Raw genomic sequence first — 70,932 nt, forward strand, 5'->3', positions numbered from 1 at the left:
ATGTTTACTCTTTGTGGTTCCTCAGCCACCACAGCTTAACTGCAGCTCCCATCACCAAAGAGTTTTTCACTCCTGAGACTCCTGTGGTATATCAAGGCCCAAGCCCCAAATCCCCACCCCAACCCCCTGACACCTCACACCACACAGCCTCTCCATTTTTCTGAAAGAAAGCCTACTAGAGTCATGGAACTGCTCCAACACCACAGACTGTATTTTGGGCTGCGGGCCAGGTTGAGACGCTGTGGCAATTGCTACGATTAGGTCCTTCGAGGCTCATGAAAACCACCGTGTGGGGAGGAAGTAATCAGGCCTGTGAAAGGTGTGTGCACGTTTTACACTGACTCCCTTCTGCACGCCTGCACACCCCTCTAAACAGAAGCACCCGTAATTGCCTTTCTGGAGTATCTAATTAGCGATGATCCTGAGGCAGGCAGCGTCTTTATTTTTCTGGCGGTGCCACTTGGGCCTTTATTATGACAGGCAGAAATTTAACAGGCGGTTTTATCCCCGCCACACAAACTCAACGGGTGATGGAGAACGTATCACCCATTGAATTTTGGCCTGACTTGCAGCTGTTGAAGAAGCAACTCATTTCTGGTAGGACATGCCCACAGCCGAGACATCTGAACGTCTTCCTGCAATGAGGTGTCTCTCCCCGCCCCTCCACAGACACGCACATACAGGGCACTGTGTTCAACACCATAGCACCTCATAGCAGAAGAATGGGTTAGGAGAAGGGGCTTAATCCTTTCCCCTCCAGCAGGGCTGGCATCGCAGGTAGGCATGGTCAGGCACCTACTAAGGGCCCACACCTCGGTAGGGGCCCACTGACAAGGGCTCCCTGGACTTGCTGCTCCTTTTCACCATTGCAAACTGCTTGTTTCCGAGCCTCTCACTCTGGTAGGGATGTACGAAAGACACTTACCTTTTCGACGGGGTGATTCGTGGCGGGGGGAGGCGCTCTGCACCTCCCCCCCAAATCCTAATCTGGCTGGCTCCACTCCGCGGACATTCCGCGGAGCCGCTGGCCAGGGCTGCCCGCAGCCGGATATCCGGCCGCTGGGCAGCCTGCAGGCAAAAAAAACCCCAACAGCATACGCAAATGTGGAACTCTGTGGAACTCCCTCCCTAGGGAACTCCGCCATGCTCCCTCTTTAATGAGCTTCCGCCACGCATTAAAAACGTGGTTGTTCAGGCAGGCATTTGGGGTGGGTTAGGGTATTTTAGAAAATGTTTTTACTGTAGAATTTTATTGTTTTAAACTGTTTTATTGTGTATTGTACATCGCCCAGAGTGGCTGAGTAACTGGCCAGATGGGCAATTAATAAATGTAATAATAATAATAATAATAATAATAATAAATGGCAGCAGCTACGGCGGCTGCCATTTGCATTCCCTTTTTTCGCTGTTTTAGCCTACGTAAATATTTACATAAGCTATTACGGTGGGAAAACAAAGGAACGCAAATAGCGCCCACTACGCTATTTGCATTCCCCTTTATTTATGTAGGCTAAAACAGCGAAGAAAAGGGAACGCAAATGGTGGCCGCCGTAGCCACTGCCATTTGTGTACGCTGTTTTTTTTTTTTAGCTTGCTGTGATAGGCTACGTAATTATTTGCGTAGCCTATCACAGCTATGATGAGGAAGCGAATGGTGGCCGCAGCGCAGGCGCCATTCGCAAGTCAGCACGAACAGCAGCAGGGAAGTGCTCCGTTTCGTGCGCCTTTCGTGGGGGGGGGCCTTCGTTCCACCACGGATTTCGGGGGGCCGAATGCACTGGCATTCGGCCTCACCGAGATCCGTGGCGGAATTCTCTGACATCCCTACGCTCTGGCCCAGAAAACAGTGGTAGTGAGAAGGAGGAACAGCAGATACCAGGGCCTACTTGTTTGCTGGCTTTCTGCCTGTCAAGCAAGCAAACGGTAGCAATGATGAGAAAGAGAATGAGAAGCAACAGGCACCAAAAATGGCGGTGAGAAGGCAGACTCCCTGAGGGAGGAGGCCTGTTGAGGGTGTCTTGCCCAAGGGCCCTCAAAAAACTGGGAGCTGGCACTGCTTTTCAGATGTTTTTTCAGATCGAAATCCCCCTCCAGAAGCTTTGTTTTCATCTATGGGTGGAAAGTGACAGGGACCTAGTTATTTTTTCCTCCCTTCGTGTGAAAAAGCAACTTCTTCACACTCAATGGCCACCCGAGCATTGGTGGGGGCAAGGCGATTTGATCACATAATGCCTATACTGCACCAGCTGCACTGGTTACGGGTGCATTTCCGAACCCAATTCATAGTGCTAGTTTTGACCTTTAAAGCCTTAAAGGGTTTGGGACCGAGTTACTTGAAGGACTGCCCTCACCCATATCAGCCTGCCCACGCTTTAAGATCAGAAAGAGAGGCCCTTCTCATTTGCCCACCCGTGAGAGCAGTCAAATGGGTGGTCACACGTGACAGGGCCTTCTCTGCAGTGGCCTCACCCCTTTGGAACAAGCTGCCATCGGAGGTCCACCATGCTCCATCATTGCAGAATGTTAAGGAGGTCTTGAAAGCATATTATTTTACCTTGGCCTTCTCTTGATAGGACTGCTATCGTTGCTGTGACTGCTGTTAACACTGTTGCTGGTTTAACTGTTGGCTTTTATTGTTGTTTTTATTGTTTTTATGTTTTTATCACTTTTAATATTTTACCTGTTTTTATGTATTTTATTGCTGTAGGCTGCTTTGGGAGGGCTTCTGCCCTGAAAGGAGGCCGAGAAATATTTTAAATAAACAAACAAACTTGGGAGGTTGATTTAGAGCTGAAAAAGAACTGGTTGGGGTTAAGCAGCTGGACTCTTGTACTCTTCAAATTTGCAGTCCCGCTGAGGAGCTCCATTTGGTGTCATCCTGAGAATAACGGATGGGCCTGAGCTGATGTCCGGCTCTAATGAAGGGGTCATCTGTCTCTCACCAGCACTAGAGAGACTCTGGGGCTGGTGCCTTCAGTTCTTCAAGCAGTAGGCAAAGTTGATAAGACCCCCAGGCCCAGAACAGTCACTGCATTTTGCCTAAAGCAAAAAAAAGCTGAGACCAACCTTGGAAGTTCCTGCTGAGCTGAAATGCCCGTAGGAGTTTAAGATGAGCAAAATTTCTTCAGAGACTTCTGCATACCCCTGGCATCACTGAAGACAGCCTTCCCCAACCTGGCGCCCTCCAGATGCGTGGGACTACAACTCCCACAATCTCCAGCCAGATGTGTTGGACTACAAAACCCATCATTCCAATCATGCTGGCTGAGGACCATGGGAGTTGTTAGCCCAACAGTTCTGGAGGGAGAGCAGGTTGGGGACGGCTGACCTCAACGTTGCAGAGCGAGAGCTTCTGATGCTGAGACATCACGACTGAGGGAGGCGTGGGGAGGCCAGGACAGAATCGTGGCCTTGCCAATGGGCGGCTCAACCCTTGCCTACTGCCTTCTGCTCTGACAGTGCTGATGCCAGCACCGCTGCTGGCTTCGCCCCGCCCCCTTGCACCTTCCACCGTTTGCTTGGACTCTTGTTTTCTTGGACTCTTGTTTTCTTTCCTTGTCATTGCAAGAGAATGCCACGTTAGGGTGGCAAGGAGATAACACTCGATTTCTGACCCCCTGTAACAGCATGCAGAAATGGTCAATACCAATAGGCCAGTGTTTTCAGCGTAAGCTTTTTCAACTTGCAGTTTTTACTGCAATGCTTTGCCCACATGGCATCTGATGGCCACGGTCCATTTCTTAACCTGAAAAAGAGGTCAAGATCTTTTGCATTTGCTCTTTCTTGCCCGGGGAAATTCCTGCGCTGTTTTGTGTTAGCCAACACACACGAAAAGCAGCCCAGTAACTGCTTGCAAGTAACTGCCTCACATTTGATTGGGTGATTTCACATGAATGTTCCTGAACGTTCATGAACCCTCAAGATGCGAGGAGGAAGGCTCCGTCGTGGAATGCTAAAAATCAGGGTGGATTCCCAGGAGAGAGGTGGAAGGATGGTTTGATTATATGAAAAACCTTGTAATGTTTCAGATGAGAGTTGGCAATATATGTGTCAATGGCAAAACGCACACATCTCTGCACATCTTTTTTGTAAGTTCTAAGAAAAGTAGAAGATGAGGTGGTCTGAGCCATGACATAACTGCACTCTGGCTGGGAATGGTGGGAGTTGTAGCCCAACACATCTGGAAGGCACCAGGTCGGGGAGAAAGGGTGATTTAAATGTTTGAAGTTTGCATTTTATAGTTTTGTATCATCTTTTATTGGCTTGTAAGATGCCTCCGGGGCCTGGGATTAGGCTAAGAGTAGGGGTAAAAACAAACAAAAGCTGCATGTCAGTCAGAAAATTGATTCACTGCATCTTCGGGATGGTAGAGGGAGAGGGAAGTGTTGCCCACTGGTTTCTCCTTTCCAGGAAGCTGGTGCCATGAACTGACCCTGCTACAAGAGAGTTTAATCAGAGCACATTTTATGGCCCCCAGAGCTGGACTTGTACAAGATTTCTGCCTGCAATGCAGGTATTAAAGGCTTGCAGGGCCTCCGCCAGGAAGAAAGCCCTAGCCACGGGCAGTCCCCAGCCACGAGGTGGCCAAGGAACAGCTGTTTGCTTATCTTTTAGAAAAATAAACCCTCGAGCTGTTTTCCACATGTCACTGTGAACCTCTGATTGTATCGTCCCGACCTCTGGTCTCAGCGTCACAGGAGGGTTACTGTAGGTCAGAGTTTGAAATGGGAGGCACGTTGCAGGAGGAAACCAGGAGGGTGGCGGGATGCAGTTCCTTTTCTGAGGGGATAGTCCCGGGATCCCATTCTTTTATTCTGAATTCATTGCCGCCAGTTCATTGAATTCAAAGAGCCCTGCTCCTGTGTCTTTTTTTTTTTTTTTTAAGCATAACCCAAAGAAATTAGGCCCATGAAGTTTTTCCTGGCATGAAGATAAAGGGTGGAGGAGCTTTGCCTGCTTAATTTTGGCATATCAGGCTTAGGAGAGGCAGCGTGGTGTAGTGGTTAGAGTGTTGGCCTGGGAGTCGCTAGATCCGGGTCCTAGTTCCCGTCTGGCCATGAAGCTCACTGGGTGACTTTTGGCCAGTCACTGACTCTCAGCCTAACCTACCTCACAAGATTGTTGTAAAGATAAAATGGAGAGGAGGAGGACCATATAAGCCACCTCAGTTTCCATGCAAGAGGAAAAAAGGTGGGGTGTAAATGTAATAATATATATATTTTTTAAAAAATACAATAAATAAATACATAAATAAATTTACAATATTTGTATACCGCTCCATATCTAGAACAGATTTTGGAGCGGTGCATGCAAGATATAAAACAGTAAAAGGATAGAAAGATTAAAACACCAGATTAAAATTATGCTATTTTTAAAAACAGAATACCAGTAAGAAACATGACTGGTCAATTATGGAATGCCTCCTGGTACAGCGCTGTTTTCAGGAGGTGCCAGAAACAGCACAGTGTTGGTGCCTGCAGGACCTCCAGGAGCAGGGAGTTCCACAGAAAGGGGGCCGCCACGCTGAAGGCTCTTCTCCTGGTGGACTGCAGTCGGGTTGTGAGGGTTAACGCTGTTGCATGGGGGCATGTGGATCGCACATCTCTGCATCCCCCTCGCATTGCTCACTCACCCCCTGCTAGACTGACCGATTACATCTTTCGATGCAAACATGAGCGGGTGCCAAAAGACAGGGCCATGCGTTCCATGTGACTAGCTGCCTGTGCCTGCAGCGGCAAATTGATGGAGGCCTGTGCCTTCGAAATGCAAGCACTACAGCTGGCGTGGGGACTGCAAGGAGAAGGGCCAGTTTCTCTGAGACCAGCATCTCAAGATTCCTTACTGGGCCCCATCCTTTTGACTTTCACTTTACAACATACCTATTAACCGGGGAGGGGGGGCATCCCATGCCTTTGGAAGCCTGTCCTAGCCTATCCCCAAGGATGCTTTGGATTCCAAAGTCCCTTGTTTCCCTTGACCACTGCTCCTAAAACTGCCCTCCATAAAAGGGTGTGGCGCCCTTCTGGCGCCTCCTTCTTGTCCTCTAGCCCCTGCTGTTCCCAGCAGCGGGCAGAAATCCATCGGACAACAGAACTGCTTTATTAAGATAATCTGAAATAAAAGAGAATCCCTCCTCCTCCTCCTCTCTGAAATAAAAAAGACTTTGATCTTGTAGAGTCTGACCAACACTCAAATCCGGGAGAGTTACTGGAAAAACAAGACAACATTGTTTTCCGCCTTTTACTTATGGGAACTCAGAAGGGAGTGATGAATGACTCGTCCAGGGTCACGACGTGACTCAGTGGTGAAATCAGGCATCACAAACCTGCCGGGAGTCCTGGCTCCAAAGCATACTCCCAAAAGCTAATGACTGGCGACAGGAACGGTTCAAGCGGCTGGCTCACCCCATGACGCAGAAGGAACCCGCCTCCTTGGGTGGGAAATTTTGGTGCCATCATGGGTGGCAGGTTTTGTCTGCCTTGTTTTGAAAGCTGAACCTGGGATGAGGGAGGCGCAGAGCAAGGAGGAGGCACCTGCAAGAGGCAGGCAGAGGCCGGCTAGTGGCAGAGGGAGCTGGCGGACTCAGGTGTCTCTGTCTCAACCTTGGCCAACCCGGTGGCCTCCAGATGTGTTGGCTGGGGGTGCTAAGAGTTGTGGCTGGACACATCTGGAGGGCAACCAGGTTGGCAAAGGCTGCTCTATATTCTCACAGCAGCTATTAAGGGCAGCAGAGTTGTGAAGACAGGCAGATCGGGGCTATGGGACACAATCCAGGAGGGTTTGCTTGCGAAGTTCCCATCCATTTCATAGGAAAACTCCTAGTGGGCAGTGCCTCATTTTAATTACTGGAGGGCGGGGTAGTTTGCTCCTTAGGATTTTCTGCCTTAGGCAACACCAGTGTCTTAGGCCAGCCCTACCAAGATGGCAGCACTGGACCTGCACATCGAGAGAGCATATTTTCCGCTTTGAGGGCAGTGGGGCAAGGCCCCTCATGCTGCATGTGCGAGAATAGCATAGGGTGGCCACTTGTGCATTGCCAAAAAAGAGGAAATGCAAAAAAAAGGCCACCAATTTGCAAAATATTTGCATTATTATTATTATTATTATTATTTATTACATTTCTATACCACCCAATAGCTGGAGTTCTCTGGGCGGTTTACAAAGATTAAAAACATTAAAAATACAATATACAGAGATTAAAAACCATTTACATAAAAAACACATTAACAGACAATATACACAAAATAAACATATATCTCAAACATATACAAATGTATATGTATAAATGCAGACTTAGAAATAATAACAAGAATGTAAATAGAAATACAGTACTTCTCACTATCATGTAGGGATGTACAAAAGTTCCGCCACGGATCTCGGGGAGGCTGAATGCCAGCGCAATTGGAGAGGGCAGCCAATTGGAGGAATTGGAGAGGGCAGCCTTTCAAACAGAAGATGACTTTAAAGAGAGGACTGTCCTCTGCAAAAGAGGATATGCAGCCACCCTAAATCCTGCTCACTTCCTTCTTCTTTTTGTCTGTCACTGCAGACCATAAGTTTCCCTTTCCCCCACTAGACCTGGCTATAGAATCCAGAAGTCCTGGACTGCACATGCTTCAAAACGCTGTCTGCATAGCCCAACACACCCACGCAAGGCTAGGCTTAGAGCAACCACTGTCCATGACGGGGGAATCACCCGCCTTTAACCACAGAAGTCACCGCTGGTCTTGTTTTAGAGGCTGAGGCAGCTGTCTCTAAAGCCCTTGGCTTTACATGGGTGGCATATCAAGCTGATACAGCAAGTCATGTAGGTCAGGAACAAGGGTGGAGGGTGGGGAGAGAGAGGAGACAGAAACCCTAGCAGTGACCACTGCAGAGTCAAATCTATCTATTAACTCAGTCAAATGCAAGAACTGGGAAAACTGGAGCCACAGTTGAAATGTACCCATGGACACAGAGTGCTACTTCACGCGCATGATCCCTGTCAACTGAAAGCCATTTTAGATTTTAAAGGAGGGGGAGAGGTTTCACTAGAGGAGGCAAGATTATCAGCAAGGGTGTGAGGCCTGTTTTTGGAGATGTCAAACTTAAATTGCAAAAAAACCACAGTATTTTAGGAGCCAATAACCATGGCAAAGTTATCAACACAGTTCATTCACTCATGTGTGTGTTTGTTTTTTGAAGGAAAGGATTTAAGCCTAATACAAATACAGTCCCATTTAATTGTTTATAGTAACAGTTGCTCTGTGTTTAGAGCCAGGCAGAAATATTTAGGTGCTTCTGAGAATTAACCATGTGTCATTTAAAAAATAAAAACAAACCACAAGTGTCATTTTGAATCCCACATTTATCAAAATTCGGCAATAATTTAGAGGTATGCATGCAGAACACCCCTGAGAAATATTGTTGATTCTGATCAAATCTCATTTGGCTTTTCTTGAAATTCCTCAGCTCTTTCTCCTGAGGAGGAAAGCCAAATTCCCTTCAGACTGCATTCCTGTGGCAACTCAACAGGTTGAGATGTAATAACAAATCTTGGTGTGCAGTAATCACAGTTTAGACTCCAAAGTACAATTTGTGTTCCAGGTGCGCAAGACTCCATGGTTTGTCCGGTTTCTCTCCTCTTATGCCTTCCTTGAGAAACCTCTTAAGCTTTCCAGACCACACAATGGCTTACAACATTTTTTGGTTCAGATGTAACACCAAATCACAATTTGCCCAACCAGTGGTTTGCAAAGCAGCTTCAATCCATGGAGGTGGTTTGCACAGAATGCTAAACCATAGTTTAGTGCAGAGTGGGCCACCTGTGGCCCTCCAGATGGTATTGGACTACAACCATCATCCCTGAGCGCTCGCTGTGCTGGCTGGGGCTGATTGGAGAAGGAGCCCCACAACATTTGGAGGCCACAGGTCTCTCACCTCCGGCTAGTGCTACATACACAACTAGAAAAAAGCCCATGCACAACATGAAAAGTCACACTCAAGACTGAGTATGGGTTGAGTGTGGGTTGTTGTTGAACTGTGGCTTGTTGCTGGAACATGAGTTGTTCTGCTGTGTGAACCCAGCTATGCTAACAAACCATGGTTTGTTAGCCACAAACAACCCATGAAGGGAACCCATGGTTTGTTGTTGGGTTGTATACTGTGACATGCAAACCAGTTGCTGTGGTTTAAAATAAACTCTACTCTAGGGATGTACAAAAGTCACTTACCTTTTCACAGGGGTGATTCGTGGTGGGGGAGAGGCGCTCCGCACCTCCCCCCGAAATCCTAACCCATCCGGCTCCGCTCCACGGCAACTCCGTATTTACATAGCCTATCACGGCCAAAAACAGAAACGCAAATGGTGGCCGCCGTAGCCGCCATTTGCGTCCGCAGGCTCCACACGCCTGTGAATGCACCCGCCCGGCAGCTCCGCGGAGTTGCCATGGAGCGGAGCCGGCCGGGTTAGGATTTCGGGAGGAGATGCGGAGCGCCTCCCCCCCATCGTGAATCACCCCTGTGAAAAGGTAAGTGACTTTTGTACATCCCTAGAGTAGAGTTTATTTTAAACCACAGCTCCTGGTTTGCATGTCACAGTTTACAACCCAACAACAAACCAGTGGCTACGGCGGCCGCCATTTGTGTTCCCTTTTTTTGCTGTGATAGGCTATGTAAATATTTACGTAGCCTATCACGGCCTCCGCAGGGACGCAAATGGCATCCCTGCATTAGCCGTGATAGGCTATGTAAGTATTTACGTAACCTATCACAGCCTAAATGGGGAAGCGAATGGCGGCTGCAGACACGGCCGCCATTCGCAAAGCAGCGCAAACAGCAGCAGGTAAGTGCTCCATTTCTTGCACCTTTCGCAGGGTAGTGGGGCAGGGGGCTTTGTTCCGCCACAGATTTCGGGGGGCCAAATGCACTGGCATTCAGCCTCACTGAGATCCGTGGCGGAATTCTCTGACATCCCTACCCTACTCAGCAGCTAAACAAGCCAACTTCAAATGATGGGTTATGAAGATGGTCTGTTTAACAAACTAATTTTAAATCACAAATCCTGGTTCACACATTGCAACATCAGGAATCAGCTAAAGTGAAACAGAAAACCAGTTTATTCCTCCTCCTGTCCATGTGGAAGGAGGAGAGGGAGGGGGAAGTGTTTGAGTCTCATGCTTTGTGCAGCCCCCTTTCTGCTCGTGCACACAGCGCTAAACTATGGTTCAATGCTACGTGCAAATGCAGTCCTCAGATCCTGGTTTGGCAGCCACTCACAAACCATGGTTTGTTGGACAGTGCTGGATTAGACTAGAGATGGACGAAAGTCCCTTACCTCGTCCCGCAGCTTTTTTCAGGGTGGGGGGGAGGCGCTTTGTTTCTCCCCCCGAAAATTCTTGGCAGGTGGGAAGGCACCCCACCCCTCCCTGCCGAAATTCTGGCCAGGGGGGAGGCGCCCCATCCCTCCCCGCCGAAGTTCTGGCTGGGGGGGAGCGCACCGTCTCCCCAGCTGCGAAAGAAAAAAAAAAAGTGGAAAAAAAAAAGTGGGGGGAAAAAACTGATAGGCTACGTAAAGATTTACGTAGCCTATCACGCCTAGATTTTCAAAGTCAGCCGTGATAGGCTACGTAAATCTTAAAAAAAAAAAAAGCGCGTACGCAAATGGCCCTTATTTATGGCCCTTATGGCCCTTAACGCAGCATTGCCCTTATTTTCACCATAGTCTATGTAAAGCTTTACGTAGACTACCCGTGCCCAAATAAGGAACGCAAATGGCGGCGCCCATGGGCGCCGCCATTTGCGTACGCGCATTTTTTTTTTTTAAGTCAGCCATGATAGGCTACGTAAAGATTTACGTAGCTTATCACAGCTGACTTTGAAAATCTAGGCGTGATAGGCTATGTAAATCTTTACGTAGCCTATCACATTTTTTTTTTTTCACTTTACTTGGAAATGGCGGCAGTGGCAGCCGGTCGGAAGACTGGCCGCCGCCGCCACCACCGAAAAGCCGCTGAACTGCCACCGGGACCCGCCGCCACGAGGGACATTCAGCCACGGTAAGTCCCGTCCCGGGGGGGCGGGGGGCGTCGGAGAATTTCCCCACCAATTTCGGCATTCGGCCTCCCGGAGATTCGTGGAGAAATTCTCCGACATCCCTAGATTAGACATCATGAGATACCATGGTGTGGCTCTGTAAATCCTGGGTTGGCATTACTTCTGAACCATAGCTAAGCCTTGGGAGTAAAGTGATCACAAATCCCATTTTGGCTGGCTAGATGAGCTCTCGGTCAGGTTCTTGCAACAGTCGCTGATCTCTGCCTGATAGCATCTGTCACAGAGAGAGAAAACATTTGGGGAGTGGGGGAAACATCCCAAATCAAGATAAGGTTTTCTGGTAAAGAAGTAAGTCAAAGGAGCATCTCACAATGCTGAGCTCCTGAAGAGATTTTAGCCTTTATCAGGAGACAGGCTGGGGGATTGTCTATCATCTCTTAACTGCAGATATCTCATACCAGGCAAGAAACAAAAAACTCATCTCAGGAAGTCTTTGCCCCCCCACACGGACAAAGGGCAAATCCAGCTAATGTTTGGTTAATTGAAAACAGATATGTCCCAGTTGTTGTGACCCAGCAAGCACCTTGCAGCACAGGAGTGAATAAGCCCTGTTGCTTCATATCGAGCCTCAGATGAGTGGGGTGGGTGGGAGATCATGTGAGGCATGGGGCAGGATACTTAAAAGCGGAACTGGGACATTTTTTAAAAAAGATGTTCTGGGTACCTCCATGTGGGCCAAAGGTTGCTCCAAGTTACAATTGCTTTTGTAAAAACAGTCATGAACTCTTGCCTTTCTGATAGAATTGCTCCTCAAAGTTCCACCACTTAAACCACAGGAGCAAGTACAGTGCCCTTTTTAAAACATCCGTATCCAGATGTTGGTATATTATTATTTCCATCTCAGAGATGGAGTGGTTTTCTGGGCTGAACGTGGTCAGACCCATCCTATGGTCAAAGGAAAATGGCTGCTGCTATGCCAGGGCTTGCACCACCATAACGCAGTTAAGAGCCTATGTTCCCCCCACACACACACACCCGGCCCGGTAAAAACTACAATACGATGAGTTTAAGACTAGAGCTAACATCGTAGCGATGTTGTTAGGATGTTTGCTCAGACATAGAGCTAACATCTTAGCCACATCAGCCACTCCCATAGCAGCCTTGGATACCCTGTCTTCTCTCCACCCGCCAATCGCAATGACGCTTGCCAACAACAGATCCACAGTCACCACGTATGGCATGCACCTATCAAAGCAGCACCATTACAGAACCCGAGGGTGGCCATTTACGAATTGCCAAAAAAGGGGACAAGAGAGGGCACAAATGCACGTGACATTTGCAAATTCATTATTTTATTCATTATTACATTTATATACTGCCTTTTTTCCTCTTGCAAGGAACCCAAGGTGGCTTACATGATCCTCCTCCTCTCCATCTGTGTCAGATACTAAAGAAGCATTTTGCAAGGGGGGGGGTGGAGAGCACATGGGTAAGGAATAATCCACAACGTGCAGATGCTACAACGGCAAAATTGCAGGCGGCAAAAAAGCAGCACAACTGGGAACAGGAGATGTGAGCTCAGGTCCCATTCCTGGGAAACACTAAGGTGACCTCTGCAAGGCAATGAGGGCTCCTGATGTCAACAATAGTTTTGGATGGGACAAGGAAAGACAGCATAGCTAGAATCTAGGCCTCCAACTCAAGAGAACAAGATCCTCCCTCATCACCCACAGGGGCAGACAGAAGAAAGAAACATAACGGGGCCTTTGTAGCTTCCTAGGTGCCTACCTGATGGAACACCCTTCCCTCTCCCCAGCACCGTGCCTGGGACCCACGAGTGGGGGAAAGTGTCCAAATTCTACCAGTGCCAGCGCCGGGTTTCTGAAGGCCCTTGGGCAAGACACCCTCAGTGAGTTTACCTTCCCCACCATGGTCACCACCTGCTGTTGCTTCTCCTCCTCTGTCTCACCGTTGCTACGCTCGACAGGCGGAGCGTCTCCTGCTCCTCCTCGTCTTTTTATTACGATTCTACTCCGCCCCATAGCCAAGGCTGTCTGGGCAGTTTACAAAAGTTAAAGCGTTAAAATACAATATACAGACTTTAAAAGCCATTTACATAAAAGCATACAGACAATATGTACAAACAACATATAACTAAAAACAACTTTGAACTAAACACAATTTAACAAAGAACACACAACCAGCAATAAAGCCACACAGCTTAAAAACGCACAGCGTAAGAACAATAGAGAAGAGTCGGCAAAAGGAACGAGGGTTCAACAAAGGGGAGGCCTGCCGGAATAATAGCGTCTTTAATGCCTGCTTAAAAACCTTCACAGAGGTCAGCAGGCGCATTTCAACCGACATGTCATTCCACAACTGAGAGGCGGGGTTGGACTTGATGGTCTTGTAGGCCCCTTCCAACCCTACTATACCATTCTATGATTCAAAGGAAAAGGCCCTCTCACATGCGGCTGCCAATCGCACATTAGGCAGCTGCAGCAGGGAGCCCTCAGAGGACCTTAGGTGGCGTACTGGGACGTAGGGGAGGAGGCGCTCCCTGAGGTACCTTGGACCGAGACCACGTAAAGCCTTAAAGGTAAGAACGTTGTATTTTGCTCAGACACATATTGGCAGGCAGTGTAAAGACTGTAAAACCAGTGTAATATGCTCTCCACGGGATGTCCCACAGACCAACCTGGCTGCCATATTTTGTACCGAAGTTTCCAAACTAAATATATAGGCAGCCCCAAGTACAGCACATTTAGGGATGGCGGAGGAATTTTTTCGAATCCGGCCCCCCGGAGTCTGTGGCGGAACGGACTACCCCACCCACCACCACCCCCGAAACCCCCCCAGAACAGACCTACCTGCTGCCAGCCGGCCGGAGCGTCCGCTGCTGGCCTGCTGCAGCCGCCATTTGCATCCCTACGCTAGGCCATGGTAGCCTACGTATATATTTACGTAGCCTGTCATGGCTGAAGCAGGGATGCAAATGGCGTAGGGGACACCATTTGGTAGCCTATCACGGCCTTGGGTAGGGATGCAAATGGCATCCCTACGCAGGACGCCATTTGCGTCCACAGCAGCCCAGCAGCGGATGGAGGCCCCGCTGCGGATCAGCCTGGCCGGCAGCTCTGTGGACTGACGGCGGAGCAGAGCTGGCCAGGCAGGATTCCGGGGGGGAGGACCAGATCACCTCCCCTCCCCGTTGAGGATTCCGGGGGGAGGACCGGATCGCCTCCCCGCCCCCACAGACCCCAGCAGAGCCAGTTAAGTGGGGTTTCGTACACCCTAAGCACATTTCAGAAATCAAGCCTAGAGGTTACCACTGCGTGCACCACCATTACCAGGTCCACATGTTCCAGGAATAGGCATAGCTGGCGTATCGGCCGAAGTTGATAACAGGCACTTCTTCTCATCCTCCTTCAAACCACCACTGTTACCTGGGCCAGAGCGAGGGCAGGTGAACACGCAGGTTGCCATGGTGAAGAGGAGGAGCAACTCCAGGGGGCTCTTGTCACTGGGGCGTGAGCTCATGGCAAGTGCCCAACCATGCCTATTCTTGCCCCCAGCCCTGAATTCTGCATAGCTACATCCAGCTTCCTACTCGTCACTGCTGCTGTTCTAGGCCTTGCTTGTGGTCTGCATGGCACTGAGTGGGGCACATCCTGAGTGCTGGATGGTGGCCTGTGTGTCTGGAGACAGGACGCCGCCGGTGGGGACAGCAATGCACCATGGGTAGCACTTGCAACACACAGTATCTCTGACTTGGTGCTTGTCAGGGGCGTCACTGAGTTATTCAGAAAAGGAGCCGCTATCTGGCTGCTTTTCCCTTCAGCGTGCCCCAGGTCAACTGTCCATTCTTTCATCGGGAGCTCATGCCGATGGCGGTCCCTCTGGTGCCGATGTCTGGGGATTCACCTGTTGAGAAAGAGAGTGTCATCATGCAGACAAGGCCACCTCACCAAACACAGGGAGCTGTCTAGGAACTTGGTGTCCAGGTTATATTTGTCCTGCCGCCGCATGCCTTGGCTCTGATCCTGCAATGGAAAATGTGAAATTGACCCTCCTGCCATATAATGGCCCAGTTTGGATGAAATAGTACACCAGAATTCTTTGGAATCTCGGCTTATCTGGAATGCACAAAAACAAACTCTGGCTTGGGAATGCTGCCCAGATTCTCCTTTGCCCAGATTCTCCAAACTCGATTTCAGAGCTCAGTTTGCCTCACTCCCATTTTCGTTTGCAGCCTGGTTTTGGTCGAATGGGGAAAGGGTGCATTTCCATGCACGTTTTTAAAAGTGTGCACGTTTCCCACATTAACTAAAGTGTGAAAATGCTTGTTCTTTAAAAAAAAATCCACATTTTCAAGTATGCATTTTTTTAAAAATGCATTTTCCGAATGTGATTGCAAGGTCAGGAATGTATGAGCTTCTTTTGAAAAATGCATTCAAATTCAGTGTTGTGAACAGGGCAACTTCTGATGATTTCTGAAGTGAAACTAAATTCTCATACACCTCTACCCTGGCTTATAATTCTGGCTTGTTAGGAGAGCAACATAACACTAAACAAACCATGGACAGGGGCTTCCTGGTTTGTTGTTTGGCTGCTTCTGCCGGCAGGAGGGAGCCAAGAGGGATCAATGAAGCAGCGGGCCGCAGTTTGTTTGAACCGGCCCATTGAATCCATAGATCCATGGGATCCAATTCAGCCACAAAAATATGATTCTGTGGGCTAGATCTATGGGTGGCCAGAAGATAGATCGGTACCTACTGGTAGATCACTGATGGATTTGCCACTTGGTGGATCAACCAAGATTTCCAACTATCATTTGTTTAACAATAGCAAATGTAAAAATGCTCTCTCCCTGCCCCCCACTCCAAAATTAGGCTGTAAGAATCCTGATGTGTAGATTTCAGGTATAGATTTGCACTTGTATATGCAGGATTCCCAGTATATAGCTCATAGGGTAATGGGGTGCATCCCTTGAGCCACCATCAGGGGTTCTAGATTAAAAAAATAAAATAAAAAGTACAACACACAGGCCTAAAGACTGCCGATGCCTGGGCTAGATAAATGCAGGAAAACTATACTAGTACTACTACTACCACATCATACTATTCAGTCTTCAGTGCCCTCTAGTGATGGATTTCTTGTTTTAATTTTATTTTTAAATGTAACTAGGGAAGGAGCTATGACTGGAGCCCCTTCTGTTTCTGAAGTACCTCTGTTCTAGTATTTTTTCAATCACAACTGATGCTCTGTAAACGAATACACTACAGTATCTGCAGTGTTTATAATACAAGCAAGCGTCACACACCCCTTCATGGATCACTGCCTTGTTGTGGCGAAGGGGCTTGCGTAACTCAGTGAAGCCATAAGCTATGCCGTGCAGGGCCACCCAAGACGGACAGGTCATGGCAGAGAGTTCTGACAAAATGTGGTCCACTGGAGAAGGAAATGGCAACCCACTCCAGTATTCTTGCCAAGAAAACCCCATGGAACGTATCACAAGGCTAAAAGATATGACGCCGGAAGAGGAGCCCCTCAGGTCGGAAGGTGTCCAATATGCTACTGGGGAAGAGCAGAGGGTATTTCCAAGTAGCGCCAGAAAGAGTGAAGCGGCTGGGCCAAACCCGAAAGGACACTCAGCTGTGGATGTGTCTGGTGGTGAAAAGAAAATCCGATGCTGTAAAGATCAATATTGTTTAGGAACCTGGAATGTCAGATCAATGAATCAAGGTAAGCTGGAGGTGGTCAAACATGAGATGGCAAGATTGAACATCGACATCTTGGGAATCAGCGAACTAAAATGGACAGGCATGGGTGAATTTAATTCAGGTGACCATCATATCTACTACTGTGGGCAAGAATCCCTTAGAAGAAATGGAGTAGCGCTCATAGTCAACAAAAGGGTGGGAAAAGCAGTACTGGGGTACAATCTTAAAAATGATAGAACGATCTCCGTACGAATCCAACGCAAACCATTCAACATCACAGTAATTGAAGTCTATGCCCCAACCACTGAGGCCGAAGAAGCTGAGGTTGATCGGTTCTATGAAGACCTACAACACCTTCTAGAACTAACACCAAAAAAAGATGTCCTCTTCATCATAGGGGATTGGAATGCTAAAGTAGGAAGTCAAGAAATCACCGGGATAACAGGCAGGCATGGCCTTGGTGTACAAAATGAAGCAGGACAAAAGCTAATAGAGTTTTGCCAAGAGAACATGCTGATCATAGCAAACACTCTTTTCCAACAGCACAAGAGGCAACTCTACACATGGATGTCACCAGATGGTCAATGTCGAAATCAGATTGATTATGTCCTTTGCAGCCAAAGATGGAGAAGCTCCATACAGTCAGTAAAAACAAGACCTGGAGCTGACTGTGGCTCAGATCATGAGCTGCTTCTTGCAAAATTTCGGCTGAAATTGAAGAACGTCGGGAAAACCACTAAACCGTTCAGGTATGACCTAAATCATATCCCTGATGAATATACAGTGGAGGTGAGGAATAGATTTCAGGGATTAGACCTGATAGACAGAGTGCCTGAGGAACTATGGACGGAGGTCCGTAACATTGTTCAGGAGGCAGCAACGAAATCCATCCCAAAGAAAAAGAAATGCAAGAAAGCAAAGTGGCTGTCTGATGAGGCTTTACACGTAGCTGAGGAAAGAAGGGAAGCGAAAAGCAAGGGAGAAAGGGGAAGATATACCCAACTGAATGCAGCGTTCCAGAGAATAGCAAGGAGAGACAAGAAGGCCTTCTTAAATGAACAATGCAAAGAAATCGAGGAAAACAACAGAATGGGAAAGACTAGAGATCTCTTCAAGAAAATTGGAGATCTCAAGGGAACATTTTGTGCAAAGACGGGCATGATAAAGGACAAAGAAGGCAGGGACCTCACAGAAGCAGATGAGATTAAGAAGAGGTGGAAAGAATACACAGAAGACCTATACAGGAAAGATCTGAATGTCCCTGATAGCCATGATAGTGCGGTCACTGAACTTGAGCCGGACATCCTAGAGAGTGAAGTCAAGTGGGCCTTAGGAAGCATTAGTAACAACAAAGCTAGCGGAGATGACAGTATTCCAGCTGAGCTATTTAAAATCCTAAAAGATGATGCTGTTAAAGTGCTGCATTCAATATGCCAACAAATCTGGAACACTCAACAGTGGCCACAAGACTGGAAAAGGTCAGTTTACATTCCAATTCCAAAGAAGGGCAATGCCAAAGAGTGTTCAAACTACCGCACAATTGCGCTCATTTCACATGCCAGCAAGGTGATGCTCAAAATCCTACAAGCTAGGCTTCAGCAGTATGCGAACCGAGAACTACCGGAAGTACAAGCTGGGTTTCGAAGAGGCAGAGGAACTAGAGATCAAATCGCCAACATTCGCGGCATCATGGAGAAAGCAAGAGATTCCAGAAAAACGTCTATTTCTGCTTCATTGACTATGCTAAAGCCTTTGATTGTGTGGATCACAACAAACTGTGGCAAATTCTGAAAGTGATGGGAGTACCAGACCACCTTACCTGTCTCCTGAGAAACCTGTACGAGGGTCAAGAAGCAACAGTAAGAACCAGACATGGAACAACCAATTGGTTCAAAATTGGGAAAGGAGTACGACAAGGCTGCATATTGTCACCCTGCTTATTTAACTTATATGCAGAGTACATCATGAGAAATGCCGGGTTGGATGAATCAGAGGTCGGAATTAAGATTGCTGGGAGAATTATCAACAACCTCCGATATGCAGACGATACCACCCTAATGGCAGAAAACGAAGAGGATCTAAAGAGCCTCTTGCTGAGGGTGAAAGAGGAGAGTGCAAAAGCTGGTTTGAAACTCAACATTAAAAAAACTAAGATCATGGCATCTGGCCCCATCACTTGCTGGCATATAGAAGGGGAAGAAATGGAAGCAGTGACAGATTTTACTTTCTTGGGCTCCAAGATCACCGCAGACGGTGACTGTAGCCATGAAATTAAAAGACGCTTGCTCCTTGGGAGGAAAGCTATGGCCAACCTAGACAGCATAGTAAGAAGCAGAGACATCACCTTGCCGACAAAGGTCCGTCTAATCAAAGCTATGGTTTTCCCAGTAGTAATGTATGGCTGTGAGAGCTGGACTATAAAGAAGGCTGAGCGCCGAAGAATTGATGCTTTTGAACTGTGGTGCTGGAGAAGACTCTTACAAGTCCCCTGGACTGCAAGGAGGTCAAATCAGTCCATCCTAAAGGAAATCAACCCTGAGTGCTCATTGGAAGGACAGATAATGAAGCTGAAGCTCCAATATTTTGGCCACCTAATGCGAAGAGAAAACTCCCTGGAAAAGACCCTGATGCTGGGAAAGACTGAAGGCCAAAGGAGAAGGGGACGGCAGAGGATGAGATGGCTAGATAGCATCACGGATGCAATGAATATGAACTTGAGCACGCTCCGGGAGAGAGCGCAGGACAGGAAGGCCTGGCGTGCTATGGTCCATGGGGTCACGAAGAGTCGGACATGACTGAACGACTGAACAACAACAACTGAACAACAAGCGTCACACCTCAGTGCATAGTGTTGTGATTGTGGGAGAAGAAATAGGGGTGTGAAAGGTTATATGTCCTTTTTTTTTTAATAAATGTATAAGTCGCCTTTGGGCCCAAATAGTGCTGCCAAGGTGACTTACAGTTATAGGGGTTTTTTTTAATGTCATTGTTTGTGTTTATACACCAGCACATGCCAGAAACCACAGCTTAGTTCTGCAATTGCAGGGGAGGTTATTCATGCTGCCATTTCAGGTTGCTTTTTTAAAAAAGAAAAAAGAAAGGAAGTCTGGTAACTGCATGCATACCTTAGCAGCTGTTCAGGAATGCATATTTAAAATAAATGTTGTGGTTATTCACAGATGTACAGCTGTATAGGTATGCAGTGAAAAATAGCTTTAAAATCCCCATAGATTTCCTGCCTATAAAAATCCGCACCACCACCACCCTGCATGCCTGAGGTCAGCTCAGAACAGAGGACTTCGTTGACTAGCAACCCCCAGCGCTGGAAATTCTTCTTTTAGAAATTATCCCTTTGAGAAGTTAAACCTTCTTAGGCCCTGATCCTGCTGGGTGAAGGGATGGCTCCTGGTGGTTCCTCATGGACTAAGGGCATTTCTACACCAGCCTAAAATCCTGCACTTAACACGGGGCTTTCTGCTTCCGATTTAAATGCAGGATCACAACTGACTCCCTTTACACGCGCTCACTTCCCCCCCTTCCCCTCGTATCTGAGTCTTCCATTACCTTTCATTGATCTTGCTCCTCTTCTTGCCGCTTTAACTCTTTTCACAGAGGGAACTGAAGTGGAACACAATGGGGTAGTTTTGATAGCTCATTATCTGCGATCTACTTAAAAACGGAATAAAGGGCATTTCGTGCAGGAGGGTCACAGCAGGGTCATGGCGTCATGTAAAGAGCCCTTTTTCATGTGCCTCCTTTCCCCCCTCCCCTTTCCCCCTCCTTTTCTCCGTATCTGAGTCTTCCATATCTTTCATTGATCTCACTCCTCTTCTTGCCGCTTTTACTCTTTTCACGGAGGGAACTGAAGTGGAACACAACGGGGTAGTTTGATAGCTCATTATCTGCAATCTACTTAAAAACGGAATAAAGGGCATTTCGTGCAGGAGGGTCACAGCAGGGTCATGGCGTCATGTAAAGAGCCCGCAAATTTCCTCAAAGGAGCAATCTCAATCGCGGGATAGAAGCCCCATGTAAAGGAGACCTAATGGCCAGGTTAGAGTCCACCCGGAGAAGAGCCTTCAGCATGGTGGCCCCTTTCTATGGAACTCCTCTTGAGGTCAGGCAGGCATTAACGCTGTGTTGTTTCTGGTGCCTTCTGAAAACATGCATCTTTATTTCAGAAAGCCTTCCTTGACTGACCAGCCATGATTTTAGCTGTGCTCTGTTTTTTAAAATAATCATTTTTAGTAGGGTGTTTTTATTCTTTTAGCTTCTTATCTTTTATTGTTCACTGCTCCAGAATCTGTCTATATGTGGAGTGGTATATAAACATTGTAAATAAATAAATAGATAAATTGGCGCTTCTTTGCTTTTTCGTTTATTTTGTCCCCCTCCTTTCCTTCTTTTTTCACTGCATTCTTCCACTGCGCTCAAAGGTAGGCCAGCAGGCTCTGTTGGTCTGTCTGTCTGGAGGGAACCTCAGAATCAAAATCCAAGCAAGAGAAGGGGAGGAGGAGGAGAATTATCTGTGTGTAGGGTAGGGGTGGGGAAGACCTTCCAGTGGTTTTCCGGGCCAAATTCAAGGTGTTGATTTTGACCTTTAAAACCCTATATGGTTCCGGCCCAGCCTGTCTCAAGGAGTGCCTCCAGCAGCACCAGACAGGCTGCTCAACAAGATCAGCCTTGAATGGCCTTCTCTCTGTCCCATCAGCCAGGACAGCTAGGCTGGTGAGGACGAGGGAGAGGGCCTTCTCTGTGGTGGCCCCCACTCTGTGGAACTCCTTCCCTAGGGAACTCCATGCCCCCTCTTTAATGAGCTTCCGCCACGCATTAAAAACGTGGTTGTTCAGGCAGGCATTTGGGGTGGGCTAAGGTAATTTTAGAAATGTGATGTTTTTAATGTTGAATTTTATTGTTGTACATCACCCAGAGTGGCTGGGTGACCAGCCAGATGGGCGATTAATAAATTTAATAAATACATGAATGAATGAATGAATGAAATAAAGTAAGAAAGAGGGGGAAATGTTGCAAAACAGGCTCTTCCACTTTGCAGCCACCCCCACCAGCAACAGTTAGTAGTAGGATGGCCTCTTACATAGTGCACAAAAAGAGGAAATGCATCGTCAGAAAAAGAGGACAAAAGAGAATGGAGACTTGCATAAAATGTGTGTGTGCTCATTAATATGTATAGATGCACATTTCAAAATAATTACTATCACTTAAACAGGAATACAATATACCTCACCATAATGACCAGCTCAGACTGCCCCGTGTGCTGTCCAACTGCTAACTCCTGACATTCAACTTGGCCCCTCTGCTCTCCCTTCTTGCGGTTCTTTGTCTTTAAACCAAACTTGGACTGGGCAGCCCTTCGAATAGAGGACCGTCCTCTGAGAGCCCTTCAAATAGAGGACTGGCCTCTGTAAAGTAGGACACCTGGCTGCCCTACAGTAGGGCACAGAAAGTGCACTCATGGGATGGGGGCATCATAAAAGTAATTTGTGGGGGGGGGAACAGAATATTGATGGAGCAATAGCATCAAAACGAGGGGTTGGGGAGTATGTCATGCGTGACGTGAGTGAGCCAGACATTACTGTGCCTGGATAAAACACGAGGGCAGATTGGCCCCATCTTTTACAAGCAAGCCTCCCTTTCCCAAGGTCTTGTTTCTCCTGAGCTTCTGAGACACGCAGCACAGGACCTTTGTGGCTGCAGTGTGCCCGTTAGAAGGCTGGCGGGGAAATCTCTAAGAAGCATTCTGGAGACGCACAGAATATTTGGTTCTGCCCTATGCAAAATCAGTGGCCTTTTCAAAGAAACGGCGGCTCGTCCCCAGAGTTGCATCCCCAAAATGCCACTCCCTTGCATCAACCATGCCAGTAAGTGGTAATATAAGTACCGAGATACCCGAAGTGTCAAGCTTTCTCTCTCTCTCTCTCTCTCTCTTTTCTTCAAAGGGACCTGACCCCTCGAGGCTGCCTCAGACATCTCTCAAATCAGAGAAGTGAAAGATGTGGTCAAGGCAATCAGTTCTCGGAGATAAGCCAAGGTCAATGAATACAGCCTTCCTTGAGGGCCGGGGATTTGTTTGTTTGGTTGGTTGGTTGGTTGTTGCAACCTTCTTGCTCTGTTGAGCAAACTGAGATTCTTCCCATCACTGCCTCCTCCTTTTTGTTGCAATGTAGCAATAGCAGTTGGGGGTGGAAAAGAAAGCCCCCCCCCCATGTCCACCGACAACTAGGGGCCAGTGGCATCTGTTAATGAATAACAGGAACCAGGGGAGGAAGGGACCATTTATCCCCCCCACACACACTGCTCCCACTGCTCAAAGACGGCCCCGGCCTCCATCCTAGCACGTTCTCAGGACCCTGCACCGAGCCACCATGAGCTTCCTCGTGGTCACAGTGGCCTTGGCCATCTTCACAGGTGAGTGGAGGACCTACCTCAGTCTCGAGGAAATTATGAACTCTCTTTTTGGCTGGGTGGGTGACCTCCCTAACTTCACCCACCCTTGATGGCTGAGGCATGATTTACTGGCAGAGCCAAGGGGTGCCATTTTTTCCCCCCTTTTAGGGCCAATTTACACTAGCGTTTTAGCCCAATACCAGGGCCGGCCCTAATAGTAGGCAGAGTGAGGTGGCTGCCTCAGGCAGCAGATTGGGGGTGGTCATGAAAGAGCAACAAATAGTTATTTAATTTGTTATTATTGTATTTCTACTGCAAGGCACAGGGAGATGCGCTCGCGGGATTTTCTGCTCCGTGTGCCAAAACAGCTTGGCTGATTTCAGGCACTGTGCACCTTCATTTGGGAGATGGGAGGTGCTGTCTGCTACTCTGCCTCAGGCAGCAAAGTATCTTGGGCTGACCCTGCCCAGTGCTGGAACGTCTGGCTCAGTTCTGCAACAGTTTTCCCCATTTTCTCTTGCATGCATGCACACGCATGCACACACATCTGTCTCCTCCTTCTCCCCTCCCCTGCTCTTTCCTCACTTGATTTTAAAGCCTGATTAGCCCAAAGCTGGCTGATTGGTCCTCCAAAAGATTCAGGTATGATCCCAAATAGTCCAGATGTTATGTCTTCTTGGACCGACAGCATTGATAAAGATAGTCAGCTTTTGGGTTGCACTAAACTCTTCCTCCCTCAAGAATTCTATCCAACTATGGAACTTCCAATGTGCTGGAGAACCAATGACATGGAATTATGGGGCAGCTTTAGAAAGGGGTAAGGAAAGGACTTGTTTGTACACTTTAATCCCTTCCTCCAAAAGTGTGTGGGGGGGAGGTTCAGAGGACAGCCTCCACGCAGTGAAAGAACATGCGAAGGGATTGTAGGGCCACATGGACTAGCTCCATCATCAGTGCATTTCATCTGGAGTGCATCAGAAGGAGGTCTATATGCATGCCAGCGTATATAGATACAGCTCTTCCACGTGAGCAAGGACCCTGGTGGGGGCGTGCCTGCCAGGCGTGGCAGAGGGTCCTATGGCCACTAGGCACATTAGCAGTGGTGGCATCCTCGTGACCTCACTCATATGCTCTTTCAACACATAGAGAGGGACATCTGACCCCTTCCCCTCAAGAAGCTCACAACACATACATGGGGTACTTCCTTCAGGGTTCTTTCTCTTTATTTTCACAGCACCCGTACGAGGTAGATTCGGTCAAGTGACTGTGACTTGCCTAAGGCCAGTCTGTGGGCTTCATAGCTGAGTAGCGGGATTTGAACCCAGGTCTCTCCAGCCTGTGCCCTACATTCTAGTCACTACACCACACTTGCAGCCGTAACTGCATTGTCCGTGTCACTGCTGCCACACCCGCCTCTCAGCCATCCTTGAAACATGACACAAAAGAATATGGATGCAGTGATCTGCATTATCAAGTTTGATTTTTTGCCACCTTTTATCAATGCTAACATCTGAATCAGTAACATAGCCAGGACGGGGGAAGGGAGGAGGACGTTAAAGCTGAAGCAAACTGTGAATGCTCTAAAGCCAGAATTAATTTTAGAAGATCTCCTAGTTAAATAGGAATTTAGGAGAAGTGAAACACAGGGCAGAGTAACTGATTAAAGAACAGGAACCAGAGCGTAGAAATATACAGAAAGTTTCACAGTGGAGGAACTCGGAGGTTAACAGTGGGATCCCTCCAGGTATCTATGTTGGGACCCATGCTATTTATTAATAAATTATCTGTAGTCAGGAAGCCACATTTGTGAATGACAGGAAATTATTCAGGATAGTAAGCACCAGCAGACTGAAGAGCTCCAAAAAAGCATTTGCATGAATGGGCAATGAAATGGCAAATGAGATTCAATATACGTAATTTTAAAATGATGTACACTGGGGCAAAAAAACTCCCGGGTCCTGGGATTTCTTATTGTTAATTGTTAAAATTGTTTAGATGTGTGTGTGTTGTCTGTTGATATGTTTATATGTAAATAGTTTTTATATTATGTGCAACAGTATATTTTTAAGTTTTTTAATCTTTGTATACCACCTGGAGAGCTTTGGCTATTAGGCAGTATAAAAAATAGAAATGAAATGAAAAAAAAAAAAATCCTAACTTCACATATACACTGATGGGATCTGAGCGGGTGGTGATTGACCAAGAAAAACACCTTTGGGATTATGGTAGATAGCTCAGAGAAGATGTCTATTCAATGAGAGGGAGCTGTGAAAAGGCAAACTCAGATGTTTGAAGTATTTTAGGATTTAAAACAACACAACAAAGACCAAACTAGTATGTTTAATCTGGCCACTTATTTGGAGAAAAAACAGCCACGAGGCTCTGAATGTGGATTGGTGCCTCATACAATTTTTCTACAGGAAGTTGCCCCCCATCTGCCTGCTCTTGGCCCCCCAAAGTAAACAGCACTGGGGGGGGGGTGGAATTGCCAGGCAATTTTCAGCAGGAAAACAGCACGATGTCCCAGTCCAGATCAGGAGTATTTTCTGGAGTGGGGTCCTGCAGCTACGTTTTCTCCAAAATAAAAGCAGCCAGGTTATGCATGTTTGTTAAACACATGACATGTCATTTGGCAGTTAGGGGTGCTATCACAGAGGCTTATAAAATTAAGGATAATATCGAGAAGGTGGAGGGACTTAGGGGATACTTGGGGTGACAATCCCCTCGACAGGAATGCAGTGCCAGGACTTTTGTATTAGCAGGGATGCTGACAACCTCTGACACGCCCCTAAGGATTCCCTATTTCCTTTTAGTTTAGCTGTAATTCTCAGGGGTTGGGGAGAGATGAATTTTCTCAGCAACAGTATATAGTTGTGAGCTATCCCAGTTGTAATGCAAAGTGCTTTGGGGTGGCTTGTTCTAGAGTGGGCAGTTAAGAGCCATTCCCTTTACAAAATACCTGCTCCTGGTGGAGAGGAAAACTGCAAGAAATGGTTTGTTGATATGGATCAACTCCTGAATTTTTATTTATTTATTATTTATTTACAGTATTTGTATACCACTCCATATCCAAAGACCAAGGAGCAGGGAACAGCAGACAGGATAAATAATAAAAACACCATGTTAAAATTATATATATATATATATATATATATATATATATATATTTTTTTAAAGAAAGAGAGTTCTGATAAAACCAAGTTTGATACACCCCAGTGGGTCACTCGAGGAAGGCTTCCTGAAAATAACAATGTTTTCAGGAGACGCCAAAAGCAACACAATGTTGGCGCCTGCCTGACCTCCAAGGGCAGGGAATTCCATAGGAAGGGGCCCACCACACTGAAGGCTCTTTTCCTGGTAGACTCCAATTAAGCCATGTATCCACGTGGAAACACCAGGAACATGGACTCTCCTCGGGGTGGTGGCCATGGGGACTGTCATGAGGAGGTCCTGAACTTCAAAATTTACCACTACACCACCACTTGTCAACCTTCTGTGTGCCCCAGGCTCCAAAAATCCTAGAACTAGTTTTTCTGGTGCAGAAACCCTTTTGCAAATCATGTTCGTAGGCCAGTAGCCAAGGACTGTAGGCCTAGTCTCTTCTTTGACAGGTTGGCAGTTCAACAGGGGCAGAAGATTGCTGGGAAACAACTACCCAATGCTAATGGTTATCTTGGTAACCTAATATGAGTTATCTCAAGAGGTGCTCCCCACGTAGCAGCTCCCACATTTGGGTACCTAATGGTAGGGCCAGACCTGCCCCAGTTAGTTGTTATATGTCGTCCCCACGCCCACGCCCCATCTGTCTGTGTGTCGTTTATATTAATACATCTTTGTCAGAGATTTCTGCCTTTGGCATCATTTAATACGGACCACACAATGGCTATTTACATCTTGTTCAGGATGTTTATGTGAAACTCCCACTCCTAAGGAAAGGTGTCCATTTTACAAAGCAACGGTTTTTGTTCAGATGTGGATGTGACCAACACACTTCTTTTCTCCTTTATCTTCATTTTCCAGGCTCCCAGGCTTTTGTCCTCAGAGAAGAACGGTATCCTGAGCTGGCCAAGTTAAACCAGGAGCTCCAGGAATACCTGAGAAACATCACCAGAGCAGTCAATGAGAAAGTAGACTTCATCCAAAGGTTGGAGATCGGCCAGTCGCTGGTGTAAGCAATTTAGCCCTATATTTTTTCATGCATAAGTATATATAATGTCAGGGCTAGGAACCTCGTGGGTGGCAGCTGAGGCCCGTGTTGCCAGCTTATCAGTCCAGGATCCCCATAGCAGAGCCTCAAAAACCTTATTTGTTGAGAAGAGCCTTTTTATGGACATCCTAGCCTTAGCTGGCTCCTGCAGCACCTCAGCCAGTATGGTGTAGTGGTTAGAGTGTTGGGCTGGGGCTGGGGAGACCCAGGCTCAAATCCCTACTCAGTCATGAAGCTCCCCTCCTCTTTGCTCTCTTGGAATAACCTTACCTTTATCCACTCCATGTTTGCAGCCTATAACTGACCTAGAAGACCAAAGGCAGGCAGAAGCCAGACTGTAGTCCTCCAGTAAGGCTGGAACCACATCCTTATGAGCCCAGTGACTCTAAAGCAGCCTGCCTCAACCTGGCACCCTCCAACCTGGCCAGGCTAGCTGGGGATGATGTGAGTTGTTGTCCAAAACATCTGGAGGTCACCAGGTTGGGGAAGGCTGCTTGTCTAAACCATCCATTGGGCTTTTTTGTTGAGCCTGCCTAGGAAATTGTCAAAAGACAAGGCATAAATGCTCATGTATGCACGCACCGCACGCCCAAGCACTGAGATGTTTCAGGGGCGCCAGTGCTCACCCGGGTTCAGGTTCCTTAGAAGGACATCACTGGAGACGTCTGGCTTTTCTGCAGTATAAGGTTACAGATATATTCAGGCTGAGCATAAGCTGAGTGTTCGCAGCATTAACACTCCAGCTGTTTCCTACTCCCTGCCCTTTGTTTAGGCACTAAACTTTAGAGCAGTGGAGGCTGGTGGCTCCAACGTCAGTGGGGCAGTGGATCCGGTCCAGGTTTCAGTCAGAACTCTAAAGGAGCTATCCAAGGTGCGTAAGCTGACTGAAACCCGGAGTGGATTCACCACCCCACTGACACTGGAGCCACCAGCCTCCATGGCTTTAGAGGAACCCATAGTGCCATAAAATTTCCTGCAGAGAGCATAGTCAGCTCTTTGCCCCTGTTTTATACCTAGTTCCAGCACAGACTGCCTTCCTGCTCTACACATGGACTTCTCTGACCCCTCCCTTTGTCTAGTGGGGGGGGGAGAGAAAGATGCGTCATCTCTGTCCATCACAGATGCCTTCTTGGGCCGTCCTAGCTCTCATTGGTAGACATCACCAGCCTGCCCTTTTCAGGTCTTAAGAGATATTACCTCAAGGCATCCACGCTAAAGGGCCTCGTGTGGTAGGTGGCAGTATTGCAACCGAAACTCTCCCCAAGACCTGAGTTGGATCCCAGCGGAAGCCGGGTCTCAGGTAGCCAGCTCAGGTCGACTCAGCCCTCCATCCTTCCGAGGTCGGTAAAATGAGGACCCAGCTGGGGGAAAGGTAGTCACGACTGGGGAAGGCAATGGCAAACCACCCCGCTACAGTCTGCCATGAAAACGCCAGCGTAAGCAGGCGTCCCTCTAGGGGTCAGCAATGACCCGGTGCTTGCACAGGAGGAACCTTTCCTTTCCTTTCCATCCACACTAACAGCTCTTCTTACAGGAATCTTAAGGGTCAAGAATTACAAATTTGGAAGGGATCCTGAATCTCATTGCCGTTGGAGGCACTGGGCTGTAAAGGACCCCTGAAAGATCATTCAGACCAACTCCAGACCTACAACAATATTAGAGTACAGTGCAGGAAAAACCCTATGGGATTATCTAACACTGTTCATTTTTGCTTGTATGAATGCAACTCTGAAATAGCTAGCAGCTTCTGCTGGAAGGCATGGGACTGTAAAAGACCCCTGAAAAGTCATTTAAACTCACCCCAGACACACAACCTTCAGCCTTCCCCAACCTGGAAACCCTCAGGTGTGTTGGACTACAACCCCCAGGAACGCCCCAAGGCTTGTTGCTGGGTTAAGTCTGGGATGTTTTAACTCATAAACAACCCAGAGTGTCTGGGTTCGCACATCATGAAACAAGCAGAAACAGAGAGCGACTGATTCATGTACTCTGTTTGACCCCGCAATTCCTGGGTTAAACAACCTGGGAATTGCCACTGGGACATGTGAACCAGCTCATCGCATCGTTGTATCACATGCCCACCAGCATCTGGTTGGCCATTGTGTGAACAGAATGCTGGACTTGATGGTTTTAGTCAGCCTTTAGTCTGATCTAAGATGGCTCTTCTTATGTTCATTATAGGACTGGCCACAAGACCTGGAGATGGCCACTAACTCAGATGGCTTTAAAGGTGCAGAGGAGGGATCTATCAATGGCTGTTAGTCATGATGTCTAAACCAGGTTCTGTAGGTCATGAAATCCCAGTTGCTGGGGAGCAACAGCAGGGAACAGCTATTGACCCCATGTCCTACGTGTTGGCTTCTCAGAGGCATCCAGCTGGTTACTGTGGGAAACGGGACGCTGAAATGAACCTCTGTCTTATGCTTTCTTATCAGTGGACAATTTCTAGCACGTATTGGCTGCTGAGATTCTGAGCTGAGCCAGCAATTCACTTCTAAATTTCTTAAGCTCTTGAGCAAGAGTGATGCTGACTCAGGATCAGGTAACACAAATTAGTGAAGGGTCAACTCGTAAGAGATCCAGAGTTGCCATTCTTGCACTGTAAATGCAACACACATTTGTGGACCGTGTGCAGGGGTGGGGGTGGAGGGGTCGCCTGGAAAAAGAACACCTAGCCCAGCCTTCCTCAAGCTGGCACCGTCCAGATGTGCTGGACTACAACTTCCACCATCCCCAGCCAGCAGAGGACAATGGCTGGGGATGATGGGGGTTGTCATACAACACTAGCTGTTGACTGTTTAGCATTTTGTTATTTCTCTCTCCCCTTCTGGCTACTTTTCCTCTTTATTCCCCCTCCCAACTGAGAGAGATAGCTTGAAATAAGCACGAGAAGGAGGCGGTTGGCCAGCGGCTTCTCCTTCACTGCCAGTCAATCATACTTTACTGGGGGGGAGCTGAACAGGAGAGCCAGCCTGCTTTTCTTTGGGGAAGCCTAATATGCACCCAGCTCTTAAATAAAGGAGTTTGCGGCTCAGTGGGGAATTTCTGCCTACCTTGCCTGAGTGTCCCATCCCTCTGGCCTTTTTCTGCAGAGACCAGCTGCACGAAGGCTATTCACAAGTCAGTGGGCGCTTGCGTGAGCTGGAGGCTCAGCTGCCCCCCGAGGTCAAGCAAGCCTATGAGCTGGTGGCTGGGGTATCATTGGGCGTGGTGGAGAAGAGTCTCAGCGCCCTCCGTAGCTTGAAGAGAAAGGTGACGCCTGCCGCAGATAAGGTCGCGGAGTCTCTGTACTCCATAGTGGCGCCCTACGCAAATTCCGTCCTAGAGAAGGTGAGTGCATACACAGAGGCCCTGCGCCAGGCCCTGGCCACCAAGAACAAGGAGCTGAGTCCCAAGCTGAAGGAGAAGCTGGAGAAGCAACTGGAAGAGCTGAGAAGCCAGCTGGCTCCTTATGCCAAGAAACTTCAGAGCCAGTTGCAGGAGTTGCAGGCTTCCCTCAAGCCCTTCGCCGATGGTGCCAAGGAGAAGTTCAGGCAAGGAGTGAAGAGAGTCAACCAGACTTTGCAGCCATATATTGCCCCTATTCTCGAGGCGCTCCAAAAGTACACCGCGGATTTTAAGAAGTGGGTAGATGCTCCTGTGCCGTCCCCAGCGCCGTGAGGCTGAAGATGGTGATTTTGCAAGGAATAGAGGGGAGGAATCTCAGATGACCTCTAAATAGAAACCAGCTGGAAAGGGGGCATTATAATGTGGACACTCAACAGCATGGTGGTGGGTACTTGTAACTTCTCCACATCGTATAATAAATGGGATGTCCCTAGTGATGCTTTGGTTATGTAGTGCCACTTTCTCATGACTTTGTGGGAGCTTCTGCCAGCTGGTTAAAGACTGTGTCCACACAATCAACCTTGAGCAACGTTAGGAACAAGGAGTTTTCTCATAGTACACACACTACTCGCTTTGCCTCCTCAGACAGAGGATTATGTCCACTTGTCTCAAAGAATCATATATGTAGACTTTATGCAATATTATAAAATCACAAATTGCCAAAAATAAAACTGGCACTCTAATTTAAGGTACTCAGTGGAGACTGGTGGCTCTGGTGTCAGTGGGGCGGTGAATCCACTCCAGGATTCAGTCAGAACTCTGAAGGAGCTCTGCACCTTGGATACTTTAGCGTTCTGATTGGCTCTAACTTTAGAGTTCTGACTGAAACCCGGAGTGGATCATCACCCACTGACATTGGAGCCACCAACCTCTACTGAAGAAAGTTATTATGGTTAATCTAATATATCATAAAAGTTTCCTGTTTCAGAAAGAAATCTTTCCCATTACAAATTCTATTCCATAGATTAAGGCTAGGCAACCGTTTTAGGCTGTGGGCACATCTGGGTGTGGTCCTGGGCACCACCACAAAATGGCTGCCATGGGAGGTGTGGCAAAGGACAAGTAACCTGCCCAAAAAACTGAAGACAAGGCAATGGTGGGGGAAGCGATCTGAGCCCCAACATGCTAAATAACTCCTTTGAACTCACAGTTTTCAGTACCACAGAAACTCATTTTGCAGCAATCCCAGCTGCCAGTAAGACAATGTGTTAATAAAAAAAGTGAGAGGGTTAGGGCACCTCGGTAGATACCCAGAAAGCTGTCTGGGGTGGATTGGTGCCTGCAGACACCACATCACCAATCCCTGCCATAAAGTATCAGTCCTTTTAGCCTATCCATCTCAGCAACCAATAGTATTAGCCATTTAGTTTGAAATTGCCATCTTCCCTTTACTCACTTTTGATGGAGTATCTAAGTGATGTTGTTATTGTAGTCCATTCTAGTGTTTGCTGTGCTGTCCTTCAGTCTTATTTTCAGACCCATTTTATGCTGATTTTTTAGTGCTACTGTGCCTTTAAATAGAAGCTTCCTCCTTGCAGCTTCTGCCCTTTGTTATTGTTTCCTGTTCAGTGCAGCTGTAGCACTACTGGTTAATAGCTCCCTAATTAGTCAGTTCCTTTTCCCTATAGGAGAGCTTTAATGACAGATTTCCTTCATTTTTCCTCTTCTTTCCTCGTTTTATTGCAAAATAGCACTATTTTGCAATAAAACATGAAAAGAAAATAATGAGAGGAAATCAGTAAGCCCCCTCCCACCAGGGGAACAGGGACCAATACATTAAGGTGCAGATCATTGGCCAATGCTACCCCAGTACTGAACATGAAGAAATAAAAGGAGGAGAAGCTTCAAGGACAAACATACTAATTAACGTTGCAGAGGACTGCTCAGAATGGGACTTACCTCCTTTACAAAATAAGCTTTTACATTAGGAACTGCTGCTAACCTCCGTCCTCCACTCCTTTGGTTTTAGCACCAACTCAAACTTTGCTATCTCCTCACATAACATAGCGATCATATTTGTCCAGTTCTTCAGATAATTAAGTGGAAAAGCAACACAGGAACATTATTATAAAATAAGGTCAGCAGCTTTGGCATAAAATAATTTTAATGCCAGGATGGGGACCATGTAGTCCTCCAGATGTTGTTGGACTGCAACTGCCCTTGGCTATCCAGACTAGGGCTGATGGGAGCTGTAGTCCATCATCATCTGACGGGCTATGCATTTAGCTATACTTTTTCTGCTGCTGTTTTTTATTGCATTCTTGCCACATTTTACTGTATCTGCTCTATTGATGCAGTTTGTTTTAAATTCCTGTTGGTAGCCGCTCTGGGCTCTGTTCTCAGAGGAAATGTGGAAAATAAGAACAGTAAGAATGATGATGTTATAGATACTGAGACAATGACCCCAATGGATGGAGAAGGAAGTTTCCACATGTCAACAGACACCTGGGCCCAGCGCCCTGTGATAATGAAGGACAGGTTAAGCATATTTGTTTAAACACATACCATGTAGTTTAGCCCTCACGGGGGCCATGTTAGAGGCTTATAACATTAAGAATAATACAGAGAAGGTGGAGAGATTTTAGGGATACTTGGGGTGACATTTCCCTCAAATTTCCTGCCCCTAAATTGTGCCCCAAATTCACAACCTTGGCTCATCTCCTGATAGAGCCTTCCATGTCTACAGTGGTGTAATGAAACCAGGGTTTGCAGGGACACGATGACAGGACTTTTGTATTAGCAGGGACACTGACAACCCCTCTCTCTCTCTCTCTCTCTCTTCACACCCCCCCCCCCGATTCCCAATCCCCTCTGAGTTTAGCTGCTGGGGAGAGATGCATTTTCTCAGCAACAATATATAGTTGTGAGCTATCCCTGTTGTAATGCTTTGGGGTGGCTTGTTCTAGAGTGGGCAGTTAAGAGCCATTCCCTTTACAAAAGACCTGCTGCTGGTAGAGATGAAAACTGGCAAGAAGTGGTTTGTTGATATGGATCAACCCCTGAATTTATGAACTCTCCGTGGGGGCAAGGCCATGGGGACTGTCATGAGGAGCGCCTACACTCCCACACATCACGGACACCGGTGCCGGTGCCCTGTGATAATGGATGTCAGGAGACAGAGGTGAATGTGGACTTATTCCCGTTGCTCAGAGACAGCATCCCAGCCAGTTTGGAGGGCTGTCTGCTGAACCGCCGTGAAGTTCCTTGTCATCACACTGGCCTTGGCCGTCTTCACAGGTGAGTGGAGGATCTACCTCAGGCCGGAGGGACATCCTGAAGCCTCTTTTTGGCTGAGTGCATGGCATCTGGAGATGGAGACAGCCCTACCATTAGGCAAAGTGAGGCAGCAAATGCTGAGGGACAAGAAACAGAGAGCTGTGTGTGTCAGGTAGCCTGACCTGGGTGCCCTGAGCGAGCATCTGGCCCTCAGGTGCAGTGGAGGATGTTGAACCATTGCCAGTGTCCAAGTGAGATTCAACTTGCCCGTCTCTTTGGCTTTTGTATACAGAATGGGGGAAGTGCCTGTCTTCCAGCTAGGTCGTGGACATGACCCTTGTACTTTTTGGGAAACTGCGGCCACAACCTTTTCAAAGGTACAGCGAGCCTCATGCACGGGGTGTTGGAACCCCTCCAGCTTACTAGCATTTACTCAGAAGTAGACTGCCCACAAAACCCAATCTCTGCTGGCCAGCCCGTAGCCTGTCTTTTAACCCACCTTCAGTCGATCTAGGCAGTGTGGGAAGGGGAAACTACAACCTCCCTCCTTGAAAGTTTAAAATAGGAAAAGCCCAGTAATCCAATTAAGCAAGTTTAGTAAAGTAAAGGCAGAGGTGGGGTAGGGGAAAGGATGTTGTGGTAATGCACACTAAAAAAAATAGGGAACAAGACTACATCAGTAATCTATCTATACTGAGCAAGCTAGAGTGCATTCCTATGCGTGCTTAGACAGAAAAAGCCCTACAACTCCCAGCATTCCCCAGCCAGAATTATTCAGTATTGTTAAATGCAAAGTGATGCACACTGGGGCAAAAAAAAAAGTCCTAACTTCATGTATATGTGGATTGTGGAAAGGATCTGAAATAGCCCCATGACTATCCAGGAAAGTGATCTTGGGGTTGTGGGCAGGGGATAGTTCATGAAAACATGAATTCAGTATGCAGCAGAGGTGAAAGAGAGAAGCTCCATGTTAGGAATGATTTGGAAAGAGACTGGGTTGGATCCAGAGGCGTGCTTCTGCAAGCAGAAGGGCTTTCCCAGGTGTAGCGCAAGAACTTTGATGGGAAAGGCATTGCCCAGTCTTTTGCACAAGGAAGGTCTCAAGAGGTGTGCTTGCACTTAATCTGTATGGTGTGAAGTCTTCTGCTCGTTCCTTGGCAACTGTTTTCAGCGCCACCATCAAAATCTCTCCCGCAGTCATGTATCTCTGGATCCATTCCAGTACAAAAATAAAACAGCCAGGCTCATTACACCCGCTACATAAATGGATGATGTGGCCACATGCAGAACACTGTGAGCAGTTCCCATCTCCCCAGTCAGATTCCAGTCTGGCAAAGGTCTTGGGGGCTGTGTTCCATCTGTGGGTGCGGCCAAAGGTAGAGTGGATGGGGCAAAATGTGATTCTCGCCCATTTTAAGCCTACTCAGAAGTAAGAAGGGCAGGCCTCTGCAGGTCTACTCAGAAGTAAGAAGGACTGAATCAGCAGCACTTTTGAATAGCATCCCAAGCACCAAACCTTTGCATGTCTACTGTAGGGATGTACGAAAGTCACTTACCGTATGACGAAATTGATTCGCGGTGGGGGGGAGGCGCTCCGTCCCTCCCCCGAAATTCTGGCCCGGGGGGGAGGCGCCCCGTCCCTCCCCCCCGAAATTCTGGCCCGGGGGGAGGCGCCCCGTCCCTCCTGCCGCAAATCCCGGCCGCCGCCGTTTGCGTCCCTGCAGTCAGCCGTGATAGGCTACGTAAATGTTTATGTAGCCTATCACAGCTGAGTAAAACAAAAAACAAAAACTGCGCGTACGCAAATGGCGGCGCCCATGGGCACCGCCATTTGCGTTCCTTATTTGGCACGTCTAGTCTACGTAAACATTAAAGTAGACTACGGTGAAAATAAGGGGAACGCATGTCTACTCACAAGTAAGCAGGGCTGATCCCCTCAGCAGCATTTCAATGAATTCCAAATACCAAGCCTCTGTATCTCTACTGAAATTTAGGTAGTGCCATCTTTTTCAAGAAATTGTGTTATGTAGTCATTCATTCAGCAGCTCTTTAGTTCTTTCATGATAGCTAAAAGGGACCTCCAAATGCAGAGGTCCCCCTGGTCTCTGGATGTTAGATGCAAAGGGTTGGATGTGCCTGATCTCGTCCGATCTTGGAAGCTAAGCAGGGTCAGCCCTGGTTAGTACTTGGATGGGAAACCACCTGGGATGGGAATCAGGCTTCCTCCATTGAGCAGGGGGTTGGACTCGATGGTCTTGTAGGCCCCTTCCAGCCCTATGATTCTGTGCTGAAGCCCAAACAGCATGAGATGGCTGTTCTCCCACAGAGTGCTTCTGGGCTTTCCAGTAGCATCTCACTGGCTCCTGTTGGAAACAGGATGCAAGCAGTAGCGTAGTGGCAGTTTCAGAAGTGCAGGGTCCCTCCGTGACAGTCACAGCCACGCCCCCTTCTAAGATTGTACAACCTTGTCAGATATACAGCCTTCAACTGCGATCCAAAAACAGTGCAGCTGAGAGTAAGGCAGGGGTATTTCAACTGGACGTCTGAGAAAAATGCAGGGGTGTTAAAATCTTTTTCACTCACTCACTCACTCACTCAAACACAAACATTTTAGGTTTTCAAAATATGATACTCTATGGAAACTTCACCCTCTCAACTCAGCCCTCATGGACAGATCCCTTCTCATTTAAACAGCCCCCTTGCACACTCCCTTAGCACCCCAACATTACCCATTAGCCTTCCCTAAGCTCCTTCATTGTACCTCCCCCGCTCCCCCTCCAACAGAAAACATCCACACACCCAGCTGGATTGAACTACCTCTCCAAGGGCAGTCTAAAAATTTCAGGCAGCTGTGTCAATCCATATCAACAAACCAGTTCTAGGAGTTTTCATCTCCACCAGGAGCACGTCTTTGGTAAAGCGAAGAGGTCTTAATTGCCCCTTCCAGACCAAGTCATCCCAAATACTTTGCATTCCAACATGGAACAATATATTGTTGCTTGGAAAATTCATTCCCTCCCCACAGCTACAGTGAGGATGGCAGCTAAGCTCAGAGGGAACAGGGAATTCTGAGGGGGGTGGCAGATGACATCAGAGTTCCTGCTGATGAAAAGGTGCCAGGGCTGCATCCCTGCAAGCCCTGCCTCCACTACACCACTGGATTCAAGACTAGATGGAACTCTGATCAGGCAAGGCAATTCTTCATTCCTTATTACTTCCTCTCCTGCTTACTGCCCCTAGCCACCACAGTTCCAAGATTTTCTAGAGTGGGTGTCTTATATGGTGCCACCCTAGAGAGATTATCACATTGAGAAACGTGCATACAACATGCCAATGCTGAAGAACCACTTCCCCACCCGGAATGCTGGCTCCAGGTTTTTGTGAGCCCTTGGGCAAGACACTCTCAATAGGCCCCATCTCTCAGTGGGTCTACCTTGTCACCACCGCTGTCACCAGCTGCTCTTTTTCCTCATCTTCTTTCTCATTTTGCTACCGCTTGCTTGCTTGACAGACAGAGAGCCAGGGAGCAAACAGGCAGTATCATCTACTGCTTCTCCTTTTTGCCACCACAGTTATCTGGGCCAGAGCGAGAGGCAGGTGAACAAGCAGGTTGAAATGGTGAAGAGGAGCAACTCCACGGGGCTCTTTTCCTTGGGCCCCTGCTGGGGTGTGAGCCGTTGGCAGGGGCCCTACTATGCCTACCCTTGATGTCAGCTCTGCAAGAAGCTGGACACCCATAATGACTGCAAAAGGCTGGAGCTGATGATGCAAGGACCAACGGAAGTGGCGCATTTTGGGTCGCATTGGCTCCACTTTTGCTGCCCCTAAATTATGCCCAAGTTTAAGGACACTTTCAGCTCACCAGCTCATGGTCAAATTCGCCTGCCTACCTTCTTTATGGCCCAGGGTCCAAACATCCTAGATTTGCTTTGCTAGAGCAAAGTCCTCTTCGCAAATCACTGTTTCAGTGTCAACAACCAGGGACTGTAGAGACCTAACCTCTTCCTTGATGCATGGGCACCAGCAGTCCAAAAAGGGCGTATGAAGGACTGGAAATTAGTGTTTGTATCTTTGGGTGGTTGTTATCTCGGTAATCTAAAATAACCCTTCAGTCTGAAGAACAGATTTCCAGAACAGCAAAAGTCCACATGACAACTGGCTGATTTTTGGGGTCCTGAAACATACAGCCAGAAGCACAGACAGCATCCTTGGAAAAGCAGGTCCCTTTTTGGTGTGACACACTAATGGGCCAACAGCGGGAAGCCAGACCTCCAAAATAGAAAGACTAGAACAAAACACTATGTGGCTTCTGGTTTGATTTCAGAACTCTGTTTTATACTATTGTAGTGGTAAGAGCATGACACATCTGCAAGAAAATTAATGGAGCACAAGCACATCTACATGGCTGGCTGGGGAATCCTGGGAGCTGCAGGACTTTTTAATGTCTCAGCATGCATAGGATTGTGCCCTTAATGAGTGATATCCTTGTTGGAACTGGAGGTATTTTTGTGGAGGCAGGGGGATCTCTTTTGTAGGAAATGCAAAACAGCTGCCAGAAAAACTTGACCAGTATAGCTGTAGTGTATTAGATATTTCTAAAGGTAAAACTAGATGTGATGTTAATTGCTTTCATGTTGTAAATAGCAGTTGTGGGGGATGCTGAGCAGCGTCAGGACTGTAGCGGGTAGGGAGGCAGAGTTTAACCCTTCCTTCTCACAATGGTCCTGATGAAAATGCCCGCTCACCCATCCTGAAGCTGCTTTTTGCATCAGGAGGGAAGCCTTCAATGAATGTTGCTCAGGTTTCCTCCATGGCTATTTACTTTAAAAACAAACAAACATGCATGTTAATTTATTCATGCAATCAATATCATGTTTCATTTGGACCTAAGTATATTCATTGTATCGGTGATGCTATCTAGCCATCTCATCCTCTGCCGTCCCCTTCTCCTTTTGCCTTCAATCTTTCCCAGCCTCAGGGTCTTTTCCAGGGAGTTTTCTCTTCAAATTAGGTGGCCAAAATATTTGAGCTTCAGCTCCAGTATCTGTCCTTCCAATGAGCACTCAGGGTTGATTTCCTTTAGGATGGACTGATTTGACCTCTTTGCAGTCCAGGGGACTCGTAAGAGTCTTCTCCAGCACCACAGTTCGAAAGCATCAATTCTTCGGCGCTCAGCCTTCTTTATAGTCCAGCTCTCACAGCCATACGTTGCTACTGGGAAAACCATAGCTTTGATTATACAAACCTTTGTCGGCAAGGTGATGTCTCTGCTTCTTACTATGCTGTCTAGGTGTGCCATAGCTTTCCTCCCAAGGAGCAAGCGTCTTTTAATTTCACGGCTGACAGGAAGGCCTGGTGTGCTATGGTCCATGGGGTCACGAAGAGTCGGACACGACTTAATGACTGAACAACAACAACATAATAATGCTGTAGTCCAATGTAGTGGACTACATTGCAGGGTTGTTGTACACAACATGCTGCATTTGCACAGGCATGTCAACTTCTTAAAAATATATCTTTTTTTCACATGAAATAAGATCTCCTGTTTGTTTCTACTTTAGGGGCTGGAGCAGGGACATGCTGTTGCCAAATCACAGCTGCAACAAAGTCCTGTTTTTCTCCATTTTCTCCTATGAGCAGCTGTCACTGTAACCTCTCACAGGGGAGAAAATCAGTGACATCAAAAATAACCAGGAACTTGAAGTCTCATCTCCAGAGAAAGGAATTATCAGTCTAGGACTTTTTTTTAAGCCATGAGCCAACCGTGCATCCATATTTATTTTTGATAGGACTAAAAGCAAGCTCTGCAATGGGTCACAGCAGCTGCAAAAAACAAAAATGACCCCCCCCCCATCATTATCAGAACCTTTTAAAAAATTATTTAGTGGAAATTATTATCCTTATTTATTTATTACATTTCTATACCGCCCATAGCCGAAGCTCTCTGGGCGGTTTACAAAGACTTAAAACATTAAAAATACAATACACAAAGTTTAAAAACCATTTACATTTTGCATTCAAACCATGTGCTCTACCACTCAGCTATGCCCCTTCCTCTGCTTTCCCTCTGTAACTCTCCCCAGGCCTCTTCCTTTGTTCTGCTATGATCAACTGTTTGATGCCAGTCAAAACATCAGCAGGCACTTGCATAACCTGAAGGAGGAGTTACTAGGGATGTCAGAGAATTTTGCCACAAATCTCGGGGAGGCCGAATGCCAGCGCATTCGGCCCCCCGAAATCGGTGGCGAAACGGTCTGCCCTCCCGCCCCCCCCCCCCCCGGACGGGACTTACCTTGGGTGAATCTCCCTGGCGGCGGCGGCTCCAGTGGCGGTTCGGCGGCGGTTCGGCGGTGGTTCGGCGGCGGCAGCAGCCGGTCTTCCGACCGGCTGCCGCTGCTGCCATTTCCAGTAAAAACAAACAAAAAAACAAAAAAACATGATAGGCTACGTAAAGATTTACGTAGCCTATCACGGCTAGATTTTTTAAAAATACCGTGATAGGCTACGTAAATGTTTACGTAGCCTATCACGGCTGAGTAAAAAAAAACAAAAAACCCGCGCGTACGCAAATGGCGGCGCCCATGGGCGCCGCCATTTGCGTACACGCGGGGGGGTTGTTCTTTTTTACTCAGCCGTGATAGGCTACATAAACATTTACATAGCCTATCACGGCTGACTGCAGGGACACAAACAGCGGCGGCTACAGCCGCCGCCATTTGCAGACCCGGCCGGTCAGGATTCACGGCGGGAGGGACAGGGCGCCTCCCCCCCCACCTCGAATCACATTTCGTCAAAAGGTAAGTGACTTTCGTACATCCCTAGGAGTTACCCCTGTAGTCATGAAAGCATGCAGTCTGGTACTAGTGTACTGTGGGTCATGGCTATGACCGATGTGACGAGAAACGGGAGGCCTACCCCAGAGGAGTTCTTTAAAGCCCTGCTAACATGTGCTGGCCGTACATTTTGATCCAATCCTAGAGGGGGTGGGCTCATACCCAGAGTCCCTGCACCTTGCCTTCGTCACCAGGATGCAGGAGCAGAATGCCAAGCTGAATGAGAACTGGCTGGAATCCTTCAGACCTCAAATGTCCACTTTCATCAAGAAGTTTCAAGAATTCCAGACGTCCCTCGAGACATATGCCGACCAGGTCCAGGAGCAGTTCAAACTAGGAGTGGAGGTGGTCAAGTAGACCATGAAGCCTTACATTGACCCCATTCTGGAGAAAAGCCTAAAATGCACACAGGAATTTAGGGAGGGGGTGAGAAAAACTCTGCTTCCCCAAATCTTTCATTTTTCTCACCAGTAATGGAGGATGGAACCTTGGCCGACCACTAAATGGAAATCAGTGTGAAAGAAGCCAGACCACCCTCAATACCTTGGCTGGGGTGGTGGTGGTAATCTGTAATCCATCCCCCTGCTCCAGATCATGCAATAAAGGAGATGCCCCTAACAATGTCTCTGTCTTATATGAACCAAGTTTCTCATTAATTATCCTGCTTTTGTTTGGTTGGTTGGTCAGTCGGTTAAAAGTTCATAGAAGCCAAAGTGATCAATACTAGGTAGCCCTGTAGGGCAGCTCGCCCCTGAACTGTTCACACCATTTATAAAGTTTGTTACCCACTCCTCTCCTTAGAACATTGTGTTCAGTGGGCATCCCAGACTTCAATGGACTAGGGACGGGCGGATTCCCTACCTTCCAGTCCGTGGGGGAATCCACCTGGGGGGGAGGCAATCTGTTCCTCACCTCGGAATCCTCCCAAGCGGCTCCGTGTCAGGAGGATTCAGCGGAGCCGCACACTGCCTCCATATCGCTGGGAGGAATACAGCCGCAAATAGTGTAATGGGCACCACTTGCGGCCATAAAGTGCTTCGTTTAACTTAAATGCAGCCATAAATTAGGTTAAACTAAGGGCTTTACAGATGCAAATGGTGTCCACTATGCCATTTGTGGCTGTATTCCTCCCAGCGATACAGTAATGGTGGCCGCCATTACCATATCGCAAGTGATCCGGAGCCGGTGTGCCGTTCCGGAGAGAATCCTTGGGAGGCGGAGGTAAGTGATACGTGCTGCCACAGATTCCGGAGACCGGATTCAAAAGAATCTGGCCTCATTTGGGTCCGTGGCGGAATTCTCCACCATCCCTATATGGAGCATCTTCTCTACACCAGCCTAAAATCTTTCTGCTTCTGTTTTAAATGCAGGATCACAACGGACTCCCTTTATACATGTGCTTCCTCCCCACCCCCTTTCCCCCTCCTTCTCCCTCTTATCTGAGTCTTCCATAGGTTTCATTGATCTCGCTCCTCTTCTTGCATCTTTCCCTTTTTCACGGAGATACCTCATTATCTCCAATCTATTTAAAATTGGGGAAAAAGTCATTTAGTGCAAGAGGTGCCCTGGAGGTTGACAGCATCATCTAAAGGGCCTGCAAACTTCCATGAATGAGTAATCTCAATAGCAGGATAAAAGCTTCCTGTGAAGAAGCCCATGGTCTGCTTTGTAGGGCCAATCTAGCCTTGATATTGTGTGAATGCATGTTTGTTGTTATGTACATGGCAGTGTGGGTGAGATGGTCTGAGCAGCCTTGAGGGTATCAGAGAAAGGGCAGTTTAACTCTTTCTTCCCCCTCTCCAAAGCTGCTACTTGCATTGAAGGGGCATGGAGGCTTCCCTTGAAATGACAGCTTTGAAGAGGCCATTTTTGTCAGGATTGTGGCAGGAAGAGGAAGAGCTGAACTACCCCTCCAGATCCTATACAGCCCTAAAGCTGCTCAGGTTTCCCTGTGTGTTACTCTAATAACAAACACCATGTACACTAATTCATGTCATGTCTAGTTTGGCCCTCAGACACATACTTCCCCCATCTCACCTCCAGCAGTAAACAGATTTGAGGTATGAATTCTCTTTGGCCACTGCAGAGTCCCAAGCTTTGGTTCTGAGACAGGAATCCAGTCCCACCTAGTTGTTCCCTTGAATAAGGAGAACATTGCCAGGCTGGAAGAACAACATCAACAAAAGCACATGTATGTGCAGGTACCAAAACAGTGGACAGGATGTGGCTAGAGATCAGCATCGGTTTGATGCTCAGCGGCAAGAAGACTGAAATGAACAAATCAATCTTACTAGATTTACAACCTGCCCTTCCCTGAGATGGGGTTATGGTATCCTATATGCTAATAATTAACTCATTATCTGAGTGGATGGATCCGTATGGAGCCAAAGCAGTATCATCCATGCACAATAAAGAGGTATCAGCAGACCTGGGGAACTCTCAGTGTTTGCAGAAGACGTACAAAGCATTTTCAGGGGGGGGGAAACGGAAAGGGAAGAAAAACACCAAAGGAGCCCAATGGGGACTGAGCATGCTCCGTGGATACAGAATGTTGTGGGGGGAAATGGAAAACCAGAGGATGTGGATGGGAATAGAGTGTCCCACGAAAGTGCCTGGCCGGCTGACTGGCCGGAACCCTGAGGAGGAGCCCTCTCCACTCTGCAGCTCTTTGTTGCTGATCCCCACTTGTTTTCTCAGACATGCATCTCTCCTTCCTAAGGGGGCCTCACACTTTATTCTAGGTGACTTGCAGCCCTGTCCTATCCATGTTGACTTAGAAGGAAATACCTGTGTGTTCAATGGGGCTTGCTCCCAGGCCAGTGTAGTGTAGTGGCGAGAGTGCTGGACTGCGAGCTGGGAGATCTGGGTTCTAGGGACAAAAATAAGTTGTCAATTGCTGACGCAGGCCAGGAGTTACGATAGGCAACTGCTTGGAGAGCATAATTGCAGAGGCTTCAAGCCAATCAGAAAATCCAGGGAGAATAAAATTCCCAGCCTCGCCAACCATGCTTATTCCCCTGCAACAACAGGGCTTAATGCAGAGGAAACTGTGTGTGTCTGCTAACACCCCACCGCCACCGCCCTTTGCCTGACTGAACCATTGTCCCTGGCTAGATGGGTATAACGGAGCAAAAGTATCCGTTCGCTTTACGGAACAGGGAAAAATTGCAACAACAACAAAAATCCTCCCCAACCTGGATGCTGTTGTCCCAAAGATCCAGAGTAGGGAGTAGATGTTTCTCTCTCCCATGGTTTTCCCAACTGGAGCCCCTCTTTTCCTTATTCCATTCGTTTGTATGGAACAGAGAAGAAAAGGGGGGTGTATTTTGAGGAATGAAACTAAGTAGAGTCAGGATTTAGAAAAGGAAGCAGTTGGGAAAGGAAGGGTCAGGACTGGAAGTCTGAGGACAGGGCCACTCCCTTACTGCAGCTTAGAATTGGACCAAAGACCTTACTTCTAATCCAAAGTATTTAAGTACTTTATGTTAATGGAACAGGCTGCAACCAGAAACACCATTTTAAAAAGCAACAGCTGCTCTGCCATTCAGTACAGCAAGATGCAGCGTGGATGGGGGTTTTGTTTTTAAAGGCTGAAAGATCAGTTGACTTTGCCCTGATTGCTAGAATCTGTACAAAAACCAGAATAAAAATAAGAACAAGAACATCAAGGCGAAAATGTGAGGGTATTTTAACAGTGGAGATTCTTTGTTAAGACACCATTAAGACGTAAGCATGCCATCTCCCCGGTACAAGTAACCACGGCAATTAGTATGAAGGTATTATTACGCATTTCCGGTGCTCCCTTCTCTACATCAGAGGTGGGCAGAAACTAGACTGGTCCCTCCTGGGGGGCATCTATATGGAAGCGGAATGAGAAGGGCTTTCCAGTTATATCCAGATTTTCTAGGAATTGCTTTGGTCCATCAGGGGCACATGAAGCAGGAGAAGCGGAGTATACAGCACCTAAAAACCCGCTTTCATGGGTCCCATGAAAGCGCCTCTCATTCTAAGTAGGCGGAGTAGAACGGAATGTCATCAACCCAGCTCAGCGAATGAGAGAGGCTTGTTCCCTGCCCCTGTCCACACTCCCCCCTGTGCGTGCATGCGTGTGTGTGTGGGGGAGGCTTTCCTGCAGAAAAAAAAGGGTTTGGGGCTGGGGAAGCAGAGGCTAGCAGAGGGAGGCATCTTCTCCAGCCCTTTCCTTCAGTGCAGAATGTCTGTCCCCAGGCTAACTATTCACAATATGTTGTGTGCACAATCAACGACGAATACACACATGGGAAGGCAAGGGGGAAGCCAGGAGCGGGAGCCTTCAGTAGCAGTATTTTGCAGTAGTGTTTCTGCAATCTGCTGAAACGTGCATAATACAGGGAGCAGGAGGAGAAGGGGCGGTCAGCACCAGGAGCTCCACACACACACACTTTAGTTCCATGCGGCTCCGTCCTATGTGTGTGTCTACTCAAAAGTAAACCTCACGCTGTTCAAAGGAGGCACTGTGCCCGAGTTTTGCAGCCAGGAAGGGTCATCCTGCACCTTCTTATTCAGGAGTAAGTCCCACTGTATTCAGAGGGACTTTCTCCCTGGGAAGAATGTGGAGGATCCCAGCCTTGCTCTGTCTGCATTCCCTTTCCATGGCTGGAACTCTATATATCATGAAACCCCCCCGCCCCCCGCTGCCCATTTTCTGTATAGCCTGGGATTGCTGGGCATGTGTGATGTTGCTTGATCTCATACCAAGATCATATTCCTGACTGGAGGCTGCTTGGGGGAGGACAGGAAGTGCTGAAAGCAAGCTCAGTGGGTGCTCCCCCCCCCATAAGCTGCTTCTCCCCCTTGGCGAGAGATGCTTCTAAGTGAATGAGAGAGGCTTGTTTCCCACCCCTATCCAGCCTCCCCCTGCTACTGTGCTCTGAAATAAGGCTACATACCGTGAATTGCGAAAGCTGCTACTAGCAATTGTGACGGCTAGAAACAGAGCTGTAGCGCTTTTACGATTGGAAAAGCAGGCTAGTTACTCTGGTGAAAACAACAACTGCATTATTCTGAAACCTCGCTGCAGTGCTTCCATGAATGGGAAAGGCAGGCTAGTTACTCTGACGGGTGAAAGCAACTACTTTGCTATCCTGACTCCTTGAAAATGCGCAGCTGTGGTATTCTGAATGGGAAAGACAGTCTGCAGACTGTGCACCCTACTGCCAATGGGGGAAAAGAGTGAAGGGGGGAGGGGTGGCCTCACCTCTTGACCATGTCACTGCCAGGTCACAGCCACATCACAGAGGCATGCATGCCCACGATTTAATGTAGGGGGACAGGGCACACTGCAGCAGAACAACCTGGGAGCCACTTTAAGTAAAAAAATATGGACTAAAAGGACTTTCCAAAAATGCGACTTTTCAAGAGGGAAGCTGCTGGTTGGCTGTGGATTGGCGACAACGTCATCTGTCACAAATGACCCTGATGTGCTCTCCCTCCGCCTTAAATCAGCCATGTAGATTAGCTCCTGGTAGATCTTCGGGTGATTAGCAGTAGTTCAAAAAGTATTTCTGGCTCCCAATTGTTTAAGAATAGCAGCAACAAAATGACTCCCCTGCATCTTAAATTATACTGCTGGAATGAAACAACACAGGGTGTTGGGCACTTAAAAGACTAGCACGTTTATTATGTGAAATGCTGGAATTAAGAAAGCTTGGGCTAACCAGAAATGGATTTTTGTGTGGAAAAACTGTGAGCTTTGTTCAGTTCTGGATTCAAAACAAGTTCCTGGGTTAGAATTCTTTGAATCGGGAGGTGTTTCATGATGAAGCTTTTATTGCATTGTCTCATTCACAGAATGTTTCAGCAGGGTCCAGACGGCATTATCTTCCATTTGTGGCCCTCCCATGTTTTTCCACTGCTCCTTCCATCTTTTTTCTTACCAGAAAAGTTCTGTTAAGGGAGAAAAGATGGAAAAGCTGCACCATGCCTTCGGACTGGTAGACCTAGGAGCCCTCTGGCTGGAAGCACCCTCTGTGTGTGTCTTTCACACCAAAGTCTTTTACATGTTACATCTGTTTGTTGGATCTCAGGGTACTAGTAACAAACTAAGTAGACCCTGCAAGCCTGAGGTTTGCCCACCCCTGCACTAAAGGAGCCTGACACAATGGGCTTCATCACATGGAGCTTTTATCCTGGGATTGAGATTTGTCCTTCACAGAAGTTTGCAGGCTCTTTACATTACGCCATGTCCCTCCAGGGCGCCTCCTGCCCGAAATGCCCTTTGTTCCTTTTTTAAATAGATCGCAGATAATGAGCTATCAAATTACCCCATTGTGTTCCGCTTCAGTCTCCTCCATGAAAAAAGTGCCAAGAAGAGGAGCGAGATCAGTGAAAGATAATGGAAGACTCAGATACAAGGAGAAGGGGGGGAGGAAGCGTGTGTAAAGGGAGTCAGTTGTGATCCTGCATTTAAAACTGAAGCAGAAAGCCCTGTTTTAAATGCAGGATTTTAGGCTGGTGTAGAAATGCCCATTGAGACTGCTCCAAACTTTCAATAAATCAGGGAACTGAGCAACACCCCCCAAACAATCTTCCCCTGAAAAGCAATTAGGAATGTTTTCTTTCTTTCTTTAGCAATCTATATCTCAGTTTCTTCCTACTGTTGGTGCCTCCTTTTTTCTTTTCTTTTTTTTACAGTGGTTTTGGGCATGGTGCCAATGAACCCAGGAGTTGGTGCATGGAATTCCAGCATGTCTATAGACCACATACCTTAGGCCAGTGCCCTGGGTTAATGAATGACAGGAGGCAGGATGGACAAGGGGACTTAACCCGCTTGAGTTCCCATTGCTCAAAGACAGCCTCCACTTTCAACCCAGCAGCTTCCCAGGACTCTCCACTGAATCACCATGAAGATCCTTGTGGTCATCCTGGCCTTGGCTGTGGCCACCAGTGGGTAAAAGGGCTACCCCAGGCTGGAGGGAAATTCTGAAGCCTCTTTTTTGGTGAGAAGGTAGCCTTAGACTGAGCAAATCCTCATAAACTTGATAAAAAGCAGGCTTAACACTACCACTTTTTATTCTGAAGGAATGCAGTCTGTTATCCATCATCATCACTGAGATACCGCTTTATTTGCTAAAAAGCCATCAAGGCAGTGCACAAGAATTCAAAACAATAAAAACTTAGCACAATTTTAAAAAACAAGAATATTTTAAACAGTAAAACATTAGACTAATGTTTTAAAATAATTTAAAATATTTGAAAAGGCTAAATTAAAAAGATGTGTCTTCACACCTTTTCTAAAAGCCAAGAGAGTGGGGCCAATTGTAGTTCTTGAGGGAGCATATTCTAGAGTTTGGGAGCAACACAAGAGAAAGGCCTTTCATGCATGCCCAGCAAACAGGCCCCTGCGGGTAATGATGACTTCAAGACAGCCTCTCATGCTGATCTTAATAACCAGGCAGGTTCAGAACAAGACAGGTCCCTTAGATAGAACTTAAGAACATAAGAAGAGCCGTGCTGGATCAGATGAAGGGTCCATCTAGTCCAGCATTCTGTTCACACAGTGGCCGACCAGCTGCCTGAGGGAAGCCCACAAGCAGGATATGAGTGCAACAGCACCCTCCCGCCCAGGTTCCCCAGCAACTGGTATCCAGCCAGGTCCTAAGCCGTTGAGGGCTTTAAAGGTTAAGCTGGACACCTTGAACTGAGCCTGGAAGGCAATTGGAAACCAATCAACACCTGTTGTTGATGAGGAGAGGTGCTCAAATTGTAAATAATAAATAGCAATCCTTCCTCCTTTCCCTTGCCCTGCAGCCAAGGCTGGAAAGGAGCATGCAGAGTGGGTGGGTCACCCACGATAGGACACCCACTGGAAGCCCACCCATGAGCAGGGAAGTACACAAGCAAGAGAAAGCAGCAGTCGCTCCTCCCTTCTCTTTCATACTCATCCTCTCGGCACCATGGCAGGGAGGGCAAATGGGGTTCCAAGGTTCTAGCATGGACATCTTCGTCCCGTAATTCTAGATCGGCATCTAGTATGAAAGTGATTGGTAGCAGGGTTCCAAATGGAGAAAACTACTTCTTCACACACACTCACACATAGCACATAACTGATTGATGGAACTGACTGATGCAAGATGAGGTGATGGCGACTGAGATAGCCAGCACAGATGAGCTTATTTTTATGGTTTTAAAAATGAGTTAGAGAGCAAATCAGGGAACATGGGCCTGTCAACAGCCTAACAGCTAGTAGTTATAATAGCCAAAGCTACACAGAACCTCCATGTTCAAAGGCAGCGTACCTCTAAATATCAGGTGCTCAGGACGTACAAGAAGGGAAGCCTGTTGCCTTGAAGCATTTGGCTGGCAACTGTCAGAAACAGGCTACTAGACTTAGATGGCCTTTTTGGTTTGGTCAGGCCAGGGGACTCTTATCTGCTTCTAACTTTCTCTTCCTCCATGCACAGTAGAACTCCAAAATATGCTAGAGTGGCTGTCTCATATGGTGATTCTCAAAGTACCTGAAATGTTTGCTTTGTCCACTGCACTTTGGAAATATAATTCCTTCTTCAGGGAATTTCACTCATCTTCCCCAAAATATTCAGCAACAAGTCCTTTTGCTCCTTCCTGGGCTGACAGCAGAGGTGTATCGGATAAATATTTCAGGCACTTTGAGAATCACTTCTCTCTTGCTTTTGTGCAGCACCCAGTGCCTTTCCCTTCTGTTGCTTGTGTGTCTAATAAGGTGCCATCCTGGAGAGACTATCACTTGGGGCTGTGGAGGTTGGTGGCTCCAAAGTCAGTTGGGTGGTGAATCCACTCCAGGCTTCACTCAGAACCAGTCAGAACTCCAACTCCTTTAGACTTCTGACTGGTTCTGGCTGCACCCACAGCAGATTCACTGCCCCACCAGCTCCATTCACTTTGGGAAATCTGCCTACAACATACCACTATGGAGTCACCTCCCCAGCGACAACCACTGCAAGAGGCTGGAGAGAATGATGCTAGATCATAATGGCATATTTTTGCATAACATTTGGCCCACTTTTTCTGCCCCTAAATTGTGCCCCAGGTTAGGGAGGGCCCTCAGCTCAGCTCATGATCAAACTGCCTTCTCCACTTTCTTCACACCCAGGCTCCAAAAAAACTAGATTTGAGTTTGTTGGAGTAGAGTCCATTCTGCAATTCACTGTTTGAGTGTCAATAACCAAAGGCTGTGTAGGTCTAATCTCTTTCTTGATGTGCTAGCAGTCAAAGAGGGACAAATGAAATGACTGGTGAAAATTCACTGTAATGTCTTTAAGTACTTGTTATCTTGGTAACCCCAAATACCCCATAGTCTCAATTTACATCAGGAAATGCTGACCTGCATCGCAGCTCGCTGGGTTCCCGGTTGCTTATAGCACATGACTGGAACCATAGACAATGTCTTTGGAAAAGGCAAGTACCATTTTGGCATGACACACTAACGGGTCAATAGCAGGCATCCAGGCCATAGAGATGGAAAGACTGGAATAACAGCCCAAGGCAGCGTACATGGTCCTCCCCCTCTCCATTTTAGCCTCACAACAACAACCTTGCTCAAAATCAAAGCAAACCACAGAAAGAGACTGGGTGGAGTGAGTGCATGAGTGAGTGACTGAGTAACTTCCACTGAAGCATTTTAAGCCCTATTTAATAAGCCTGACTGTTGTACAATAAAGCGGCTACAGGGTATGAAGATGTTTATAAGTACACGATGATAGCGAACTACATTGCAGCATTGCTGTAAACGCCTTCTCTCTCAGCCCCAGCCTCTGCAGCAAGGGAACAATAACATGGACTATACTGCAGGGTTTGGTTCAGGCCCCCGTGTAACAAACACGCAGCTCCCCTCCCTCCCCCCGCCCCGCATCAAACCATGTGATGCAGAAGGGCTGTGTCTTCCAGGTTCCCAGGCTCTCATCCTCGGAAGTGAGCCGGACTCCTCCAGGCTGGCCAGGGTAGCGGAGGCAGCCAAGGACTATGTGAGAAACAGTAGCTTGGCACTCAACGAAAAGTGGATGGTAGTCACAAGGTCAGAGCTTGGCCGGGAACTGAGGTAAGCAAATCAGCCTTCCACTTCCAGGCTGCAGTCCTCTCCCAGGTCAGAAAATGTGTGCTGATAGTGCTATGGATGCTGGCTGGGATGAGAGTGATAGCCTAACACCTGTGGAGAGCAACTGTTTGAGGAAGGCTGCATGAAAGGCCTGGGGGCATTAACCAAAGAACCAGGGGAACAGGGGAACCAGGGGCATTAACCAGAGAACCAGGGGTTACAACTGCTGGGACCAAAGTTGCCAAGTTCTCAGTTTGGGATCCTTATATGACAGCCTCAGAATGTTTGTGGTTAACAGGACCTTTGCATGGGGCAGTGCAGGGGAAGGGGAAAAGAGAACAAAAGAATGCCACAACTGGCTTTCTCCTGGGCTGCTTCCATATTAACAGTGGAATATGTTACTTAGAATTAATTAGAACTAGAATTAATTAGAAACAGAGATATTGGAAAGGGTCTTGCAGGCAATCTACAACCCCCTGCTCAGCAGAGGAAATCCTGAGCAACCAACCTCTGCCTGAAGACCTCCAGTGAGGGAGAGCCCACCACCACCTAGCTCACTGAATCCATGGCTGCTCTGCTCTTACTGCTAAGAAGACTGCTGTCATTTCCCCACTCCATCTTCTCATCTCTAGGTTAAACGTAGCCAGTTATTTCAACGTTTCCTCATTGGGCTTGTTTTCCATGCCCCTGACCATGTTTGTTGCTCTTCTCTGAACCCATTCCAGTTTGCACTCCAGATGAGGTCCCGCTAGGGATGCTGGAGAAATCCGCAACAGAACCAAATGAGTTCATATTTTTATGAATCTAACCCATGGATTCTGCAGTGGACCGGCTTTTCCCCTGACGTGTGGAAAGCTTTCCAACTTTCCCGATTTTTGTGCAAGTTTTGTCCATAGAAACATATGCCAAAATGGCCAAAAATGCTCATTTCCCCCATAAGCTAAAGTGCAAAATGTGCATTGGGGGGAATTTGTGCATTTTGAGGGAATTTACGTATTTTTGCATGTGCAATTTTGTGCTAATGAGCATTTGCCCAAAGGCAAATTTGTGCAAATTTGGATACTGAAATAAATCTGATTCCATGGATGGGCAGATGATGGAACAAAAGGCACCTGACAATCCGCAAAACAGATGGAACAGATTTTACACAATCAGTACATCCCTAGGTCAGACTAGTGCAGATTAAAGTGGAACTATTACTCTTGTGGCTTGGAAACGATGCCTCCGTTAATGCATCCTAATTCGCATTAGCCCTGTTTGCAGCCACATCACAGTGCCGACTCATTAAACTACAATGTTTAATCCTGAGTTCATTTCCCAGGTATTCCCCATCTGTGAATCTTTCTCTCTTTCTCATTTATTTATGTGTTTATATTTAAGAAAGATAGAAAGACTAATTAATTTTTTAAATATTCTGTTGTTAGTCTTTCTATCTTTCTTATATATTTTACCTTAAGACTGACTGCATCCACAGTTAATCCAGAGCCTCCTTGTTGTTTTCCTGTTGTGCCGCTTTACACCAACCCCTATGCATTTATATTTATTTATATACCACTTTATTTGCTAAAAAGCCATCAAGGCAATGCCCAGCAATCTTGCACTTCCTGTGCCATACCAGAATGTTTGTCTCTGCTGAATTTCATTTTGTTAATTTCAGCCCAGTTTTCCATTCTATCAAGGCCATTTTGAATTCTGAGGGGTTAGCTAAACCCTTCCAGTTTTGTGTCATCACATTTGATAAGGATTCTCTCCACCCCTTCATCTAAGATGAAGAGTATTTGGACCAGGACAGAGTTTAGTCTGGAAGTGGCTTTCTTTGTTCACTCATGTATTATGGAGAACCCAGGCCACTGCATTCCTGCATTTTCTGTTGAGCTTTCTTCTTTTTTCTAAACAGAATTTGTCAGGATTTCTCCAGTTTAAAATGTAATTGCAGTGCCAGTCTTTCCGGGTAAATCACAATTTAAATTTGTAAGCATTCTGTGCTTTTAATTAAAAGCTTCCTGTTTGCACATTCTGCCCATTGTATTTGCTTACTGCTGTGAGATCATTGAGTGAGATCATTGATGAGCGGTTTGTGCATTGCCCCTTGAACAGCCTCTCTTAATTGCCCAATTTTCCCAATCCTCTGTATTTCTCCCCCCACTTCAGAGACCAGTTGATTGTTGTCAGTTCAAAACTCAGTGACCACTTCAGCAACCTGGAGCAGGAGTTGTCCACTAACACCACAGAGGCATTTGAACTAATTGGTGAGGTATTGTTGGGGGCTGTGGAGAAAGGTTACACAGGCTTGTATGATGTGAGGCAAAGAGTGAGGCCTATGACAGAGGAGTTCTATAAGTTCCTGCAGTCCTACACTGAACCACACCTAAAGAGGATGGAACTGTCCATAAAGACCCTCTTCAGTGCCCTCTTCATTGCCAGGATGCAGGAGCTGGACACCAAGTTGCATGAGAAGCTGACTCAGCAACTGGAATCCTTCAGACCTCAGCTGTCCCCTTATAGCAAGGATTTCAAAACATTTCATGAATCCCTTGAGCCTTACACCACCCAGGTCCAGGAGCAGTTCCAGCAAGGACTGGAGACAGTCAACAAGCACTTTCAGCCTTACATGGCACCCATTCTGAAGGTACTCCAACAACACAAGCAGGAGCTTAAGCAGTGGGTGAACAGCTCAGTCTTTCCCCAAGATCAATGATTTTTCACACCAGTAATGGAAGATATAGCCTTCCCCAACTACTGAAAGGAAACCAGTGTGGAAGGGGATACTGAAATGTACACCTGCAACAACACAGAGGGTGTAATCTCTGCCCCCTCCAGATCATGTAATAAAAGAGATCTCTCTAAAGCTGCCTGGTCAGCCTCTCTTTTTCTCATTAACTTCTGGCAGAAGTTGCTTGGTTATGCAAGAGTTGCGGTCACACAAGCAAAAATGGACAGCATTAGATATTCCTGCAAGTGGCGGGGGCGGGGGGAGGTTCTGCACTGTACTATAGTACTACTATGGGGATGGTCTGAATGACCTTTCAGGGACCCCTTACAGCCCAGTGCCTTTGACTGCAAAGAGATGCAGGATCCCTTCCAACTCTGTAATTCTGTCAAGAGAGTGATCAGTGTGGCAAAGGTAATAGGGAGTTGGCCTGTTAGCATGTCACGACAGGCCACCGTGGCGTAATTTACCTGCAGGGCTGTTGCATCATGCTGGGTGCCCACAGGCACCTGGCTTGCCATGGCTTGTCATGTCATGCGAACCTGAGTGGCAGGGGTTGCTTGAGACAACCCTCAAATAACCCATGGCTTGTTTTAGAGTTATATTAGCACAAAAATGGCAGCCACAGGCACCCGGCACAACAGCCCCCGCAGGTAAATTAAGCCACAGTGGGCTGCTGTGTCAGGTGAACCAGGTCAATGGCTCGGTTTGCACAATCAAATAACCCATGGTTAACAAACCATGGGGGTTTTGTGAGTGTGCTGGCTCCTTCTTGTTCGCCCGCTTCCACTTTCTGAAACAACCTAGGAATGCCCTGTTCCTGGGTTGTTGTGACGTGCAAACCCTACTCTCTGGCTTGTTTAGGGCTAAACAATCCAGAGTTTTAACCCATGGTTTGTTGCTGGGTTAAAACTCTGGGCTATCTAACCTTTAACCCAGAGTGCCAGGTTCCCACATCATGACAACGGGGCATTCCCAGGTTGTTTTGGAAAGCTGATTCAAAGAGGAAATGACAGGTGGGAGACTGCATGTTCACTCACATGGGGCCACACCAGTTCCTGGGTTGACAAAGGATGGTTGATAGCTGGTAACATTCTGGTGATGTGCTTCAGTGGGAGCTAGGAGGAGTGAAGAAGGCACTGATGATTGGCAAAGATTACTCATCTTTCTCTCCTCCCCCGACTAGACGAGGGGAGGGGGTGAGAGAAGTCTGTATGTTTAGCAGGAAGGCTGTCTATGCTAGAGCTGGGTCTGAAAAGGAAGCAACTATCTTTGCTCCTTGCAGAAAATCCTATGGAACTACGAGTTTTCCTAGAAATCTGATGGGGTGCTAATGTTATCGATCCCCATTTTATGCTCAACCAGTATAGATGTGTAAATAAACCTTATATCACAGAAATGCTATAAATCTCCAGTGCTCTCCTTCTAAGGAAACTGAACTCTAGGGAAGGTCTGGGGCCCCTTAAATGTAATTCAGAATAACCCCCAAACCATAAATCTAGTGGAGTGCATGTGCCTAACAATATGTACAAGGCAATCACACCTTCCCCTCCTCAGGATTGTGTTGAGTGGAGCACCCAGGCTTCTTGTCTGTGTTGCTTTTTAGAGAGTATAAATTCTCCAGAGAAAATTATGGAGTTAAAGGAGAAACTATCAAGGAAAGGCTAAGGTGTCTGGGACTTCCTCATTTAGGAAAAGACAACTAAAGAGAAGACATGATAGAAGTTTATAGAATTTGCAAGGTCTGGAGTAGATGGAGAGAGAAATTCTATGCCCTTTTTTCACAACATAAAGGGCTTGTCCACACCAGGCTTTTCATCCAGCCACTTTACCAGGGCTTCTGCTTCTGGATACTTTGCAGGATCAACATCGGCTCCTTCACATGCATATCTTATTTTTTTCCACCTGGGTATTGCCTTTATCTGAGTGTGCTATAAGTTTCATTATACGTCCACTGGATGGCAGTGCTGTTACAGCACAACTCCCTCTTTACACAGACATATTCAAATGGTGTTTTTTATTAGCTCGTTATTTCCATTTCAAATAAAGCAGCGGAAATGGTTGGAAAGCAGGGGAGAGGCCATGGAGGGTTACAACATGTAAGGGACTTGAAAACTTATGCAGAACCCTCAGCCACCACCCGCACTGCCACGGGAGCTGCTGCTGCCTCCAGCTCCTAGGCCCTCTGGACGCAAGCCAGCAGCTGTCTTCTTGTACTGGGGGGGGGGGTCAGGAGGGCCCTAGCAGCCTCTTTCAGTAGACTCCAATAGCCAACTCAAGACACAGACAAAAGGATTCTTTTCAAGGCTTTAATCCTTTTACAACTTAATGACTCTTTCAGATGCTAATCACCAGTGACTAAGCAATGAACAGCAGAGTAGCCTATGCTCCGGGTAGGCAGTTGATCCCTGTTTGAAGGAAAATCACTTGAAGACCCTGAACTTATGGGCTAGGGAGAGTTCTTCCCTCTTTCCCTTGGGTCCACAGGACATGGCCGTTGCTTGCGCGCCAAACGGGCGCTACACCTCCTTTCCGTGCCCTCCATTGCTCGTTGCTCCCTGCGTCTGTGTTGAGCATCCAGCAAGACCCCCTCCCACACTTGCTCACTGCCAGGGTCACTATCTATCTCAGGAATGCCAGCAGGAGGAATCTCTGCCAGCTGCTGTGCCTGTGAGGGATGAGCTGGCTCCTCTCCCACGGATTGCTGATCCTCCTCAGAATCAGAACTGCTCTGGGGTTCTATCGGCTCACTTTCCACCCTGACATCGCGGGAGCCATTTTTAAAATGACAAATCCCTGTGTTTCCAGAAAGACGGGGAGTTGCCATTTTAAAAAAGGCTCCCCCCTCCAGAACAACAAGACAACTGCCGGCGTGTGTCCAGAGGACCCAGGTAAGGAGCTGGGGGCTGGGCAGTGCCAGTGCCAGCAGCACAGCAGCTGGGCTTCCGGATTGCTCCAAAGTGCACCAAAGTGCTTCAGAGAGACCCGCTTCAGGCCCCCTCCGCTTTGCCTCGGAGGCAGCCCGAAGTGCCCCACTTTGACTCAGAGCTCGGGTTTCGGGCCAAAGCAGTTCACAGCCCTAGTTTTTAAGCAGAGGCTGGATACCCACATATCAAGGATGCTGCTGCAGCTGTCTTCCTGCCCTGGGAAGGCGCTACACTGGATGATCTTGGAGGTTTTTCCAGTCCTTTAATTCTATGAAGCAAGGTTTTTTGAATACCTACCTTGAGGTCCAAAGATGCTCTGTTGGCAGGCATGATAAACAGGTATTGTAACATCAGAGCAGCCTTCCCCGAGCTTGTGAGCTCCCTTTGCACCCCAATGTAAACCCCATATTCTTTCCTCACACCTCCATCCTCCCACACCCATAAAGGTCACAAAGGCAAGAAGGATCATTTGTAACTACAGATTTTATTGCCCCGTGAAGGGGGTGGTTCCGGGCAAGAGTTGACGTAGCATCAGGAAGTGTGGTCCCATAGGCACTTTGCCCCTCGCTAGGCACCTGTCATAGGGCTTACTGTGCAGTGACCAGCTCCCCTCTCTCCTCATCCCGCTTCACCCGGTTGCTAGGCCGGATTCTCACGGGAGCTGCTCCTGAAAGCAGCCCCAAAAGTTGCTGAGACAATTCTGGAAACTCCCGGCAGCGTGAGTGACCTGGTGGTGGAGGTCCTCAGCGTAGGGGCTGAAGTTATGGCGGACTTGCTGGGCCCCCTGGCTGAAGGCGCCTTGAAGCTGCTGGGCTAGAGTTTGCACCCCTTGCTGGAACTCCTGGATGGGCTTTTCCATTTTGCTCTTCAAGTCCTCCACCAAAGGCCCCAGCTGGAGATCCCCCACGTTCTGCTGCAGGTTCTGCTGCAGCTTCTCAGTGCCTGAGACAAGAGCCTGCCGCCAGGCCTGCGCGCCTCGGTCCACCTGGTTCAGCAGCTCCTCAGTTAGCAGGGCCAGGCGCCCATGCAGCGTGCCAACGCCACCCCGCATGTTTTGATTCAGGCCATCGGCGTAAGGTTGCGCGTTCTCCTTCAGGTTCTGCAGCTCGGCAAAGGCTTTCTGCCACAGGACTTGGACTTCTGGCGACAGCTGCCTCTGCAGCTTTACCTGGTAGCCTTTGGCACTGTTGATGCTGTCGGTGAGGTGGGTGCTGTGGAGAACGAGTCACAGACTTGGTATGGGAGGAACTGACATGTCCATCGCATTGAGACTCCACTACTCAGCTCTGCCTGTTTTTTCCATACAGGGGCTTCTTAGAGTAAACCAGTAGAATGACTTAGAGGGACAGATAAAAGCAAGTACATCCTCACACAAGGCACAGTTAACCTATGGCATTCTGCTCACACAGTGGCCAACCAGCTGCCCACAGGAAGCCCACCAACAGGACATGCTTGTAAAAGCACCCACCTGTCCATGTCCCCCAGCAACTGGTGTACATACTCATACTGCCTCTGATACTGGAGGTCAGGGCATCAAGACTAGCAGCCATTGATAGCCTTCTCCTCCATGAATTTGTCCAATTGCCTTTTAAAGCCATCCAAAGTGGTGGCCATCGCCACATCTTGTGGAAGCAAATTCCATAGTTCAACTATGTGCTGTGTGTGAAGACGTCCTTCCTTTTATCTGTCCTGAATCTCTCACCAATCAGCTTCATGAAATGACTCCAGGTTCCAGTATTATGAATAGGAAAAATGCATTTCTATTCACTTTTGCCACACCATGCATAATTTTGTACATCTCTAACATGTCTCCCTTACTTGCCTGTTCGCTAAACAATCCCAGCTGTTCTAATCTTCCCTCATAGGGGAGTTGCTCCAGCCCCTTGATCATTTTACTTGCTCCTCTATGCACCTTTTCCAACTCTACAATATTCTTTCTTAGGTCTGGTGCCCAGAACTGTAGGTGTTCCATATGTATTCCAAGTGTGGTCACACCATAGATTTGTATAAGATGAGTGTGATATTAGCAGTTTGATTTTTGATTCCTTTCCTAAAGATGCCTAACATGGAATTTGGCTTTCCCTCACACTGGGTCGATATTTTCACTGAGCTGTCCACCATCCCAAGATCTCTTTCCTGGTCAGTCACCATTAGCTCAGATCCCATCAGGCTATACTTGAAGTTGGGATTTTTTTGCCCCAATGTACATCACTTTATACTTGCTTACGTTGAACTGCATTTGCCATTTTGATGGCCATTTTCCCAGTTTGGAGAGATTTTTGGAGCCCTTTGCGATCCCATTTTGTTTTAACCAGCCTAAATAATTTGGTGTCATCAGCAAATTTGGCCACCTCATTGCTCACTCCTGATTCCAGATCCTTTATTGATAAGTTGAAATGCACTGGTCCCAATACAGATCCCTGTGGGACTCCACTGTTGATAGCCCTCCAGTGGGAGAATTTGCCATTGATTCCTGCTCTCTGCTTTCTGTTCTTTAACCAGTTACTGATCCATAAGAGGACCTCCCCTCTTATGGAGACCCCATGCTTATGTACACCAGTTGTTGAAGAACAACAGTAGGAGACAGCCATGCACTCATGTTCTGCTCATGGGCTTCCCATGGACATATGGTTGGCCACTGTGGGAAAAAGGGTCCTGGACTAGATAGACCTATGTGGTCTTGCTTTGCTCTGTGATTGACTTCCGGCCCCCTTTATGAGGTAAACTTCATGCCCCACGTTTTGACCATTAAGTTATCTTGAATAATGTTATCTTGCACCACATTTTTAGCATCAAAGGACCCTTAATTGTAACACAGTACACTTCAAGCCCCATGTGTCAAAGAAGAGATGTACCCATGTCTAGTGATGCTGGAGAAATTTCAGATGGACTGAAATGAGCTCGGATATCTAAGAATTCGACTTAGCTCAGAGATCTGCAGAATCCGCTGTGGAGGGACCCCCTCAGGCCGCACGGAATCCATGGACTTTCGGATTTATTTATTTTTTAATTGTTTTCCTGAAATTTATGCATATTTATTCTTAGAAAAATATGCAAGTTTCTGCTGAGGAAAACTTGAATGGAATGGGAGACAATACATTAAATGTTACGTACTAAGGTAAATTATGTAAATTGTTATGAAACCTCTTACGTAATTAATTGCGTATTTTTCCGCATGCTGAAAAAAATTGCCTCTGTGAGCAGACAATGGAACAAAAGGTGCCTGACAGTCTGAGAAACATAGACGGAGTGGATGTTACACAATCCATACATCCCTACCCATGTCCCATTTTGAGCCTCAGGGTGCCCCAGACTACGTACTGAATTTCTGCTTCCAGTTCCAGATGGCATTGAGGTACCCTGAACATTTTGAGACCCTTGTACAAACAAGTAAGCCACATCCATGTGTGCTTTTGTAGCTCTAGAGCAGCTTTCCCATGCCTGATACCCTCCAGATGTCTTGGACTTCAACTCCCATCAGCCTCAGCCAGCATGGTCAATGGTCAGGAATGCTGTGAGTTGTAGTCCAAAACATCTGGAGAGGAACAGGTTGGGAAAGGCTGCACAGACAGGGAATGTGTGGTCTCCAGATGTTGTTGGACTGCAATTCCCATCATCCCACACCATTGGCTATGTTGGCTAAGGCTGATGGAAGTTGCAGTCCAACAACATATGAAGGGCCGCACGTTCCCCACCTCTGCTCTAGAAAAGCGATGGGGGAAAATACTGTCTTCCATCCCAGTGACTAGTGACGGTTATCAATGTCAACGTGGCTTTCAGGCTGTCAGGAGCGCCCTAGCGGCCTCTTTCAGTCTACTCCAATAGCCAACTCACGACACAGACAAAAGGATTCTTTTCAAGGCTTTAATCCTTTTACAACTGAATGACTCTTTCAGATGCTAATCACCAGCGACTAAGCAATGAACAGCAGACTAGCCTATGCTCCAGGTAGGCAGTTGATCCCTGTTTGAAGGAGAATCACTTGAAGACCCTGAACTTATGGGCTAGGGAGAGTTCTTCCCTCTTTCCCTTGGGTCCACAGGACATGGCCGTTGCTTGCGCGCCAAACGGGCGCTACACCTCCTTTCCGTGCCCTCCATCGCTCATCGCTCCCTGCGTCTGTGTTGAGCATCCAGCAAGCCCCCCTCCCACACTTGCCAGCAAGCCCCCCTCCCACACTCTCTCCCACGGATTGCTGATCCTCCTCAGAATCAAAACTGCTCTGGGGTTTATTGGCTCAGTTTCCACCCTGACACAGGCAGAGCAGTAAGGCCAACCTCGCATACTCTGGGTCAGTACAACCTGTGACTGTGAGGGTGAGGGGGGCAGTGGTGATGAAAGATCTCATGCTAATTGGCCAACCTGAGCTGAGCCCAGCCTGTTCACTTACTTGAACTCCTTGCCCAGTTTTGAATTGCGGATCAATGCCACATGTTCGGAAAACATGTCAATGTAGTTTTGGAGGGTGTCACTAATCTGCTCCAGGCGTTGTCTGGGGGTTTGATCGCTTAGAACAGAGGCCTGGGAACCTGCAGGAAGAAAAGCCAGTGTGGTGTAATGGTGAGAGTGTTGGACTGTGAGCTGGGAGATCTGGGTTCTAGTCCCCACTCGGCCATGGAATCTCCCTGGCTGACTTTGGGCCAGTCACAGACTCTCAGCTCAACCTACCTCACAGGGTTGTTGTTGTGAGGATAAAATGGAGAGGAGGAGGAGGAGAATGGGTTCCTTGCAGGAGGAAAATAGGCAGGATATAAATGCAATAAATAAATAAAAAGAAGCCACATAGGAGACAATATCACAGCAGAGTTTCCTTGGGACTCTCTCTTGCCTTTGAGCAAGTGAAGAGAGAGAGAGAGACAAGCTGACTTGGTGACTCAGAGGTGCGGGCATCTCTGGGTGGTTTTGCTTTTGGCAGTCTCAAATATGAAATCTCATCAGGATCTGCGACTCCCACAAGAATTCTCCCACAAGTACTCCCACAAAAAAGTATTGTTATGAAAATAGGAAAGTATTCTTATATGAAGTGTTGATATGAAACAGTAGGCCAATAGGAAGCATGGAAATGAAAATATGAAATCACAGAAGGATTTCATATTTCCCACAAGAAGCCTGAGTACTGAGACCATCTGCAGAGGGTCCTTCTCCAGGTCCCCTATACTTGCTGAGGTGAGCAGAACAGGGACCACAGAGGCCACTTTTTCAGTGGTGACACCCCACCTATGGAACTCTTGCCCCCTTCAAAGAGGTTTGCTAGGTGCAGTCTTTTATCGTTTTGGTCCCAAGCAAGGAACCTTTCTATTTGTCCAGGACTTTACATTTTTTTGGTCTTTTAGATCTGTTCTTTGATGCATGAATGCTACTGACACCTCCCAACCAGTGAGTCTCTGCACCAGGAAAAGCTGCTCTTGCTGAACTTACGCTTCTCACACAGCTAAAAGGCACATAAAACAATTTTATTGGGATATTTAAAAGAAAAAAATGAGTTGGAAGGATACATATTTAAAGGTAAATGTAATAACTATAGCAAAAATCTGCATCGCCTCTTATTGGAAGTCTTCTCAAATTCCACAGATTTCTTTATTTACAACATTTACAAATGGATCTACATCTAAAAAAGATTCACAAATGGTAAACAATGAGGGAACGATCAAAATACAAAAGGATAAAAAAAATCTGAATGGATAAGAACAATTTGGGAAGTAGCTTTATCGATTAATTAAGTTGTCATACTTTTCAAGGGGTCAGAAAAACCTCAAGCACATTTACAGAGCAGTGACTCTTTTTATACAGTTTCAGAATAATATATAAGGAGTTTTACCATATGCCTCCCCCCCGCCCCGCCGCCATGGTTTCACTTTTACCTATTGTAAGACCTGTTCTTTTTAAAAATGTACTTTGTTATAATTTGTTCAGATTGTATCTCAATTTTGTTAACTTTTCAGTGAAATGTTTAAAAGGCACAGAGCTGCTGCAGGAGGGGAGATGAGAATGTGATGCTTGATCCATAGGAGTTTTGTGGGGTGGGTCTTTGTTTTAATTAACTCTAATTCAAAGACTAGGATTCTGACAGTTCTGGGCTGAGGGACTCACTCACCTGTGAAGATGGTGAAGGCAAGGAAAACAGCAAGAAGCTTCATGGTGGAACTGACCCAAGGCACTGAAAGTTAGAAGAATTGGGAACGTCACTCAGAGAATAAGGAGCTCAATTTATGGGGTGGCGGGACAGGGGAACCATCCTGTCCCTGTCACTCATTAACCCTGGGTAGTTTGGCAACAGGGCTCTCTTTGGCCCCTTTCCCTAATTATCTATCACAGTGCCAGTGTAAAAGTATTTGACTCCCAAATGAAAACATTGGGAAGGGGAGTAGATCCTCCAGAGGTGCAGGCCTTCCATTTAAAAATATACTGTAACACTCATCAAATTTCTACAGGGTTGCCTACTTCTCTTACCACTCCTTGATTCTGTGCCTTTAAGGATAGCATGATCTGCAGACTTTACCAAGGAATAAAGATGCCTCCCACTACCCTCTGAAGTGAAAAAACAAAGCTTCACCTTCTGATTTCTGCAGATCAAATGGATGCTACAGGCAGAGAAGCAGGGCAGAACATTCTTTTTCAGGTCAGTTGGCAAACCCAGTCTCTAGTGCTTGTTTGTATGATCCTGGCCTCTCAGTCTAACACTGCAGCCCTATGCATGTGTACTCAGGAATATTCTAATGTATCAAATGGCACTTATACCCAGGTAAATGTGTACAGGATTGTAGCCCAGGACTCTTGAGCTGCCTAACAGCCAGGGGGCAGGGGCGGGGGAAAATCACAAAGCTTAAAAGAAATAAAACAGTAGTAGAATTAAGTAGAGAATCAATCAAAAGCTAGTGATAAAAAACATTACATTGAAATAGCATTCAAAAATCTTGTTTGGTTATCACTGGTTAATTTCTTAAAGGAGAGGTGCAGGGACTCAAGGCTCAAAGCTGACTCTAAAGCCCTGTCTAATGCTAAAGATGCAGGCTTGACTGTGTGCTATAGGAAATGTACTCTGCACATGCTCCAAGTACCCTTTTCCTTGATTATTATTTCATGTTTCATGGCTGAGCAATGACAGTAAGTTCCCCGGGATGAACCCTTGGCTCGTATTCAGCCCGGATTGTTGTCGATTGCCCCACAGAGCACTCTTAGGTCAGGACAACCCTGTGTTTCAAGGTCAAATCCTGGCACCAGGCACTGACTCCTATTAAGCACTCTCAACTGCTTGCCAAGCCCCACCCCTTCAGAAATTTGAACCTTCCTGGTAGCCTTCCTAAAGAGTCATGATTACACTATGCAAACATTATTTTCATCTCAGAGCATTTCCAGTCAGTATAGTAGATACTCCCCTAGGGGCTGCCAGGAGTAGCCTTGTCCCTGACCTGCTAACTTTCTATGTGCAAGGAGACTTTGGCTTTCACACTTTCCACCCCAAAGTGCATTCTGAAGTGGTACGGTCACACATGAAAGACTGTACTACATGCCTTCTAGATGGTTCAGTTAGCTCTTGCAGACAATTTATGCACATTCAGGAGAATCAAGGAGTTAAGCTTTCCTTGAACTGTATTCACTTGACGCTGTGGGGGAAAAGAGGTGGTTGCCAGTTTGAATGCTTCCTTGTTCAAAACAAAACACACCCATCTCCACACTTAGAAAAACAGCATGTCAAGGAGAAGGCTAAGTTCAGCTCTTCACAAACTAGTTTTCTACAGGAAGGGATGTTCTTGCATTTTTTAAATTATTTTTTTTGTTCCTGGTGGGCAAGGATTCAAATGTGGAAACCCTGAAATGGTCCAGTGCAGGAAAAGCTTTGATTCCACTGAATGTATAAATCGGTTCCTCATTTGGAAGTCAGAGGGTGGGGGGATAAATCCAAAGAAAGAAAGAGATTACTTCACAGGATTGTAAATCACATGCTAGGCAAAAGATCTGGAAGCCCAGGCTGGGAGCAGACATACGAGGCTGCCTTCCAGCAAGTCAGACCATAAATCCACCTAGCCCAAAATGGACTATTCTGGCTGGTGGTGACTGTCCAGGGTTTCTCAAGCAGATGTCTCTTTTCCTAGTCATAAGAACATAAGAAGAACCTGCTGGATCAGAGCAAGGGTCCATCTAGTCCAGCATTCTGTTCACACAGTAGCCAACCAGCTGCCCCTGGGAAACCCACAAGCATGACATGAGTACAACAGCACCCTCCCACCCATGTTCCCCAGCAACTGGTGCACATAGGCTCACTGCCTCTGGTACTGGAGGTAGCACATAGCCATCAGGACTAGTAGCCACTCATAGCCTTCTCCTCCATGAATTTTTCTAACCCTCTTTTAAAGCCATCCAAATTGCTGGCCATCACTACATCTTGTGTAAGGGAATTCCATAGTTTAACCATGCGTGAAGAAGTCCTTCCTTTTATTGGCTCTGAATCTCCCACCAATCAGCTTCATGGGATCACTCTGGGTTCTAGTATTGTGAGAGAGGGAGAAAAATGTCTCCCTATCCACTTTCTCCACACCATGCATAATTTTGTACACCTCTATCGTGTCTCTCCTCACTCGCCGTCTTTCCAGGCGAAACAATCCCAGTTGTTGTAGCCTTCCCTCGTAGGAGAGGTGCTCCAGCCCCTTGATCATTTTAGTTGCCCTTTTAACCCAACTACCCATAATCCTTTTCAACTGGAGATGGCAGAGACTGAACCCAAGACCTTCCGGGGGCAAAGCATATGTGGTGGTGTTTGCTGATGCTGAGAGGGAGGGAGGTCCCTAAGGCCACCCAGTAAATGCAAGGCAGAGGCAAGATTTGAACCAGGTAGACTTCCTGATTTGGAGCTCAGGCTCTTAAGCCACGTTGCTATCCAAGTGCAAAGTCACTCTAGACCCCTCTGCCCAGGTGTCTCACAGAAGCAAGCCAAGCCACATGCCAGTTGAAGAGCACACACCGTCTTTTAACTGTCCACGATGCCGGTGAAAACTGAAGCTACATCATCCAGTGCTGTCTTGAAACAGCATCACACTCTTGGTCTACTTCCACAAGATCTCGCCTATAGACGCATTAAGCCAGAGCAACGCCCTGGATCCACACAACCCGTAATGGCAGTGGGGGCCCCAGTTTATCCAGAGCTGGGCATGGGACATGTGGAGACATGCACTTCCACACTTCTGTCATTCTAATTGCCAGTACAACAACAAGCCTACTCGACAATATCAGTAACTTCACAACAACCCTACTTAAGGGTGAGGGGAAAGCAGGAAGTGCCTGGCATAGGGTGGAAGCGTTCTTGGCGGCAGTGTGCCCTGGCATCTGCCTGCACTTTTCTGCCCTCTGGAGTCAGGCATGATGCTGGGATTTTATTATTTGTTTGTTTTTCTCAGGACCTCCCTCCAAGTTGCTAAGGTCGATATTATTTCCTTCATTTTATCCTCGCAACAACCCTGAGAGGTATGTAAGCTCAGAGGTATAGCAGTTGGCCCAAGATCATTTGGCAAGCTGCACAGCTAAGTGAGGATTTGAACCCCTATACTCCCCACACAGACACACACTCCTACCAATAACACACCAGCCTCTTGTAAGAAGGGATGTGTTTCCCAAGAAAAGAGAGAGAAGCAGGTTTGGGCCAAGAAGTAATTAAAAACCAGGTTGAAAGAGCCACGAAGTGGCAAGCTTTTGTTTTTTGTTCCTGAAGTGCTGTTTGGTCAATGGGGAACTTTTAGACATTAGAAATGGCACCAAGAACAAAAGACACAATTTCCTTTCCTGTTTACAACTGAAAAGCCAGAGCAAAACCTCAGCTTCATTCAAAGAAAATTAAAGGAAATTAATTCACTTTGGCTTGAGAAAAATCTTTGAGATCCTTGTGAATCTCTTTATATCCCTTCCCCTCCCCGCTGACTTCCTTTGTCTGCTTAAAACTTTATTTGAACCCTGATCCTACCTATGTTTATTTACTCAGAAGTAAAGCCCACAAAGGTCAATGGGACTGACTCCCAGGTACATGTGTGTATAGGATTGTCGCCTTCTTTCGACATCTAAACCAATTTGTTTTTAAATGACTGGGGTAAGAATAGGCAACATTTTGAGTTACACAGTCCTCTTAATCAGGCAGCTAACTTCATCTACAGAAAATATTTGCATGCATAACAAACACAGCTCTTGATGTAGCTCCTACAGAACTAGCAGTATTTATTATGCATGCAAATATTTTAGATACTTCAGATAAGGAATTATCTGGTTTCTCATTTTTTCCCCATTTCAAATGTGTTATTGAGTATTGATTAAGAGTTACAGTCTGGAATAATTCATCCCACGTGAACTGGAGTGTGCCTGGGCCATGTATTTATGGGGCGTTAGTACTTGGCTGTATTCTTTGCCAATACAGAAGTACACTGCGGCCAACGTTAAGCTGCAGCCTGCTAGTCTGCTCCCGTTGGTTAAAAAAAAAAATTAAAAAATTCATCAGCTGATCTGAGACACAACTTTCAACTCATCTCCTGCCCAGGACAGTGTTGGCATTGAATAGATCAGATGGTCTCTTCTGCATCTCTGCTAACAGGTTGTGTGTCTTTTGGCCCTAACTGACAAAATTGGCATGGAATCCATTTAAGGTTTTGAGGGGTGGGAGCCAAGATTCACCCCAAAGTTCACAGCCCTGCTCTTGAATATGTTCACGATTAGTTGCCAGGGTGGTGGTGGAGTGGGAGAGAACCAGAGTATTCTGAGAGCAATTGGTGTGGATAGGTTTCTCATATGTGAAAATAGCCGTGGCAATATTACCAACACAGATCCAATATTCAGCCCTTTTATTTTTGGTTTTGAAGCAAAGGGATTTCTGTTTTTGGCATGCGCACCAAAGGAAGAGACACATTAAGGGCATAATCACATGTTGTCAGCTCTCGATGTTTGTAAGCTTCCCAACTTGGTCATCCAGTGCAGAGCAGGAGGTGTAGCAGAGGTGATCTGCGCCTCCCTGTCTTCCCACTCTGCGCTTTTGCTAGACTATTGGGCTTTTTTTTTTTTTGCTTATCTAGCTAGGTCAGTTTGGAGGGGGGGGGAAGGAGGCTGGAGAAGCTTCAGGACAACTCATATCCCAGCCTTCCAGTCCCCTCCCCACCCACTGGAACACCCCTTTTACACCCTCTCCGAGGTTGAATTCCCAGCCTCGAAGAGGCAGGCAGCCGACACAGTTCTTTCTGCCCCAGCTGTGAGGGGGAGAGGAGGGGCAGAGCGCAGATTCCCCCCGCCGAGGTCAGAGCGCTCTCTCCAACGTCAGATCAGGGAATCCAAAATATCCTATGGCCCCTCCAAACACTGTCTAGGCTCTAGGGACTCTGGGATTGCTCCCCCTGTTATTTATGATAATGGTCACTCCATGGGCAGTATCAGCAAGTTTACTAGACACACACACACATGCTCCTGTGAAGTAACAGGTATCCCAAAACATGTCAGGATGGGGAGGTACCACACCCTCCTTAAACAGCATCACTGAAAATAACTTTTTCTTCCACTGCATCCCCTTGATTGTGTGGATGTGTGTTTCTGTGGCAAAAAATAAATTGTTTCATGGTGAGGCTGTTAAATATGACAAACATACGTGCAATGGTAAATGACTTCACACTTCATAGTTGTGTAATGTCAAAGCTTGCATACTCTTAACCTCCGCAGGTTTTATACCAATGAAGATATCATCTGTCCTGTCCTGTATATTCTTAGGGATTTAAAAACTGTCAACAATGTTGCCGAGAGAAATGACACAAAATCACAGGCTCTCAAGGCTCAGAATTATTCCTCAGGCAGTTAGGACAAGTAGCAGAATCTCAGGCATATAAAGACTGAGCAACGCATTCATTCACACAACCAAGACTTCAACTGCAATACAAGAAAATCCTTCAGCCCTTATCTTCTGCTGATCCAACTATAAATGCAGGCGGAGGCAGAGAAGCAGCCTACTCGAGAGAAAACACACGGATTTGGGAGTAAGTTTCATTGAACACACTAGGACTTATGTCTGAGTAGACACATATAGTCTTGCACTGTGCAGGTTACTAAAACATTGCTATAATTCCAGTCCTTAAAAATTTGCACTGCTAAGGAGTATTTTGCAGAAGCTAGATTACAAGAGACTGAACACTTCTGACCAGATTCCACGTTAATGCAGTCATTTGTTCATTCATTGCTATAAACTAGAATGTATGACACCTTGCAGATTATATAAAATGTTTGCACAATGAGCGGTTTCCAGGAATGTGCAAAAGTCAGATCAAATTGGAATTCTTTTGTACAAAATATTAGTTCTTACATCCCATCGTAAATGGGTCTCACCCAAGCCCAATAAAATGTCAGATCCCCACCACAAGGTGCTGGTCTCCTTACCTAGCTCTGCAGGCTGTTGTTTTCTCTTGAGTAAGCTGCTTCTCTGTCTCCGCCTGCATTTATAGTTGGATCAGCAGAAGATAAGGGCTGAGGGATTTCCTCTTATCGCAGTTGAAGGGTTGTTGCATGACTGCCACCCAGGCAACACCTCCCCAGACCAAGACACTGTCCTAGGGTTGGACAAGGGGGTAGAGGTTGAGGAGAGGAAGGTTTGATGGACTGGAATCCTGAACTGGGGAGAAGAAAGCACCCTGGGGTCTGGATGGGGCTTGATTTACAACCTGGGTGCCCAGTTTAATTCACTCCCCACACAGTGATGCTGCCTGACAAGCCAAACTTTTGTCAGAGCAGGATCAGGCCTCATCCCCAGTCTTCCCACCTCAGTGAGGCTGTGTGCTGCTTTTGGGGTTCCATGTTTTACAGATTCTGACCATCTGACACAAGGGAAAGAGAGAGTATTGCTGAAATGTGGCTTCACATCCCCATAGTTTCTTCTCAAGCACAGGAAAGTAGCAGAGTGGGTTTCAGATTTTCTCCAGGGAACTCCAGGTGAAGACCATTTTATTTTCCCAGGCTCTTTAGTCCTTCAGTTTTGTTTTTGAATGTGTTGTTGCGTTTTTAGATCTTTCTCTGCTTCTGGGTGTTACTCTGGTTTTATTGTTTTAAACCTTTAAAGGTTTTATATTATGTTTTGTTAAAAAAAATTCAAGCTTTCAATTTTCATGAATTTCCCAAAGAGCTTTTGGCTATTGAGTAGTATAGAAGTGTAGCAGATAAATACTCCTGGAACTTCCCAGGAGCTTATCAGAGGTACCTCAAAGGGAAGATCCGTTGTGGTGGATCAAAGTTCCCTGAAAGACAGTGTGGCCACTAGTACAGATCTTCCCCTCCAATGTGCAGCTGTTGAGGGTAATGGGTGCATTCAGATTAGCTGCTCCGCTTCTCTTGCATGTGCCCTTGCCTTCAGAGGCACAGTTGATGGCAGCGCCTGACAGGGCATTCTCCGTGTTGGCTCCCCACATGTGGATCTCCCCGCTTCTGCCAGATTCCTCTATATCTGTGTTCTCCTGACAAGCGAAGACATTTCTCTTTAAAGAAGCATTTTGCTCTGTTGCTTAACTTCATTTATTGACTGTTCATTTTGGTTTTCGCCCCTACGTTTCTGCTGCTGCCTTTTAGCTTGTTATTGTTCTAAAACGTTGTAAGCCGCTTTGAGCAACTCCTTCTCTTCAAAGGGGGATAAACATTTAGGGGGGATAAACATTTCTGAACTAAATAAATTACTCCCTCGCTTCAAGTGGGCAAGAGTGAAGGACAACAGGGTCAGTGACTATGGAGAACTATACTAGGGGAGGGCAGAACTGTGGGGGCCTGACCCCTTCCAGGATATCTCCCCCCGCCCCAGTACCATCACCAATGTTCAACTTTTTTTTAAAATGAAGTCTCTAGCTCTTTTAAACATAGAAAACAAAAGCAGCGCGGAGTCAGTATTCTACATAGTTGCTCACTACATTGTTTAGGGCATCCATGTGTATGTTCTGCACTGTTAGCACACCCACATAGGGATGGCGGAGAATTCCACCACGGATTTCAGTGAGGTGAGGCTGAATGCACTGGCATTCGGCCCCCTGAAACCCGTGGCAGAATGGCCTCCCACCCCCCGCCACCTCACGGAATAGCCCTGGAACGAAACTTACTTGGGGCTCTGGCGGCGATGGCAGCTCCGGCGGCAGGTCTTTCGACCGGCTGCTGCGGCCGCCATTTGTGTCCTGCTCTTTGCCGTGATAGGCTATGTAAGTATTTATGTAGCCTATCATGGCAAGCTAAAAAAACCCCAGCGTACGCAAATGGCGGTGGCTACGGCAGCCGCCATTTGCGTTCCTTTTTTCGCTGTCTTAGCCTACGTATTTATGTAAGCTTTTACTGCGCAAAAAAAGGAACGCAAATGGCGCCCACTATGCTATTTTATTCCCTTTTTTCTCCGTAATAGCTTATGTAAATATTTACATAGGCTAAAACAGCAAAAAAGGGAACGCAAATGGCGGCCGCCGT

At 47.1% G+C, this 70,932-nt stretch overlaps 3 protein-coding genes across 3 annotated transcripts; 2 read left to right on the forward strand and 1 right to left on the reverse strand.

Moving 5' to 3' along the window:
- Nucleotides 1-22,875: 22,875 nt before the first annotated feature.
- Nucleotides 22,876-31,201, forward strand: LOC146337630 (uncharacterized). The gene is made up of 3 exons (XM_084815019.1): nucleotides 22,876-23,183; nucleotides 27,183-27,330; nucleotides 30,462-31,201. Exons 1-3 carry the CDS (start codon nucleotides 23,141-23,143, stop codon nucleotides 31,027-31,029), a joined length of 759 nt encoding a protein of 252 aa, XP_084671145.1. The 5' UTR covers nucleotides 22,876-23,140; the 3' UTR covers nucleotides 31,030-31,201.
- Nucleotides 31,202-41,949: 10,748 nt separating this feature from the next.
- On the forward strand, nucleotides 41,950-53,701 carry LOC146337631 (uncharacterized). The gene is made up of 4 exons (XM_084816292.1): nucleotides 41,950-42,026; nucleotides 42,892-43,006; nucleotides 50,567-50,859; nucleotides 53,008-53,701. The coding sequence occupies exons 1-4, from the start codon at nucleotides 41,950-41,952 to the stop codon at nucleotides 53,552-53,554; spliced, it is 1,032 nt and encodes a 343-aa protein (XP_084672418.1). The 3' UTR covers nucleotides 53,555-53,701.
- A 2,167-nt stretch (nucleotides 53,702-55,868) lies between these two features.
- LOC146337632 (uncharacterized) lies at nucleotides 55,869-68,912 on the reverse strand. Its single transcript, XM_084815022.1, has 4 exons — nucleotides 68,881-68,912; nucleotides 62,588-62,650; nucleotides 60,884-61,022; nucleotides 55,869-57,704 (listed from the first exon to the last, which is right to left on the reverse strand). The coding sequence occupies exons 2-4, from the start codon at nucleotides 62,628-62,630 to the stop codon at nucleotides 57,146-57,148; spliced, it is 741 nt and encodes a 246-aa protein (XP_084671148.1). The 5' UTR covers nucleotides 62,631-62,650; nucleotides 68,881-68,912; the 3' UTR covers nucleotides 55,869-57,145.
- Nucleotides 68,913-70,932: the final 2,020 nt, after the last annotated feature.

Source organism: Heloderma suspectum, chromosome 10, assembly GCF_057233095.1.
Source record: "Heloderma suspectum isolate Gila_16-S chromosome 10, 16-S_ref, whole genome shotgun sequence".
NCBI lineage: Eukaryota > Metazoa > Chordata > Lepidosauria > Squamata > Helodermatidae > Heloderma > Heloderma suspectum.

Coding starts and splice junctions, on each gene's coding strand:
- LOC146337630 (XM_084815019.1), top strand. CDS start 23,141: ATGAGCTTCCTCGTGGTCACAGTGGCCTTGGCCATCTTCACAG. Junction 23,184..27,182: donor GGCCTTGGCCATCTTCACAG/GTGAGTGGAGGA, acceptor TTCATTTTCCAG/GCTCCCAGGCTTTTGTCCTC. Junction 27,331..30,461: donor GAGATCGGCCAGTCGCTGGT/GTAAGCAATTTA, acceptor CTTTTTCTGCAG/AGACCAGCTGCACGAAGGCT.
- LOC146337631 (XM_084816292.1), top strand. CDS start 41,950: ATGGTGGCCGCCATTACCATATCGCAAGTGATCCGGAGCCGGTGTGCC. Junction 42,027..42,891: donor AGAATCCTTGGGAGGCGGAG/GTAAGTGATACG, acceptor TGGCCACTGCAG/AGTCCCAAGCTTTGGTTCTG. Junction 50,860..53,007: donor GAGCTTGGCCGGGAACTGAG/GTAAGCAAATCA, acceptor CCCCCACTTCAG/AGACCAGTTGATTGTTGTCA.
- LOC146337632 (XM_084815022.1), bottom strand. CDS start 62,630: ATGAAGCTTCTTGCTGTTTTCCTTGCCTTCACCATCTTCACAG. Junction 61,023..62,587: donor TGCCTTCACCATCTTCACAG/GTGAGTGAGTCC, acceptor TTCTTCCTGCAG/GTTCCCAGGCCTCTGTTCTA. Junction 57,705..60,883: donor AAACTGGGCAAGGAGTTCAA/GTAAGTGAACAG, acceptor CGTTCTCCACAG/CACCCACCTCACCGACAGCA.